General features: G+C 35.8%; 1 long non-coding RNA gene across 3 annotated transcripts; it reads right to left on the minus strand.

Annotated features, from left to right (window-relative positions):
- Positions 1-3,318: 3,318 nt before the first annotated feature.
- LOC140629565 (uncharacterized) lies at positions 3,319-37,732 on the minus strand. Of its 3 annotated transcripts, none has more exons than XR_012027418.1 (4): positions 36,998-37,732; positions 33,973-34,114; positions 19,229-19,493; positions 3,319-3,484 (listed from the first exon to the last, which is right to left on the minus strand). It is a non-coding gene; the product is annotated as an uncharacterized lncRNA (long non-coding RNA). The 3 variants fall into 3 exon arrangements; XR_012027419.1 differs by lacking the exon at positions 3,319-3,484 and adding an exon at positions 11,354-11,886; XR_012027420.1 differs by lacking the exons at positions 3,319-3,484; positions 19,229-19,493 and adding an exon at positions 23,543-23,831.
- Between the last annotated feature and the right edge of the window lie 34,357 nt (positions 37,733-72,089).

Below are 72,089 nucleotides of genomic sequence, written 5' to 3' on the forward strand. Positions count from 1 at the left end.
ACTTATCTACAGAACTGACTTCAGTATTTTCTTCCCCAAATCTTCTCCTCTTTCTTTCAGTTCCATTTAACCCAGATTATTTGAGAGATCCTAGACTCTTCCTTCTTCTTTTCCATATCTAATTAGCCACTTTACATAGTTACTATTATTTAACTAATATTTGTTAAAATCTGATACTTGACAGTGTTCCAGAAACTGGAACAGTAGTATGTCAATGATGACTGCTTTCTTTAGAATAAATGATGGAATTGGAAATGTGTTACATTTCTCTCAGAGTCTCTCTTTGCCTTTTTCTCACCAGACCCTGCACCAGGATGTTCTGAAATACTGTGTAATTAAAGTCTCCTGATCGCAATATTAGCAACTCCTCCACACCATTCCCCACACTGCTGCCAAATGAGGCTTTTGAAATGGAAACACAATCATGCACCGCCTTCAGAATGTCACAGAACACAGTCTAGATTCTTTGGTGTGGCATAGAAGCCTAAAGGCGTGTATGGCCTGCATTATTTACCTTAAGCCTGCAATTACAACTTCACCTCTTTCCTTTACAGGTATCTCGTGATGTAGTCAAAGTTCTCTAAAGGTGTCTTTTCTCCCCCCTGGCTTGTCACCTTGGGACTTGACTCTGTTGTCTCTGTTCTGTCTGCTGCTATGCTTTCTTCATGTCATTTACCTGCTGGACTCCTATTCATCTTGCAAAGGTCAATTTTATGCATCCCCTTTGTATAACTTCCACTCAGGCCCTCAAATAGAGTAGATTTACTCTGTCTTCTTTATTATGACAATTCGTGTATTATATTATAAAGGATTTTTCTAGTCTGTCTCCCATTCTAATAAGAAATACATTAATATTCCTTAAATTTTGGTATTCTTGTCACCTGTCATGGTGTGTAACCCACAGTTAGGAGTAAGAAATGTTGAATGAACAAATGAATGAATGAAGGAAGGAATACTATCTAAAACTATGGGAGCCAATAACACTAGAGTTTTAATTTACATTTATTTGTTATTATTAAATAATAATTACAACTACATTGAGCACTAATTTGGTGTTAATAATTATACATATTTTATTTAATTCTTAAAATGACCCCACAAGATCTCCTTGTCTCTGTTTTACAATGAGGAACTAAGGCTAAAGGAAATTAAATACCCAATCTATGTCTTATAGATAGTAAATTGTGGGAATTTGAACAATATCTGCTATACTCTATGGTTGCATTCTTAAACCATATGTTAATGTGTGAACTATGTTTCAAGGATTATGCATGATCCATTTCTCTTATATTAATAAATAATATACATTATAATAACAGTGGTTTCTTTTTTTTTTTATAATAGTGGTTTCTAATTCAAAATAGTGTATTAGGAAATGTAGTCAGACTCTTCTCCCAAATTTCCATATAATTTTCTCCTTTATTTCCTTCAGTTCTCTACTGCCATCTTCTCAGAAAGAATCTTTCCCAATGACTATGTGAAATAGCAACCCACCCCTTCTTATGTTAGGATCTATCCCCTTACCCTGCTTTATTGGTCCTCATTCCTCATAGCATTAACATCTAGCAGTTTCTTATGGCTTTATCTGTCTCCCTTCATGCTAATGTGCTAATGTAAGTTCTTGGCAAGCTGGGACTTTGCATCACCCCCCAGCCCTAGCTCAGGACCTACCACACAGTACCCACAAAATCAGTAATTGTTGAATGAATGACAAACTGGTCACCATGCTGTATGCCAATGCATATGAGATGAAACAAGCACATTCTTTTTAAAAAGTATAAAAATCCAACCTGTAAATTGGAGAAAATAAAACTCTTTATTTTGAAATAATTATAGATTTATAGGAATTTGCACACACACACACACAAAAACTACAGAGAAATTCTCCTCATCTTTCAGTGGAGTAAATTTTCATTTTGCAGAAGGACCTAGGCCATGCTCTCCCTATATGTAAAGATTCCCTAGGGCTACTTAAACTATAATTTTATTTCTGTGCATATTTTCAAGAGAATATTGAAATAGAGCTCTATCAGCAACTGCACTCTGTGGAACTCAATGCCTAATTCAGTAAATGTGCCAACTGAATAGGCTCTTAGTATTCATTCACAGTTAAAAAATTGCCAGTATATTTGTAAAAATAAATTTCACAGTTATTGTATTTGCAGCTGGTGGCTGGCAGTGTTCATGATCCTGCTTTCTTCAACAACTGTGATTAAATCGCCAAAAGAGATTCACACCATGGACCCTTTGCCTTCTCTCTCATGAGTAGTGTCCTCTGAAATCATTATAACGGGAACAAATAGTAACCTTCTCATATAAAGCTCTACAGTGGTGGAGGTAATGTAGAAAGATTTCTCCATGGCATTTTCTCTACATGCTCCTTCAGCTATAGTCTCAAAATGATTTTTAAAATATGTTTTGAAAAAACAGCAAAATTTGTTTTATATTAAAGTAATAGTTTATAAATATCTCCTATATTTTCTACCTGTTATTCTGATGATATTCAAGAAAATAAAATTACTTCATTGCCATGTTCTGCTCCTACGTATAGGAAAGTTGTCTATCTCTTTGACATTGTCAAGTTAATGGAAAATATGGCCCTTGCTACCTTTTGCCCTTTAAATGTCAGTTATTGAGAGTAAATATTTCTTTTCCATACAAAGATAAATTTTAAAATATGTATCCAGTTGTTTTCACTTTTCTGCCTTTCCTCTATAATAATATTTTTCTGCAAGTATGAGAAAGTTCATGAATCAGGAGCTTCTCCTAATGAAGAATAATGTTTATCAAGCAAATCATGTCCAATGCCTTTAATTTTAGGTGTCAGTTTGATTGATCCTGTGTTCTTCCTATGGAATACAATATATCTGAAGTGCAAAATCGTTCGTAATTACTCCAGGGCACAAAAGACAGATCAAATTATTTCACACAAACATATTATATTTTATATTTTTTGACAAACACATAGTTGACATGAAAAAAATTTCATTCATTTTACTAAGAATTTAAAGTAAACTATTCATACCACAGTAGAAGCCTAATTAATTGGCATTCTTCAGTGTTAACTCACTAGATTGTCTTTGTGCTTCCCAACAGAATGTCTTGTAATACACACAAGGAGGAGGAGCCATTTCTCAAAAATGTGTGAATGATGGACTTGTCATTCATTCATACATTAGCAAATGCTTATCGAATCTTTATGTTAGGAGCTGGGACTCTACTAGTGATATACTCTCTGCTCTTAAAGTCTTTTTGAAGTGATAAGTAATTAAACCATCAATTAACCATAACTATTGAGATTTCATGATTTGGTTACCTTTTAATAACATGACCTTAATTTGCAGACAAAATGGCCATGTTTTGTAGGCTTCTTTTGAAGGAATATTCTCTGAAAGTGGTTTTTTCCCCAGCTTTTCCAGGCACTCAAGTCACCTTGTGCACAAAGGTTCTGGCCCTCCATTCTGAGGAAGCTGGGCCATGGAATCTGTAGGAATAATAAGATCCCTGATGTCATACTCAACTGGGGCAGAAAATTGATAGCATATTGCACTTTTTCACTTTGTATTCCTTTATATTCCTAATGTTCTATTGTTATCACTGCTCTAAGAGGAAGCCTTCATTCCCTTCTGGAAAATGTCCAGAGTGCTTTGCCCAGCTCAGAATGTTCTCCATGATTCAATCCAGTCCTAAAAACTGTACAGTCCTTGCCTCTGAGCTTCCAATCACGTTGTTTCCTCTGCTTCAATTGCTTTCTTCCTTATCTGCCCAGAAAAATTCATCTCTCTTTGAAATTCAATTTAAATACCTCTCTTCCTGGGAGTCCTTTCCAAACCCTCACTACCCGCTTCAGGGATTGCTTCCTCCTTGAAGTCACATTCCACACATCTATGTTCTATCATTGTTCACAGAATATGAACCCTACGTTTTCATGTTTGCCTGTATTCTAAACTGTATAGGGTTTATGACAGCTCTTGCTCCTACAATGGTGTAGTGCCTGGGGGATGCCTGGGTGGCTCAGCGGTTGAGCATCTGCCTTCAGCTCAGGGCAGAATTGTGGGGTCCTGGGATTGAGTCCCACGTTGGGCTCCCTACATGGAGCCTGCTTCTCCTCCCTCTGCCTCTCTTTCTGTCTCTTATGAATAAATAAATAAAACTTTAAAAAGAAATTGTATAGTGCCTGGAAAATAGTAGATACTTAATTTAATGTCTATTGAAATGTGCAAAAGTGCTAAACTTGTATTTTTAAAAAATCATTGGAAGAGTTTTTAAATAGTATAATTTACTTATTAAAATTTTTTAAAAAAATCTTTGGATTCATTTCTGAATTAAAAATGATTTTTACTATTTTAAAATGTAAATCTAGGTAGTAACTCATCCCATTTGTGAGTTTTTATATTTACTAATGGTCTTTCTGTGGATACAAAGTCAACGCCAATGACAGAGAATTTTCTGGAAATCTAGTACTTATTCCATTGTATCTTACCAATTAGGGATATTCTAAGTGTGCAGCAATCATATTAGGCAGTCTGATTTGGGTGTAGGACATAACTTTAAACATAAACCAAACCTGGGAAGGAAAGCAAAAGTTGAGAAAGTTCTAACAAACTTGGGAAGTAATTTACTTTTGAAAGGGGACTCAGAAGGCAACTTATTAAAACATAGGTCATGGAATTTATAAATTATTAAATATTATCTATCAAGAAGGTAATATTTTGGGTTAGTGAGGAGAGCACACAAGTGAGGAGCAGAGGGAGAGAGAAAGAGAAAGCAGGCTCCATGTCCAGCACAGAACTTGACATGGGGCTCCATCTTATGACCCTGAGAACATTACTGGCGCCAATATCAGGAATCAGATGGATGCTTAATCGACTGAGCTACCCAGGCACCCCAAGAATGTAAATATTTTTATGTAACAAGGGAAATGAATCCAAGTCAAATTCTAAAACGTTGAACATGCTAAATGAAAATACTATTTATTTTCTAGCAAAGCATTAAATGAAGATTTTCCTTTCCACAAGAATAGAACTACTTCCCTCTGCCTCTGTCTCTGTGTCTCATGAATAATTTTTTTAAATAAATAATTTTTAAAAAGACTTCTTCCTGAGGAATTAGAAATGTTTTATCAGATCATGTTTAGCCGTTTCTAGGGGAGTATTTCAAATGCAAAGCATTGGAAAATATTTAAAAGATAAGTATAAACATTTACCAAAATAACTGGTACTGTCTTCCCAGTTTAGAAAGTTAAACTATTCCTGTTGATGTGTTTTGAGCCTTGCAATAGTTAATTTGGGCAAGAGAAAAACAATAGAATTTTTACTAACTTGAAATTTTTCCCTAAGAGATCAAAGAAAAAATATTACTTTTTTATTAGTGGTTGTGAAAGAATATTTGAAAAATTCTCATTACTTTGTAGAAACAAATTACATATAAATTTTACTCATTTGTTATAAACAAGTGGTATTTATTGCCTTCTTGCTTTTATCCAAGGCATTCTACCTCTATATTAATACCTAAGGTTTTTTAATTGTATAATGGAATCCAGGTGAAGAATTGGAGGGATATTTCCACTTGATTGATTCTAAGATTTGACTTAGCTGTAATTTGCATCTCTTTTAAATTCTATTATTAAATACAAAATATATTTCCTGTCGATCTCAGGGCATGTGTGTGAATATGTGTGCATCGATGGAGGGCAGAGGTGGTTGAAAGGAAATTTTTAGAAGTAAACCTAAAGGCTTTGAGATTTAGCATTTTTAGCATTAACTTCTCTTTAAGAGCTCTATAGGTAGCTCTATAGAGATCATCATTTCAATTGATAACAAGAAAATGAAGTTTTTTATTCATATTATGAACACTTTCTTACTTTATAGTTTAAAGGATTTAGAAAGGAAGTTGACAAGAGGTAATGCTCTTGATCAGAGAAAAATCCTGAAATGAAAAGTGAAAATACTCTGATTTATTGAGATAGTAACCTCAGTTCAAAGCCCATGTTTATATTCATAGTAATTTTTATACAAACTCCACCAAGTCATTCCTTCTTCAGTCAGGTATTTTATTTGCTCACAATATTAGATTCTTTAAAAGTGCACCCCGTACTGAGTCTTTTTATTGTACTAACTTATACCTACTCACCCTTGGAAAGTTGCTTGGTTTACATTTTTAAGTTTAGTTATTGTCTCTTTAAAGCTGAAGAAAAAGACACATTTGCTTTTGGAAAGTTGGCTAACATATATTCCATGACTAACATCTTAGGTGTGGAAGTGCTAAAATAAACTTACCCTGCCACAAACAATCTCCGGACTCTCCATCACTCTGAGGATCTAAACTCAAGGTTTAATAGCCAGACATGTAGAAGTTTCTCCTTTGGGCAGAGGGGAAGAGGAGGCATTTTTTTCTATTTTCCATCTGCTTAGCACTCTATTTCAGTTATCCACATGTATTTTTATCCGAAAATTGAACATATAATATGTTCTCGAAAAATGCATATTAATTTGTTGCAGAAATATTTAATTAATTGCCAAAGTTCACAAAGCATTCAATGATGAAATTGCTTCTTTAAATCTAATGTTGTTCTTAGTGCTTTCAATATCAGCTTATTTTCTTTCTCCATTGATTAGGCTTCAAAACAAACACCAATGTGAATTTGTTAAAGAAATGAAATTATTTGATTTACTTCTGAATATTGTTTGTAATTAATTTCTCACCATATATCCTTTCTTCTCATTTTAAGATATAAATAAGCGCAGTAATTTTGTGTCAAAATCAGAAAACTGAAGTCTTAACGTGTTAATTTAAAGGAAAAAAAAAGCTGTAAGATTCTCTCCATGTCCAGTAAGCTTCTCAGAGTTCATATGCAGCTATTATTAATAATTCCTGTCAATTGTGGCAACTATGGAAAGGATTCCATGAAATACAGGAATATAAGAGCTGATATACTTCTGTGTCAGAGACTATTTCTATAACATAAATCAAATTACAGATTCACCTCGCTATCCAAAAGTAAGATATTCCTATGAAAGCTTTTGTAAGAGTATTCTTTGCTTTCTGAAAACTGTGTTATACCATGTTAATTTTTTTTAATTGAAGTATAGTTGACATACAATATTAGTTTCAGGTGTAATGTAATGATTTGACAGTTATAGACATTATGAAATTCTTACCACCCTATGGTTACATTGGTCACCATACAAAGTTTGTATACAGTATTATTGACTGTATTCCATATGTTGCACTTTTCATCCTAGTGACTTATTTATTTTATAACAGAAGTTTGTACCTCTTTGTCCCTTTCACTTATTTTGCCTATCCCCTCAAATGGGGACAACTTTGGCAACAACAATTTTGTCCTTTGTATTTATGAATCTGTTTTTTGTTTATTTGTTTCGTTTGTTGTTGTTGTCGTTGTTGTTTTTAGATTCCACCTGAGTGAAATACAGCATTTGCTTTTTTCTATTTGATTTATTTCACTTAGTATCATACCCTCTAGGTCCATCCATGTTGTTACAAATGGCAAGCCTTTTTTTAAAGACTAAGTAATATTCCATTGTGAATATGTACCATATCTTCCTTATCCATTCACCTGAAGATAGACACTCACGCTGCTTCCAGATCTTGGCTATTGCAGACAATTGCACAGTAAACATAGGGGATGCCACTTTTTCACACAAGTGAAAATCCTCTTCATATTTCTTTCCATTGGTAAAAACAGATATTACTGCAGGTCTTTCATAAAAGCAAAGTGGTGTCACACAACTTTTGGAAAGCAAAGGATATCTGCACATTATTCTCTTTCCTAACAGAATCTAGATTCCTACAGTTAATTGGTAGTTATTCTGGCATCCGTGCTATGATCCATGAGGCTGTACATATAGTATTTTACTCTAATTTCACTTTCTGCTGCTCTACCAATAGACCCACGGTTCTTTCCAAATCCAATTTCAAGCAGAAAAAAACAGAATCCCAGAGGACTCACTCATCCAGACTTCAACTTAATCTAGGAAAATGTGAGACTCAATAATTAATATAGTCTAAAGAAAAAATAGCATACATACACCAGGGTGATAATCTCTACCAGGCATTATGAAAACATGATTATCTCTACAATATCCCCCTTTTCCTCAAACCCAAGAAAAGGAAGGTTTAGCATCTGTCATAAAGAACCAGACCAAAAAGATAACAAAGGGATCCTTTCACCTGAGTAAGCTCTTCAATGAAACAAAGAAACCCAGGCCTTTTAAAGGGTTGATGGGCTTCTGTCCTCCATTGGAAGCAATCTCTGGCCAAGGTTTTCCCATCTCATGTTGCTGGGTCTTCTGTAACTCCCTACCCCTCTCATTTCATCCACCTCTACTCCTGATGTTTTTGGTCCCTTAGCTTCAGCTAAGGGATGTATGATGATTTTTTTTAAAGATATATTTATTTATTTGAGAGAGAAAGAGAGAAAGAGAGAGCATACAGGCAAGCCAATGGAAGGGGAGAGGCAGAAGGAGAAGGAGAAAAAATCTCAAGCAGATCCCAAACACGGGGCTCAATCTCACAACCCTGAGATCATGACCTAGGTGGAAATCAAGAGTTGGATGCTTAACTGATTAAGCCACCCAGATGCCTCAGCAATGATAATTTCTTAACACTTGTATGCATTTCCTTAATCATTATTTAGTGGCTCTAGTCTTTTGCTGAATTCACAGCAATATAGCAACACACTTATCCCTGCTTAGGCTTTTTCTCCAACCCACCATGTGGCCTAAGACAGAGCAATTATGACCATTACTTTTAATTATGACTTTTAATAATTACTTTTAGTTACTTTATGTATATGTATGCATACATGTGTGTATATTTGTATATATACACATACATTTGTGTGTACCTGTGTATGTAATATATACAAATGTGTGTATATGAAGCTCCCATTTAGAAATTGGCTCTAGAGATAAACTCTCTAAATTGTGAAACACCACTTTATCTGACAACACCACTCTTAGCTTAGATACAATCCAGGCTCCTTTATAAATTGAAGAGAAGTATCAAATTTGGAGAATGTATAAACTAAAAATTTTATATAGTTAGGAATATTACAGAAAAAGACAAGAAACAAGCTGTCTCAAAGCTAAATTAAATTGTACAGAAATCCATGTTGGAAGGGAGATTCTCCTCTACCCTCAGAGATGGTAACTATTGAAGTAGAGATGTGGCTAAAATTATTCTGTAGTGATAAAAATGAAGTCAACATCATTATCCAAGTCCCTAAGGACACTGACGGTGATAAAAAATAAGTAATAACAAATATCTTCTGCAAACTCAAAAGTCAGTGAGAGGTTCAGCTACCATCATCAAAAATATAAATAGACAAAAGCAGTGGAATCTAAGAGAAAATAAAGAGTGAAGATCAGCTACTTAAGATGTCAAAGGAGAACTTTTCTAGCTGAGACAGATTCAGTTAGCTACTTGAGGGATGTAAAAAAAGAGACATAGTAGTGAGGGAATTCCCACAATTACATCAGGGAGAACTCTCAGCCAATAACCACAATGCCATGATACCTCTGATCCCCACCTGAGAGCCTAAAAGCCAGAGCTCCAAAAGAATATAAATGTTTGGCCTCCTACTCACCTGTGTCCAGAATTTCTACACTTTTTGTAAATATTAGTCACTATTTGAATTATATTTCATACTAAAAACTAGAAAAAAAGGGGTACTTGTTTTCTTTTGGGTGTTCTAGAATTGATTTAGCTGATGTTTTAATATGTATTGTGAGTTTAATCCCATTGGTTTACATTTCCTTCCATTTGGGAAGCCAATAGGTACTTAAAAGAAAAAAAAGATAGTCTTGATTAGTTAATCACTATTCTTTTTGTTCTATAATTTTTAAAAGTAAATTTTAAACCACAAATCTATCGTCTTATTTTAAAAATGGACTTATTTATTTGAATTCCCCTTCTACTTTTTTGTGCCATCTTTGGGAATAGATATTTCCTCCTATTTTTTTGTCTCTAACATGTGAGAAACATAGCACACTTGCGTTGAATTTTCTGTTTCCTAATAACAGCCACATCTCCACATTTTTATGTAATCCCATTTCCATGTTAGTAGTAGCTCACTAGAGTCAGAAAAATCTTTTCATACTTGTTAATTATGCCGTTATATTTCATGTCTTTCCTCTCTTTTCCACCTTCCTTTTCCCCCTTGATTTCCTTTCTCTTTTCTAAGTGTTAAGGTTTTGCTGCTATAAGCAAGGAACACTCTTGGGTGTTGAATACATAAAGTTAGGTAAGGCATACTTTTCTGTCCTTCAAAGTATCTTCTTTGATTTAGTATGATCTTGTAGATGAAGTATGTAAGGCCTATAAAATACCCTACTAAGGGGTTAGATATTGTATTTGGTATGTGACCCATTCTTTCCACGCCAGACTGATTACATTCACTTTCCTCTTCACTAATTTTCCAGAAGCAAAGTCAACAGGCCAAATAACTTGTTCCTTAAATTAGAGGAGATTTATTGCTTAAAACTCTTAGGACACTTGTTACAACCAGAAGCCCATCTATCAGCAAAGACAGCATCCCAGATGCTTTTGCTCTATATGATCTGCCTGGCATCTAAATTATAGTAAAATCCTAGGAAGGACATTCCAAAATGAGGAAACAGTACGCATGAAGGCATGGAGGTGAGCAATAATAAATTACTGAGCACTTAGTAAGCGCCAGGCAATGCTCTAAGCACTGAACGTATATTATCCAGTTAATCATGTAAACAACCTGATAAGACACAGGCACAGGGAGGGTGAGGGACCTATCCAATTTCATACAGCTAGTAAGTGAATGGTCACACTTTGCACTAAGCACCTGACTGTTGCTTAATCTTGCTTCTGATCTTGGGAATAGGATGGAAGAAGTGAGGCAGGGAGAATTTGAGATAGTTTTCAAATATTTTTGGTTTGGGTAACATAGTATCAATAATGAAGATAGGAAATATAAGAAGAAGGAGTTTGGAGGGAGAATAAATACAATGCTGAGCATGTGGTTCTTATGGGGTATTTAGCTGGAAGTAGCCAGTGACAAATGAGTGTTTGAAACTCAGGTTTGGTAAGTCTAGAGATAAAACTCGGGGAGCCACCAGCATATGTAACAGGATATGTTGGGGTGGCTACTATGGAGAGTATACAGAAAAGGAAGAGAATCCGTGCAGAGATGAAGCCTTAAAGATCATTATCATACAAAGGGTAAAAAAAAAAAAAAAAAAAAGAAGGGAATCACAGAAAGAAAGTAAGTAGTTCAAAAAGTGAGAGAAAAACAAGGAAACTGTATAGAATTAAAGATCTTCTTTATGTCTTATGGTACATTCTTTCTCTTGGAACTTTTGTGAACAATGATTGTTTAAAAATGGCTTTATTATTTTGCATACTATAAATGCAGTGTTAACCACAGGTTACAGAGAAACATAGTAACTTATAAATTTATGATGACATAACAGTGGCAGAGGGCACAGAGTTTACCCTTAACCATATCTCCACCTGAGAAAAAAGAAAAATGTTCTCTCCCATTCTTCCGGTACCCTGGTATTATTTCTCATTTTCATAGAAATTTAAAGCCTTAGCCTAATTTTGAGTTCCATATTTTCTCGATTTTCCTTCCTTCATCTTTCTTCATCATCTGAAAATTCCTTCCTATTTTATCTGCAGCTTCTAGCATCTTTTGCTCATCTGGCAAAATCATATTTCTCCATGTGTAGACTTCGTCTTTCTCCTTTAGAGTCAGATGATGGTTATGTCATTGGCTGAGAACTCAGCAAAACATAGTCAAGATTTAGCCACTGGCTTAATTGTGGTGAATTCTTCTACACTTCTTTGAATTAGCCATTCCATTTATCATAGACCCAAATGAAGTGGATTCTAGAAATGTCATTAAAAAGAAAGCAGAATGACATTTATAAATCACATAGGAATATATATTTATGTTCAGCTCTCAAGTATTTTGAAATTTTAAGAACATATAGACAATAATTTGGTGCTGCTTAAGATATTTGAAACTTCAGAATTTAACCATGTTAATTCAGCTATCTTTTTTGTAAGATTCCCAAATCTCCAGCTCCCAGTTTACATATCAAATGCCTTATTGGCTAATGAGTATGAGTGACTAATAGGTAGATTTCACTGTGTAGTACTGATAAAGAAGAGGATCCTTAAACATCTTTAAATATGTAGTAATTAGTCTTAAATATCTCAAGTTGTGCAGCTAATTCCACAATTTATTCAGAGCAAATTACCACATAATTTCCTGTGTCCATTCACACACATTCACACACATTCTGCTTCTGGTAGTAGTATATAGAGAGGTGACTAAACAGTTTTTGGCCAAAAATGTCTATCAGTTGGGGTTGACACAGTGGGTTGAGCCTCCCACTCTTGGTTTCAGCTCAGGCCCTGATCTCAGGGTCGTGAGATCAAGCCCCACATTGGGCTCTGTACTGTGGGAAGTCTGCTTAAAACTCTCTCCTTCTCTTCCCTGCCTTTGCTCTCTCAACTAACTATATATATATTTTTTTTTTAAAGTCTGTCTGTGGTATTTTAAAGATACAGCATCAAATTCTTAGAAGTAACATAAACAGTAAAAGCTATGGCCTTAGTTTTACTTTTTCCTCCATTGTTCTGTATGAAAAAGTTTTACTTTTTCCTCCATTGTTTCTTTACTACCGTGGTGTTTCACAGATTGTGACAGATGTACTATGAAGTAATATAGTTTAAGATTTGGGGACTCCTACTTGCATGGGTCCTGAGTAAGGGGGCCTAGCAATGTGTTCACATTTTCTTGTTTGTTTGTGTATAGATTTATTTATTTTTGAGAGAGATAGAGCACAAGGTGGGGGAGTGGCAGAGGTAGAAGCAGACTCCCCACTGAGCAGGGAGCCCAATGCGAGGCTCCAACCCAGGACCCCAGGATCATGACTTGAGCCCAAGGCAGATGCTTAACTCACTGAGCTACCCAGGAGCCCCATCATGGTTGTACAAAATTTGCCAAAGATATTCTAATGGCAATCAGTTAAGATGTTTGTTTAACGATTTATGTATTTATTTGAGAGAGAGAGAGAGAGAATGTGAACAGGGGTCGGGGCTGAGGGAGAGACAGAGAGAAGCAGGCTGCCACTAGCACAAATCCCCACCTGGGGCTCAGTCCCTGAATCCTGAAACTATGACCTGAGCTGAAATCAAGTCAGACATTCAACTAACTGAGCCACCCAGGCGCTCCACCATGTCCATATGATTAGGTAAAATTTGCAAAAGGCACTGTATAATGGCAATCTGTCAAGACGTTCTCTCTTTCCTCTGTCATATCTTCCCTCGAGTCTGCTGGCAAGGGAGTGACCATGGGGATTTGGGGGATCTGGCTAAGGGGAACTGAAGTTGGGAACCTATATATCAGGACACAGCTCTTCTCCAGGATCCAGACTCTAAAATACTTAAATATGTTGTGTATTATCTCCAACACTTTCTGTACTCTTCCCTGACTGTTTAACTGCATGGATCCTAGCACTTGCATCTGCTGGTTGCCTGGGAGAACTGCCAGCAGGGATCCAGCAGGGATCCAACTGAGATACTGCGTTTGGTATCATTAACATATTATCTAATTAAAGAGTATAACCCATATTATCTAATTAAAGAATGATAGGAAAGCTTGCATACTTCACACAAGCAACTGACCAAAGAAATTTTTTGGTCTTCTCTGAGTGAGATTTGCCAGTTTTCTTGTGGTTTCCTTGTGTTAAGAGTTCAGCAACACTGGCATCTGAAAGAGTTCTACCCATGTCAATGGCTGCCATCATTTTTTATTTGTTTTGATGACCTTGACACTGTGAGAGTTTGACAACATATAATTTTATTGTAAAATTGTAATATTTTGAAATCTGAATGATATAGAATCATGAGGTAAACATGCCCATACAGTGCACTGGAAAAGGTTATTTTTTTCAGCCAGCAATCTTAAAGTTTTCATATTCCTTTTTAAAGAATAGTATGATAAGTCCCAGCCCAAGTGAGTATAATTTATTCAGAGTATGAAAAACTCTCTAAGAATGCTAAACATCATTTTTGGAGCAAGCAGTATAGCTTGTTGCATTCATATTTAGGGGAAAATGAGAATTTAGAGAAGAATACAAATAACAACTGTAAAGTTGTCTGAAAGGAAATGAAGAGGTAAATATTATTTTACTAATTTCCATGATTTTTCCTAGGTTTTACACTTCCTACAAGGTTTCCAAACTACATATCCATACATGTGGTAAATTTGGTTAGATTATTTCATTGAAATTTAGCTTTCCTTATTGCTGGGATGTAAAAGAAATTATTTCATTGGATCAGCTTTATTTCCATCTGTTCCTTATGTGTTGATAAAATAGAAAACTAGTGAAATCTAACAGAGAAGTACATATCCTCTGGCAATAACATATTTTTCTGTCAAAGAATTGCTTGTTTCCTGAAAGAATAAAATTTGACTAAATGTCAGAAAAATTCTTTTTCCTTAAAACAACTTGCTTTTTGTTTGACAAGAACTTATCGTTTAATTTCCTGTATTGTGAATAAGAGCACTCTTACTCCAATAAAAGTATATTTCATTTGAGTCTGGCTATGTCTATATGACACAAAACAAAATTGGTGAACACATGCAATATTCTGTGTCTTTGTCATAGTGCACCGAAATAACCAGGGTGCTTGCTTGACAATTTCTAACAGGTAATATTTTGTTCTGCCACTGCCAAGAAAGAAAGAAAAAAAAAACACATCAGCTTCATTATTATTTCTTAACAATGATGATAATAATATTAGGTGGCATCTATTTCTAAACTTCCGAGCAGGTATCTTCAGTACTGTAAAGAGGAAAAGAGTATTCTCTTTCTTCTTTAGAAAGCATCCTGTCACATACTTGTATTCATTCATTCACTACACAGTGTGTTGAACCACCTATAATATTGTTTGATTTGCAAATGGTAAACTTAATAGGAAAAACATAGCCAAATTATATTATATTGATCCGAATTTTTCAACTTACATATTATAATAGAAGGTGCATTTTTTTCTTTCAAATCGCTAACAGAACAGAATTAAAATTGATATAATCCATGCCCCTTGGATTTATGAATATTAAAAGGTGGCCTCCTTTAGGGTTCATCAAAATATATATGGTGGAATGACTAGGGTTTGAGGTGTGCTTCCTATAATGCTGCTGAATCTTAGCTAATCTATGCACACTCCTGCATAATGCATCTTGTGACAGATGCCAGAATTAGCAAGATGGCTGCTTGGTTTTAGGTTTACCATCTGTTGTGAAGCTAATTGGTCTTGCTGTTTTAATCAATGAACCAAAAGAACTCTAGAATTTTCTGGGAGTCACAGGACTTGGAGACAGCTCATTCTGACTACATATGTATTTATCCATCCAGCAATTATTTATTGGGTTCCTACTCTGTATTTGTCTGTGTTTGTATGCTGAGGATACAGTCACAAACCAAAGAGTCAAAGTTCATCCTCTCACATACCACAAACTCTATGGAGAAAAGATACAATAAAAAAATAAATATGTGACATAATTAACGTGATTAAGTTCTATAAAGGGAAATAGAGTTGAATAAATGGATGAAGAGTGACAATAGTTGTGGAATCAAGTTATAATCTTAGGTAGGGTGATCAGGAAGGTCTTTGGAGAGATGACATTTGAGTAGATATTCAAATGAAGGGGAGGGAAAGACAAACCATTTGGAATAGATGTTCTAGGCAGAGGGCAGAACGAGTGTGAAGGATCTAAGGAGAGTGTGCAATGTGTTTGTTCAAGGATTAGGAAAGGGATCAGAGAGGCTGGGGTGGAGTAGAGGATAGGAAGAAGCATATGAATTAGATGTAGAGGAAACCAGGCACTTGCTCAAAAACCCTTGTAGGGATAAACTCTGGATTTATATCTGAAGGTGATAAGAAAACATCAAAAGAGAGTTTTGAGGAGAGGAACGAGAAAATCTGCTGTGTGTTTTTAAGAGATCCCTGACAGGTACCAGGAGTATGAACTAGAGGTTAGACATGAGTGCCAGCATGAAGGCCACACAGGGAAGCACTTGTAACAGTCTCATTTAGACATGGTGGTGTTTTGAACTTGTGTGGCTATAACAGAATTTGGTGGAAATGGAGATTAATTCAAGAGTTTCACTAAGTTAGGTGCACAAAGTAACACAAAAGCAAAGGGATTCATTTAAAATAAGCTAAAAGGTTGTGGCCTCTTCCACTCTGAAAAAATGGATCGTAGGACACAACCACTTTTAGAAGGCCCTCTCAAATGCACTAAAAGATTTAAACTGTGTCTCTACTTTCATTGAAGGGTTAAGTGAGAACAGTATGGAAACCTCTAATTTCTGAGCTGTTTTGGCAAGTAAACAAATTAATAAACATATTTTCTCCTGTATTTCTCAGTACCTTTGCCCTTTGGTAATTGTATAGACAATTTCATGGTATGATGGGTTGAAGCACTCTTAATAATAGCTGAACAGTAATTCTCAACACAGACTGCATGATAGAATCATCTGGGGAAATATGATTTAAAATATTGAGGCCCAGCTCCTTCCCAGATCAATTCAATTAAAACCTCTAGGATTGTGACCCTGAGCATCAGTGTTTTTTCAAAACTCTCAGGTGGTTTTAGTGTTCAGTCAGATTGCAGGACCTCTTCTTTACATATGTGTCATATAAAACACACAAAAATTTTATGAGGAAAATATTCATACTTTGACTATATAGTAGATTAGGTTTATAAAAGTTAAATGCCCAGCTAGCAGATATGCAGCACAGGATTTTTTTTCTTTTCAAACATTTTTACTGTGTGACAATTGTTACATAAAAAACAATATATAGTAAATGTAAGTCATTAAGCATAATGTTAAAATAAGCAGCAAACTCTCTGCCAATATAAATAACTAGAAAATTGCCAATACTATAGGAAATACTTGTATACTTCCCAACGTCATCTTCCTGCTTCTCCCCACCCCTCCCCTACAAACTGCATTCTCTATTCAGGAGTGTTTTAACTTTGAGATTTGTACATCAGAAATAAGGATTTACAGAAGACAAGTCTATATAATTTTTTTAAAGAATCATACATTTGGCAAGCAATTCAAGAATAAATATATTAATAGTCAAGTGGAAGACTATGTACTAGAAGTCTTTTGAGCATTATCATCAATAAATATCTAGGAAGATTAGTTCTAAATACTAAGTTCTGGAAACATCCGAACAGTCTGCCTCTGTACCCAGGTAAGGCATATGCTAGAATTTATTTTCTGATATTTTATTTTACCCTTTCTTCCTTTTTTAAGTGTAAATGGTTTTGGAAATGCCATTTTGCAAGGTAGAATTTGACTACTTTTGAACTCTATTTGGATGCATTATTCTTAATGAGTATATATGTTCCTTCTATCATTTCAAGTTTGGGATCCTTTCTGTGTCTAGGGACCAATTGCTTGGCCATTATACAGAGTGCAGAAGAATCGAGAAATGGCTTTATCAATTTAAATTAACTCGATTTGTCATAGAGATTAATAAGTAATTTTATTCTAAACTTCATTTTGAGAAGTTAATTCTAATTGAAACCTACCAATCTGAGTTGAAATGCATCATTTTTCTTCTTTAGCTTAAAACGTATGACGATTGAAAAATCCTTCAAATGCCAAATACTCATATAATTCAGTATGTTTACTCCTAATTCATTATACATAAGTATTTTAGGAGGGTTATAAAGTTACTTCATTTCATTTGATTCAAATGAAATAATTTGTTTAATTTGAACACCTTTTTTCAACAAAACTATTAACCTTTAACTCGGTAATACAGAGATTTCCATATTGCTGTTTCTGTTAATGAAACCAAGTGAATAGAGTTGACCAAATTCCTTCAACCTTTGGAATATGAAGACATTTAGCACAAATAGTGCTTTGAGTTGAACAGCAGGCCCTTGGAGCCTTTGCCTTCATCTTTCATCTAAATTGCCTGCATACATTTCCTAGAACTGATAAACTGTCAAGTGAATCATGAGATGTGGGCCTTGGGGTTAATTTATAGCACTGCTGTCTTCTGCACTGAGTACAGACACTTTTCTTTTTTTAAGAGTCTGTATAAATGTTTTGTAAAACAACTTCTGTTAATACGTGTCCTATTTTGAGTCCTTCAATATTACAAGTTTGAAATCTTAAAAAGTTTGGTTGAGAGAAAAAAATCTTGGAAAATTGGAGGGAACATAGGATGTTTTCTATTCACATAAGATCTCTATTTCAAAATTTTGGAGATTTGTCACTTGAGTTAAAATTGCTAAATAGTAGGGTAAATAGTGAAAGATAAATTGACTTAAATAGTAATACAGAGATTAAGTCTAATGTGTCACCTCTTTCTAGCATATTTTCTTTCTATTCTCATTTTGGACATTTGAGTTCAGAATATTTTCTAAAATATGCCAGTTGATTTATTTATTTATTTATTTATTTATTTATTTATTATTTATTTATTATTTATTTTCTTAGTTTACATGTTGATATCCTAATCATCTTTCATCAGATTGTTTTTTTAAATCTTAAATTTAATTTGATTTTATGGAGATTTTGAGAAAATTTGCATTTGTGTGATGACTTGTGAATGAAATGAGTTTCTTGAGTTGTGCTCCCATCAGTCATCTTTATAAATGTAGACATAGGTTTTAATAAAAGGTATGTGAATATCAAGATTGATTATTTTTTCCCTTAGGAAATGCTATTTCTTAATCCCAGGCTCATTTTTTTTCCTGTTTTAAGGACGAAAGTTTTTTTTTTTTTTTAATTGTCTAGCTATTCTTTTTTTCTTCCTATTATTTGGTTGGAAATTTGATTGAAAACTAAATGCAGTGTGTTTCAATCATGATTTTATATCTCATTTTTTTGCATTTATTGGCCATGTAACCTTGTAAAATCATTAAACTTCCTTGAGACTCCATTATCTATGAAGTGATGGTGATAATAAGATACTACCTATGAGAAGTGATGTGAAATTCTAAAGTGCTCTATAACTGTCACTTACATTTTTGTGAGTAAGTTCAATTGATAAAACATAACTATATTTCAAAGAGGAAATAAGAAACCAAGCCAGGGATGGGAGGTGGAGGAAGAAGAATGTTTATCTGAACAAAGACCCATACAGGACCAATTGATAAGTTTGTTCATGGAATATGGCCACTTACTGTGATACAGCCATTCACAAAGTATTTTTCCACCAAATGAATTAAAGATGTGAAACAGAGAAAATATTTTTGTATGTCAATGGATCTAAAACTTTATCATGTAGAATCACCAGAAAGTCTTGTTAGAGCATCAACTGCTGGGCCTCACTGCCAGAACTTCTGATTCAGTATGTCATGACGGAGCTGAGAAATTCCATTTCTAGAAAATTCTCTGGTGACTTGAAGCTACATCCAGCAACCACATTTTGAGAGTAACTGATGTAGACTGTAAATTAGAGGAACATCAGAAAATTCCAGTTGGTCAATAGTGTAAAAACTTGGCTAGCATTTACTCTGCTGAAAGGCGACTTCATTTTGGATTAGATGACAGGATGGCGATTACTGATTGGGTCCTTAAAATACCAGAGTCACCATGTAATTTGCCATTAGAAACATATAATTTAGAGTTCAAAGGGAATTTAGAGTTAATCTTCATCATTTTCCAAATGAGAAAATGGATGCCAAGAGGAGATAAGTGACAAATAATTACTGAAAAAAATATATAATTATAAAAGTCACACGGAAAGTTCCAGATAAAAGAGGCTAGAATCATCAGCCCAGTATATTCTACTCTTGATGCAGTCTGCAGACAATATATTCCTCTTACCAAGCAGGCAAAGAAATAGAGGAAACGTGAACTAGATTGGTTTACTCTTACCTAGGTATTTGTAGGGAAATGTACATAGCACATTGTGAGGATTTCTCATGACTGAGTCAGTCAATCACATTGGCTCCAAGAAATTAAGATGCTCATTACATCCATGGATTTTTCTTTCCAATTATGCAGTTAATAAAGACTCATTATAGTTGTCAAGAATCAATTAATTTCTCATTAATGCAGCCCAGGTCAAAGAAGAAAAAGAATACAAAGTCTATTTAGATTGTTCTGGATTTCCACTTAACAGTATTTAAAATATTTGTCCCCCTAACTGGAGCCTCACCTGCCTAATTGCATAGTTTCAGTTGTTTCTCATTAATATGTAAATTAACTTGTTCATATTCTAAGGTGGAGTAAAATACATCTGCAGGGGATGTACAAGGGTATGATGCAGAATTGCTTTGGGCAGTTTGTTGATGCAAATGCATGGACTGCTGCTCCTTTATATTCACATCTCAGGAGAAGCTGTCTTAGGAGATTTCAGGCAATTGTATTTTTGCTGTTCTACAGCGGTGGATTGGTTTGTTACCCTTAAACAGAATCAATCAACTGGAGTCAAATCATTTGGTAGGGGATCAGCAAGCACAGTCTGTCCTTCAGCCATGATGCCAAAGAGCTGAAATATGTTTTGGTAAAGGTTTTATGTGCTGAGCTGAGAACTAGCTTTTCTTCTAGAGCAAGTAGTGATTTATACCCGGCAGATGGTGAAGAATGCTGATTTAATTTAGTTTTACTCGACAACTAGAAGGAAGGTAGCTGGTTTAAAAAAAGTATATATGTTATGGTAAATTTAAATTTTGAAGTATGTGTATATTTGTATACATAGAAAAGTGTAAATATATTTCATACAAAATACACACACGCGCACATACACACACACACGCACGTGCACACACATACACCAGATTCCCTGCATTTAGGGATGCCTGGATACCCTCTGAGCTGACTGTTACAAATGAGTACTGGTTCTAACACTGGTCCATTCTCTTCGCAAAATGACCTTGGTGTCCCACTAAAAGTTCATATGAGATAAATGGCTTGAGGCATTGTCATGCCTAACCTCAGTATAGTATCTAATATAAAGCCTCCAGACGGTGTAAGACCCTTTAGAGCTTTGAATTAGCCATCCTGAGCATCCTGCCCACTGGCCAGTGAGTTTACCCACTTTAGAGAGCAACATTCCAATAGGAATAGAATTCATATTGATTTCTTCATTTTAGACAGATTTTCTTATTCAAGATTCTGAGTCTCTGATTAAGTGCAACCAAAGAACACATTCTAGACCTGTAATATATGCCCAACCAGAACAACGAAGATTATGTTTTTAGAATCCAAGAAAGAAGCTCTGAATCTGGTAAGAATATGCATACCATACCAGATATGTAAAATTCCCATTAAGCCTCTCTGGGACTCCACTACCCTGATCAGTATGTATTCCCAGTATAGTCTTTATGTCATCACTCTGCATTACTGCTGCCATGGGTCCTGTGCCCCACCCCCACCCCCATACAGAACTCAGTGGGAGCCAGAATAACTTATCAGGAACCAATAACTGGGTATTTCTAGCAAAATGAGCACCAGTAGGGCTTCCCAGAGGCTAGGCTTTTTAAAACCCTACTGCTTTATTATAAGCACATCTGGCAGGCAGTGAAGGGCCCCTTTATACATCTCAGCAAACATAACCCAAATGTCGACAATAATTCTTCTTGAATTTACAGGAATATACACCTCAAAGATGAACTTTATAAAGAGTTTTTGCTCCTTGAAGAAGATATGCTTTTTATTAAAATCTTGATATTATTTTAGAAATGCATAAGCACTGTGATTGAAATTAATTCATAAGATTATCTTCATTTAACTTTTGTTTTTGCTAGTAAGTAAAGTCACTTGGATACTGAGGCATGAAATAATTGCATATGGCTCCCAGGCAGGTCTTCTTTATCTACCAATGAAACTGTCTTAAATAAACCACTAATATTATTTTCAATAAATGTGAATCCACAGCCAAAAAACTGGGAGAACTGAAGAACATATTAGGGGTATAAAGTCAACTATACATACTTCAAAAAGGACTTACAAATTACTTGAGTGAACCCAGTTTTATAATTTATGGGGCTCAGTACAAAATGAAAATGCAAGACTCCTTATTCAAAAATTAATAAGAAATTCAAGACACCAGCAGCAAACCATAAAACCAAGCATGAGGCCCTTCTGAGTGTTAGGGGCCCTTTGTGGCTATACAAGTCATGTACACCTATGAAACTGGCCCTAAATGAGACAAAAAGGAATATGTATCGAACATTTCTACGTAGTAAATATAACGTGCTAAGATCTTTACTTCAAATGATCTCATTTAATCTTCACAATGACTTTGTAGGGTGGATACTATTATTTACAGTTTAATGGGGGAAAAGGCTCAAAGAGGTAAGAAAATAGGTCATATATCTAGTGGGATTTAATTTCAGATGAGGGGATGACTAGGTGGCTCAGCGGTTGAGCACCTGCCTCTGGCTCAGGTTGTGATCCCGGAGTTCTGGGATCAAGTCCCGCATCAGGCTCCCCAGGGAGAGCCTGCTTCTCCCTCTGCCTGTGTCTCTCCCTCTCTCTCTGTGTCTCTCCTGAATAAATAAATAAAATATTTAAAATAATAATAATCTCAGAAGAGACTCTAATCAAGTCCTTATTCAGAGGATGTAAGATATATATATACATATAAAACTGTAATGCAACTTATGGAATATTAAATGCTAAGTGAGTGTTATACTCAGTAATTCCTTTATTTTTTAAAATATTGTATTTATTTATTTTAGAGTGAGACAAGAGAGAAAAAGAGCAGGGAGGGGAGAGGCAGAGGGAGAGGGGGAGAGAGAGAATCTGGAGCAGACACCTCGATGAGGATAGAGCCCAATATGGGGATCAATCCTGCAACCCTGAGATCGTGACCTGAGTCAAAATCAAGACTCAGACACTTAACTGATTTAGCCACCCTAGAGCCCTTATTCAATAAGTGCTTTAATCAACGAATTGTTTTTAGTCAAGTCAGCTCATAAAAACTATGATGTTGGGGATCCCTGGGTGGCGCAGCGGTTTGGCACCTGCCTTTGGCCCAGGGCGCGATCCTGGAGACCCAGGATCGAATCCCACATCGGGCTCCCGGTGCATGGAGCCTGCTTCTCCCTCTGCCTGTGTCTCTGCCTCTCTCTCTCTCACTGTGTGCCTATCATAAAAAAAATAAAAATAAATAAAAATAAATGATAACATATGTAATAATATTACACAAAAAGGCCCTAATGAGTGTCTTATAACAAAGAGCACTAGATCACTGATGCTCCCAAGCCCTCATCCCCAGAAATAGCCTGTTGACATTTTTGCTCTTTTCCCAAGTATTTTTCTGTATATTTATAAGCATTACACCTGTACTGCAATTTCTTTTTAAATTGTTTTGAATTAAAAAGAATCAAAAATAGATTCACATGGTTCAAAATTCAAGCACCATATTGCTAGATGACAGAAGTATTCTTTCTACCACCGCCCCTTATATATATTATCCAGCAGTCTCATAAGAAATCATAAATGGAAGGTAAACTTTTCAAAATTTAAACTAGTCTTACATTTGACTGAATCTGGCTAGGCATAGAATCCGAGGTTGAAAATAATTTTTCTTGAAAACTGTGGAGGCATCATTCCATTATCTTTAAGCTTTCAGTATATGTAAGTTCGTTGCTGTTTTTCTTCTATACATTTGTGTAAGATTTGTTTCCTACTTGGAAACTTTTAGGATCTTTTCTTTACCCTTGGTGATTTAAAAATCTCATGAAGATATATTTTGCTTGCATCTCCATATCTATTCATTTAGGTGGGGAACCAGCCATTAACATCTAGAATCTTCTATCTTTCAGATAAGAACTATATGGGGTGGAGAGAGAGAGAGAGAGAATTTTATTTATTTATTTATTTATTTATTTATTTATTTATTTATTTATTTATTTATTTATAGAAAGCCAATTAGTCAGATATTGGGCCTCTTCTGTTGATTTTCTATTTAATTAAATTAATTAATTAAATCTTCTGTTGTCTAATTCTTTGTCTTTTTTTTCTTATCCAGAGAAATTTGCTCAATCTTATCCTCCAACTCCTGTCTGAATATTTTATGTCCACCGTCATATTTTTAATATCCAAGTACTCTTTTTTTCTTTGACTGTTCTTTTTTTAAATAGTATACAGTTCTTGCTCAGTGATGCATTATAATTCGTTCTCTCTCTTTAGTCATGAACTACTTTCTATTTAAACACTTTCTTCTATTCTGCATTGTAAGACACCACAAATGACTAGAAACATTGCTTGAGAAAGCCTTGGATTTCACTGAAGAGCACAGCTGGATTTATCAATAGAGTTAGGCTGAGTTGGAAACCTTGATCTTACACTTACTGTGTGACTTTGAGTATGTTACCTATCCTCTCTGTCCCTCAACTTCCTCATTTATAAAATACAAATAGTATTGTGACAACTAATACTTTTGTATGAGTTTCAGATGAGTCAAAGCACTTAGTAGAGCGCATGGTAAATAATACATCCAGTTTTAACTATTTTACTTTATTTATTTATTTATTTACTTTATTTATTTCTCAGTTTGTTTCTGACTATTTTTAAGGCTTACTATCCATGTTTAATTATACTATTTCTCATATTTTTAATATATTATATATTTGTATTCAAAATTTGCTTTCCATTGTTGTTCTCTACCTCACTCATTGAAATGCCTACAATATATAATCTCTTTGTAACGCTTCTCATGCAGATTGAAATTCTGCTGCTGAATTTTAGTTATTCTGTAGTTTTTGTTGTATCAATACATCATCTTCTCAGACCACTTCCTTTCAATTTGACCACTCTCTTATTATTCATACCATGCTTTTCTTTTTCCCCATGGAAGTCATGCTTAAATTTATTTAAAGCCCAACGCATATGTTTTCAAAAATCTATTTCTGTAGGCTATAGTAGATCCTTCTCAAAAATGCTGCTTACTCCACATCTTATGGGAAATTTCTTCTCTTATGCAGCAGGCTCTTGTTGCCTCCTCCCTTCACCCAACCTCTTGTTTTTCCTCCCAGATCCCAACAAGGATTAGAATAGGTCATGTAGGTAGATGCACTTTGATTCCCTTTTCATACACCTGATTGTATGTTGAGTGTTCTCCACTTATCTTTAGCTAGAGAGCTAGTTGGTGTAAATTTATAGTAACTCTTTAATCAACCATATGTCAGATGACAAGGACATCATTTGACCTCATTTCTGCAAATGTCCAACATCTTAAAGCAGTAACATAGTATAATTTCAGAATTCACAGCAGCCTCAATAAGCAGATAAGTACAAGGACAGTAACGGGTTGACCCAGAAAGAAGTCTGGGACCCACAAGCTATTATGGGGCTAAAATAAGCAGGAAAATAAATACAGAAAATCAATTAATGGTCTTCTTGATTTTGCATAAGAGAAGAAATAAAGTTTCCTTGCTTACCTATAAGTATAGGACCATATCTCTGGATTTGCTAGGACAGGCTGAATTATGCCCATATAATTAGTATACCTATTCACTCTGAAAATATCTCTGTTAGATGTCAAGTTATATAGTCTGCTCCCCTATCCAGGTTTTCTGCACACTCCATTAGGCAGCTGAATATCTGAGGAGATAACGTGATAATGTATCTAACAATGTTCCAGTTAAAGATAGATGAAGATGTTTCTAAAGTAGTCAGTGTGTAGTACAATTGCATGTAACAAAGTACCCTATTTTCTTGGAGTCTATAATAATGTTCTGTACTAAGGAATTCTGGATTCCAGTCAAATTACCAGTTCACTTATTTCCTTAGTCAAAATTAGCTTGTAAGCACCAGTATTCCTGATTATACTCTTTCTCTTCCATGAAACAAAATTTTCAGAACAGTAAAGTAGGAATATGTCAGATTACATGTTTTCTAGAAAATAGCTAAATAGTCTGTCGCCTTTCTCACTCTTGATCCTCACTAGTGGATATTGCTATTTTGTGAAGCTTTGTGATCTTTGTGAAGTTATTACCATAATTTGTCCTGAATATAATAGTTTTTGTTAGAGGAAAGCTTGAATTTCTCTGCGGTTTAGTCTACCCTCTGTAGTATGAAAGATTTGAAATACAGTTGGACAAATTGCCTTCTAAAATTTTTTAAAATATTCAATTCTTTGTCCCTACAGTGATGTCACTTCTATATTCCCAGCTGTAACCTCATAGTCTTGGACATTTCTTCATATCTCCTATCAATTAGAACACTTTCCTTTGAACAAGATACCTTCCTGTTGCTGTATTCCGTTCAATCATATCCCTCTAAGTCTCAGTGAAACCTTGCATTAAATTTCTCTTCTAAAAAATAAATAAATAAATAAATAAATAAATAAATAAATAAATAAATAAATTTCTCTTCTTCTGTAATATTTCAAGACCCTTTATTTGTTATCCATTCTTTTGCATTACTTTATAAGCATATAACACTACAAATAATACTGATTCCTTCTTGAACAACCAACTATCAGCAACCGCCCCTTTCTGTTTGTATCGGTCAATATTTTACAATTTGAATTTCAATTCTGACTATATGCTTTTTGTCAGATTTGTTAGGGTCTCATTGGCTGAGGGTCTTGATAAAACCTTGTTTATCTTACATTGTTGCTTATTAGGAGTCCTTAATTTTGGCATCACGAGCCGAATAGAGGAAATGTCCTCTTTTTCTACTCTATAGAACTGATTTTTTTTTAAATCCTACATCATATCTCTTTTTTTTTTTCCCAAAATGATATACTGCAACTTAAGAAGATTAAAACAGGGATGCCTGGGTGGCTCAGCAGTTGAGCGCCTGTCTTTGACTCAGGGAAAGTCCCACATCGGGCTCCCTGCATGGAGTCTGCTTTTCCCTCTGCCTATGTCTCTGCCTCTCTCTCTGTATCGCTCATGAATAAATAAATAAAATCCTTTTTAAAAAGATTAAAATAAAACTCTGCCCTCAAGACTTTGAGTTTCCTACCAAGGATTTTTAATACACTAGAGACAGATTCCAGAATTTATATTCAAGTAAGTTGTGTAATGAAAGCATCCTGGCTCTCTTAACTGCATTGGCCCTGATTAATAGCAGGATTTAAACCAAGATTTTTATTGATTAAAAGAAATATTTGAAATTCGAGCACTGATTTTATGTCCTTGGAACACCTAAGATTCAAAAAGTCCCCTTCAAAACGTGGAGGAGGTAAATTTGCTCACATGTTTTTCCTTAGCTTTTTGCATCTCACTGCTCTCTCTCTCTCTCTCTCTCTCTCTCTCTCTTCTTTTCAATGAAATTTAAACTTACATTAAAATTTGAGAAGTACTAAGGGAAAAAATAAACCATAAGTGTCTATCTTCAAAGGACAAAAGGCAATGAAAGTTAAGGAAATAAGATGTGTTTAGTATCCTATTTTATGACAACCAAAAATTATATGAGCAAAATGAAAATGAAATAAGGTATTTTTATGAAAATTGGTTAAAATTTTACATGTGAATTCCAACCTGTTATTAAAATTTTCTGAGCCAGACAGAAAATTCAATGCAGGCAAGGAACAGCACTCAATGACAGTGACATTTCCTGACAGAGCAATTCTTTGCATATCAGCAAGGCTAATTCTATTCAATCTGACAGCACCGGTTTAACCCATTCACCAGAGGAATGGGTTCTTATAAGACCAATGATCTAAGCACTCATTTGGATGCCAATCTAGTTTGGCAATATATATTTAAAATGCACAATTAATTTTCAATTCCTAGTGTATGAATGATTAACATAATATTTCATCAATGCTCTAAAATGGTGTGTGTGTGTGTATGTGAAATTATGAGGTATCTTCATTTGGGAGCCATGTATAAAACTACATTAAACAATTCAGATATTCTCTTGGGCACCTTAAAAAAATGTTATAAGGGTAATAAGCCTTTTCTTTGAGAGAGAGAGAGAGGGTGGGGGAAGAAGAGAATCACAAGCAAGCTCCACACCCAGGGCAGAGCCTGATGTGGGGCTCGATCCCACAACTGTGAGTCATGACCTAAGCAGAAACCAAGAAACAGATATTTAACCAACTGAGCCACCCGGGCACCCCAGGGTAATAAACCTTTTATCTATAAGGCGGTATTTTACTAATCTTGTCCAAAGCATATACTATCAAAAGCTGGTAAGGTTTAGTTAGCAGTATCACATCCATAAGACAATTCCAACTGGAAATTATTCAGGCAAAAATACATTGTGTAATTAAAAACTATCAGGAACGTATATTCAACATGATTATACCAAAAGCTTAACTTTTACCCTTTTTTAGCTCTTCATCAAATCAAACACTAGTCTTCTCTGCACCTAATTTCCTACATAAATGCTCACATCTTCTAAGGATCAAAAATCCAATTCAGTGTTTGTGAAAAGTAGGAGTACTCCAAATTCTGCTCTGCCTTAGAAGTGGGAAAAATTAAAACAGAGCACAAAGGATACATTTTTCTTTAAAGATAAAAGTGGGCAAAGAGAAACACTTAACCCTGAGCATTTCCTTAAGGGTGTTCTTAGTGAAATGCTTTACATAAAATGACTCTTCAACCTCTATCTGCTCAGAAAATGACCTGCAGTATAGCCAGTGGATCCCATATTCATTTTTGATCCAAGTCCACAGCTTAGGCAGGCATCTAGCAAGAGTGTTTTATAGAATTTGGGGGACAGAGATGACTTCCCTCCATGGCATCCCAAGTGTCCCATTTGTTCTGCTTCTTTTTATACCTATTATCATGGACAACAAAAATCCTATGGGAACAGGGTAAATAGGAAGCACTGCTATCATATTCTGAGTTAGTGATAATTAATTAAATTTTCTATAACCACTTCTATACAAGTTTATTTGGATCCATATAAAGATCTCTTGTGGGCAGCCTGGGTGGCTCAGTGGTTTGGCGCTGCCTTTGGCTCAGGGCGTGGTCCTGGAGTCCCAGGATTGAGTTCCACATCAGGCTCCCAGCATGGAGCCTGCTTCTCCCTCTGCCCGTGTCTCTGCTTCTCTCTCTCTGTGTCTCTCATGAACAAATAGATGAAATCTTTAAAAAAAAATCTCTTGTCTGTTTTGGAGGTTTTGTTTTTGGTTTTGTTTTTAATTGAAATATAGTTGACACACAGTGTTACATTAGTTTCAGGTGTGCAGCGTGGTGATTTGATAAGTCTGTATGTTAGCTGTGCTCGCCATAAGCATAGCTACCATCTGTCACCGTATACAACACTACTACATTACCATTGACTGTATTCCCTGTGCTGTACCTTTCATTGTTATGGCTTACTCATTCCATAACTCGAAGCCTGTATCTCCCACTCCCCTTCACCCATTTTGCCCATCTCCACCTCCTCCTGTCCGGCAACCATCAGTTTGTTCCCTGTATGTATAGGCCTGTTTCTGCTGTTTGTTCTTTTGTTTTATAGATTCCACATATAAGTGAAATTGTATGGCATCTGTCTTTCTCTGACTTATTTCAGTTAGCATAATACCCTCTAGGTCCATCCATGTTATTACAATTTTAATATCTCTTGTCTAATGTTTGATTGGGTTAAGAGTTCAAATACCTCAGATTTCAAGAACTTTATAATAGGTTTGTTTCTTCTAGCATTGTTAAACTGACCAAGAAAGTTAATAGTGATTTAAAATGAAGTCTCATCCAATTTTTGCCTTTCTGTCTTTTATTTTAACATGTTAAATTAGCTCTTAATCTAGGCACCTTTTCGTAAAGTATTGTTAACCTTTTGTGGAAACTTTGTGACATAAAGAGGATAGTGTGGGTGATTTCTTAGCAAAATAGTCCTATTAGTCCCAGACAGTAATGGGTCATAGCAAAACTGACACCTGAATTAAGCGATTATGTAAACACTGAGTATTATTAATTCCTTTAATACATTTTTAGATCAGCCTCAGTTAAGAGCATCACATGAACTCTGTGCCTGAGATAGCATGATTTATTCCTGGTAAGGACAGAAGACTCATGAATGAAATGAGAAGATAAAGATATTTTGCCCTGTTGCTATGGAGATGACACAGTGGAGGCTCCTCATTCATAAATATAGGTCACCCAATACAAGAAGGAACTGAGAAAACTTTCCTGGACTAACTTCACTAGTCCTTCAGGCATAGTAAAAGTTAAGTACTGTTAGGAAATCCATAACCAAAACCACCTTGGACACTTAGAAAATTTTTGCCAAACTAGTAGCTACAAATATGAGTAGAGAAATTAAAACCAGCTTAAATAATTACTTAGTATAAATAGTAATGATAAATACAGCAAAAGAGAAATCAGAGTAGAATCCTAGAGACCTATGCTATGGAGATGACACAGTGGGGGTTCCTCATTCATAAATATATGTCTGTCCTTTTCTGTTCTTTTATATGTGAATTTTTGTTTTATGTGCATCTGTTTTATTTTAATTTGTATGGCATATTAATAAATGAGCCAATAAAGAAGAGAACTTACTGTTAGCTCAATATTTCTGTTGATAATAGTTAACAGTATCCATACATTCTAAGAATAAACACAGGTCAGTTTTGCAATAAAATGACAAATTATTCAATATTCACCTTCAAATTATTCACCTTCAATATTAGGTGAATGTGGAGTGAGTGAGTGGTATTGAAGAGCAATACTTCATAATTACTGAGACGAGTTTGTAGTAGTAGCCACAATTCCATTCATTTATGTGACATTTTGTGGTTTTCAAAGATTACTTTCCCATATATTTTTTATTTTATCCTTAAAACAAACTTGTGAAGATAGCATGGCAATTATCATTACTTTTTTTTTTTGAATATCAAACAATAAATGTATCCAGAGATCCTGCAATGATATGGCTGGTGACTAGTAGGTCGAGGATTAGAAGCCAGATGCTTGAATATTAATCTACTGTGCACCAAGTATTCTGAAAAACAGTATATGGTAGTTGTGTCTATCTGTGTGTGTGGTGATAGGAGGGAAATCATATATAAATATTGAAATATAAATATACAATGATGGGTGAATGCAGAAGAGGTTCTCAAATCTATAAGAATCTTCAAGGCAAAAAAAAAAAAAAAAGAATCTTCAAGGCAGGAGTACCTGGGTGACTCAGTCTGTTAAGCATCTAACTTTTGGTTTTGGCTCAGGTTGTGATCTCAGTGTAGTGAGATTGAGCCCCAGGTCAGGCTCTGAACTCAACAGGGAGTCTGCTTGAGATTCTTTCCCTCTGCCCCTCTCCTGTTCAGGTCCTCTCTCTCTCTCTCAAATAAGTAAATAAATGTTTAAGAAAAAACAAAAAAGAAAGAAAGAAAGAAAGAAAGAAAGAAAGAAAGAAAGAAAGAAAGAAAGAAAAAGAATGTTCAAGGAAAAAAGCCCAGAATAAGCATTAGGTACAATTCTAAAGGAAAGATCTTTCCAGCTAGGTTTTGGGGAAAATCATCAACCACAATAAAAGAATCAAAGATCCAAATTAATATATACCAAAGAGAAGATGCATTCTTCAACTGCAAAGATGGTATGGTCTGTAGACCCGGACAAGAGAGGCCTCTCTGCACTGAGCCAGGATTCCATGTGACCCCATAGACAGAAGCCATGCCCTCTCTTCTACTCACGCTCCAAAATTTCTAAAATGGTCCCAAGCAATTGAGGACTTGTTCAGCCCTCTTCCCTGGGTTCAGTTTCCCTGGAATGACTGCTTGCAGTGGGAGAAAGTGTGGACAGATCTCTCATGTATGGATTGAGGTGTTTAGTGCCAGCTGTCTGGTGTAGAGAGATCTGAACGTGGGAAGAAGGCATACAACTCTGAGAGGTCTGGCAATTCTAAATTGCTAAATTGGTTTAAATTGCAAATTGGTTTTTCAGGATAATGTTTTAAAGGTGTATTTGTGAAGGTAGCAGGATTAGTATAGTACTTTAACAATGTGTCAGCTCCGTTTTACACCTAGGTGCTGAGTCATGTGTGGTATTTTAGACCTTCAACTGTAATCTTGCATCAGGGTCTGAAAAGATTAGGGGCACACTCATTCCAAAAGAATCATCTTTAAATAAAAATTATGTAATGAACAAGATTGAATGAAACTTGAAGCAATAGATAGATAGATGGATGTCTCCTTTATAATCTCTCCTTAATGTTCAAAATAAATTCAAGTCTCCAAGTCCAAATACTCAGGTATTTCAACCTACGTTGTGATTATGATTGCTTTAATAAATATTTATTTTTTATAAATCATATGAACGAAGAGATATCAGGAGAGTGAAGCTAGGCAAATAGGTTTGTGATTTCGAATAAGTTTCAATTTTTTGAAATTATTTATTTCAAAATATAAAAAAACTTTAAGTTTATGTCAAAAACACTAGACAGTTTCTGATCTCTGTAGATATTCTTGATTAAACTCTTGAACAGATTCTTTAGAACACTTAGAAAATAAAACAGTAACCAATAATGGTTAGCTAGTATCCTCAGAACAAAAATTATGAGAAATGAAATTAATTTTCCTTTGTCTCAGAGCTTGCTAGAATGGTTCATTTAACATAAATTCAGCAAGGTGGTTAGGATAGTTTTCATAATCTTCCATCATAGATAAATGAAAAAAAAATTATACAGGGTAATAGTAAAGATAAGAGGATTTGTATCTGCTTGAACAACCCAATTAGTAAGTTCATTATTAATGGGTCATTGAACTCAGAGACTTCATCTGATCCACATTTTTCCTGACAGCATTTAAGGAAACATAGACTGCATACCAAGTTTATGGTTGACTCCAAACTAGAAATAATTAGCCAGTCAGTTATATGATTGAAGTCCAGTAAGACCATAATAATGAACTGAAATTACACTCGTGGAATTGAGCTCTGCAACAAGGTGACTGAATGAATGTATCTGAGGTCAGAGACCTAGTTTAAAATTAGTGCTACTTGTGTGCAATTCAATTTTGTCTTTGGACTTTGCCAAATAAACATTATGTTCAGCTAGTATATACTAGCTAGCATTCAGTGTATTTTCAGTCCTGATTCATTTAGGGATTTTTGTTTTTCTAAAGAAGGGAGAAGGGTTGCACACGAGTTCCTGAGGTGGAGGTGATAAAATCAAGGCAGAAAAGCCTCTCTTCTCTAATTGGCTTGTAAGAGCACTTGACTCTCCCCCAGAAAAAATGGGGAGGGAGCAGCTCTATTCAATGAATAGAGCTATATTTTCTTCCTGATTATAAAACTGATATAAGCTAATTAGAAACAATATTCCAAACAATGAAATTAAGTATAAAGTAAAAAAAAAAAAAAAAGAAAGAAAGGAATTCCTGAAATCTCTTCATCCAGAGATACCTACTGATAATGTTTAATGATTAACATTCTGGTCATCTCCTGAGTTTGTTATGAATGTGACCATTTTGTGCCTGCTGTTCAGGCCATTTGTGAGCAAAGCCTTGTGAAACACTGGACAGGACCACTTTCATTTTGGGTCCAGGATACCCAAGTTTACAAAGTACATAAAACACAATGGCACATTTCAGCTAAGTCTGCAGAGCTGTTGCAGCAGGAAACAGCATTTTCCTGGAGGGCAGCAGCGTCAGAGGAATGCTTCACTCAAATGGTGCAGGAAGCAACCTGCAAAATTGCACTGAACCAGGGAGAGGGTAGGTTTGTACCAGGTACTATGGGAGACACTGCTTGGAGTGTGGCTTTATGTTGGGGCTAAAGTCTTGTGGGTCTTTACTGAGGAAGCAGTGTTCGGATATTGAATACTAATATTAATATTGTTTGTATCCAGAGGCTAAGTGAAGCCTGGATTTTATATATATATATATATAATCCTAATACATATATATATATATACACTAGTAAGAACTTGCTTTGGCCTTAAACTCTGATGGGCAATGATTTCCTAGGTAAACCAAGCTAGACCATGTGTGAAGTGCATAAGCTCCTTTTCTTATGCTAAAAACTGACTCTAGCAAAAGGGGTCATGCTAACTTCTTTCCGCCTTCACCCACCTTGGTGCCCACTGTCCTTCTGAAGGAAAAGGACAGTTCTGAAGGGGACAGGAAGAGAGGAAACAGGAGGAAAGTGTATCCTGAAGAGCAGTAGGTTACCAGGTGCCTCTCTTACCATAGCAGCCATCTGAAGGACAAGTTCCTAGAGAGAAAAGCCAACCAGAAAGAGGGAATCAACAGCAGAGTTTACATTGAGGTCTCCAGCCCCTTGTACTAGAGTTCACCAGGCCACCTGGTTTAACCTGCCTTGGTGAGGTGGAAGGGCATAGAAATAGAAGCCCAAACCTTATTAGGCTTCCTTGCTGGGTAACCATTGTAGTTAACAATGCAGATCATCTGTGTCATCTTCACACTATTCGTTTATTTTCATTTTTTTAAAAATGCCATTATAATTCATGCATTAAGTAAATGCTATATACTGACTTCCACAATTTGGAGGATTATTACTCAAGTTTTCTGATGGGATTTTGGAGCCAGAGTTTTAAGTGACTTGCCCAGTCACACAGTGGTGAGGGCCAGAACTGGAATATGAACTCAGGCAGACAGACTCCACAGAGTGGGAGGCTCACTGAGTGTCTTCTCTCCTCCCACCCTCCCAACATTTTTACCAAAGCTCCACTTAAATGCACTACTTGCAATAATAGGGCATTTGTACTTGCTGTACCTAAATTGACTCCTTAGAGAGGGTAGAATAAAATGACTTTGTATTTCTATTTAAACTCTCAAGAACTTCAGATTTTAAGTAAATACACCAAGAGAAAATGATTGTATTTACAATTCAATCATTCTCAGAGAATACTATAATCACATTGACTTACTAACTTCGTGTACTTATATGTGTGTGTGTGTGTATACATGTATATGTGTAGGTGTGCACATATATATTCTAAAGTAGTATTTTTTTTCAATTTGGAAGCAAAAACCTAACTTTACATTATATATAGAATATGTATATATTAACTTTTAAGGCTAAATCCAATTATGTATAATATATAGTATATATGTGTGTGTGCACCTCATATATATATATTTGGCATATATGCATTTACATAGATAGATAGATAGATAGATAGATAGATAGATAGATAGATAATCTTAGAATATTATTTTACCGGAGGATTGGATTTTAACCAAATGTACAGTCAAATGAAGACACAAAATAACTTTTATGGCATGTGTACACATAAAATCTTTAAAATCTTTAAAATCCTGAAGTTTGAAAATAATTTATATAATTTAATCTATTCATTAAACTCTATTTTCAGACTAATTCATTCCTTCAAGTCCACCAACATTTTCCAAAGTTTAAAAATGTTCTCTGACGTGGGATGCCTGAGTGGCTCAGGGGTTAAGCATCTGTCTTCGGCTCAGCAAGTCCCACATCAGGCTCCTTGCAAGAAGCCTGCTTCTCCCTCTACCTATGTCTCTGCCTCTCTCTCTGTAAGTCTCTCATGAATAAATAAATAAAATCTTTAAAAAAATGTTCACTGATACCGGGGTAGCTGGCATCTTATCTTTGCTTTGAAAATATAGTTGATCATTCAAAAGAGTATCTTCCACAATTATAGAAATAAATAGAAACCAAAGTAAAACTTAGAAGAGATGTTTTCTCACCATTCTCTCCTGCTTTGAGTGTTTAATGGAATCTGGAGGTCCCATAAATCTGGCCATTGACAAAGGGTAGAAGGGGTAGAAAGGTAGAAATGGGTACAAGTTTTTCTTTATCTGAGCCCTGATGTTATTTCTCATGTAAAATGCCCGAACAGATGGGAGAATGACCCATTCTCCCTATGTGTTATGGATATTGATTGTTTTCTTTTAAAAAATGGAAGGTTAATACTCCTGCTGAGTCCACAGTACAAATTCTGCTGAGAAGTGAAATTCATTTTCAGTTGCTCAGAATTGGAAACAAAATTCTTGCCAAGGTGTTTTTTAGGCCTTTACAAGTAAAATCAAGGTGTAGTTCAAACTGAACCAGATGTGTGGATCTTTACAGATTACATGAGCATTATCAATGGTTTACCCAAGGAATGTGGTGACTGGTCATTTCCTATATTCAATTTAAAAGTTTTCATTTTGAAGGTTAGAATATAAGGATCACAGTTTTAAAAGAAAATGGTATTGGGGTAATTGGGTGGTTAAGTAACTGACTCTTGATTTTGGCTCAGGTCAAGGTCCTGAGATCAAGCCCCATCTTGGGTTCCAGGGCTCTAGGCTGGGCATGAAACCTACTTGGGATTCTCTCCCTCTACGCCCCTCCCTGAAAGAAAGAAAGAAAGAAAGAAAGAAAGAAAGAAAGAAAGAAAGAAAGAAAGAAAGAAAGAAAGAATTGTATTTTTCTGGTAAATTAGTATTACTCTGGCAAATATATTTTTTAAAGATTTTATTTATTTATTCATGAGAGACATAGAGAGAGAGCGAGGCAGAGACATAGGCAGAGGAAGAAGCAGGCTTCGTGCAAGGAGCCTGATGTGGGACTTGATCCTGGATCCTGGGATCATGCCCTGAGCTGAAGGCAGATGCTCAACACTCAGGCGCCCAGTTGACCCTAATCTTGCAAATATTGATAATAAAATGAAGCTCTTCATCTTTTGTTTACCAAAGAATATACTTCATGAAAGTCAGAAGCATGAAATAGTATCCCTTTATGGTTAACTTTTGCTTTCTTTGCATATGTTAATAGTAAGGAGAATAAGAGGAATAATGGTATTTGAAGGTAAACACTTAATTTTCATAAGTAATTTAATTCGCTTCATGCAACAGATTTTTCTGCTAGACATAACTTATTTGAGTCATTTGTTTTAATCCCATGATAATGAATTATGCATTGGTGACAAACTGAAGTTGTAAAAGACCATGTGTATAACTCTCCCTAGAAAAATGAGTTGCTCCAGACTCCACTCCCTGACCACTGCAAACTATTACATTCTCCCCTTAGCAACCAGTATCCCATTCTTCTACTTCACCCAGGCCAGAAATGACTGAGGCAAGATTTGGACTAGTTCGCCTTTCAAAAAATACTCACCTCTCTGCCTATGAAAAGAAGAACCTGGCCCAGCCTTTTAAAATTGTGGCAAATTTGTAAATAAAAGTACAGTCAATTCTGTTAAAAATCTACTACAAAAGGATGTGGAAGATGTTGGAGTAGAAGAAACTCGTTTTAACTTAGAATTTACTATTTATTTATTCTTAAGTCTATTACAGACTTAAGAATCTATGCACTATCCCACTTTTTGCTCTAAAGCTATCCTGTGTTAGAAATATCTCAATTGCCTGTTTCATATACAAGCAATCCTAGATAGAGAAATTAAATAATTTGCTCAAGGCAAACAGCTGTTCAACCCCAGGGCAATTTGATTCCTAACGCTGTGCTCTTTCTGAACTTTTATGCAGTCTAATTTACTATGAAGATGGTTCGTGGTCCTTTTAAATAATCAGGATCAACAATGATGCTCAGAGCCATAGATTTGCTTCTGAATTTAACAAGTATAAGTGTATACTTCTCCTGAGTATAAACATCAATCCTAACCATTAAGAATTAGAGTCGGTTCCTCCTACGAAAACAAAGTCCACTTTTGGTAGTGATACTGGTTCAAATGTCTAGATGTGTTTCTCATTTTATTCATAATTAGCCTGGTTTTCTAACCTGTGTATTAAAGATGAAGTTAGTTAAATCATAGGGAAAAAATACGATGGGCCTATGTAACTGGCTAAATTATTCTCCTTTTAGTTCTCCAAAGACCAGATTCCCTTCCATGCCTCCCAGGGGACAACAATGGGGATGTTGTCACTGCTTAGCAACATGGGAGAGTGCATTATTACACTGGGTAGAGTCAGTATGAAAGAATGTTTTCATTTCATACCTAATGTTCATGCCATGTACAGTTTTGTTGCTATTGTTTGTTTTGTTTTTCAAACACAGTTTTTTAATCCAATGTTTCTCAAAGTATGATCCGCAGACTACCAGAATCAGAATACTACTGTCTTAATTAATGTAGCATTGCTATTACTATACATAAAAGAATTAAAATGGTCTACTTAAGACAGGTAGTGATATTTAAGATTTCTTTCATTAAAATGTGTTAATTTTCATTTGGAAATATGTCCTCCCATTAAACTTGCAGATGAATTTTTAAATAAGCCATTCCATTAATATTTTGTCTCTCCAAAACACTTCTTTTTTTTTTTAATTTTCTTTCTCATATCCCTCCTGCTCTTCTCTCTCTCCCTTCCACCTTCCCCTTCTTCCTTCTTTCCTTCCTTTTTGCCTTCCTTCCTCGTTCCATCCTTTCTCCTTTCTGTTCCTTAAGAGCTCCTATCAATTCTGTCCATGACGTCACATTATACATTACATAGAAATGATCATGAGCATACTAACTAGAATGTATGTGCTTTTTTAAATTTAATTGAGATTTTTAATTCTCAATTAATTTAAGCAGTGGTTTTGTGGTAGTTCATTCATTCAATAAGTAGTAATGTCTGCTTTATTCCAATGTCTATGAAATAATATGATCTATTGAGTTCTATAAGACCTATGGTCAACAATATGAGAATCCAGAGTAAAAACTAATGCATCTGGTCTGCCAGGATTGAGAAAGACTTTACTAAGGAATTTATGAGTGAATCAGTTATGATGGCTATTTTAAACTCAACATTCAATATTTCCTACTTTTATGAAATATAAAAAGGTTACCTTGCAATAAATCTAAAGAATGTTTGGATACATTTATTTATGATTTTTCTTAACTTCACACATTTCATATACACAAAGTCCTAAATAATCTCTCCTTACCTGTTGTACAACAGGGTTCACCTTTGGTCATAACTGTCATTTGTCTTTTGAAATACATAGTTAATGTCTTAATATTTATTATATATAGACTTTAGAAACTGACCTACCACTTTTAAAGAAATAAGTTTAAAAGTATATTAAATATATAATCTAAAATTTGATTTAAACTTTAGAATTTTGTTGTATTTCTTCTTCTGGTGTATAGATGGTTTCCATGGAGCAAATTTAGGAAGCTTTTTAAATAGAATGATATTATTAGATTTTATCAACAAATTTATTTTTTCCTTTCATTAACTTCATCTAACACTTTAATCTCCAGAAAATACTGTGGATGAATTTCCAATGATGCATCCCAGCTGTTGAATATATTTCTATCTTGTTCTTGATAAAAACTCTAATATGGAGAGAGATAGAGAACATTGTATCACAGGTAGATTTTTTGGTTCGTTTACTAGTATACTTGCTTATCTTGCCTGAAATAGTTCCATCAGCCATGATCCCATGGATGACTCTAAAATTTGATATATTTATACTCATGCTATGATATTCTTGTTTTCAGTCCTAGCCTACAATGTCAGATGCCAAAGTTAGACTGAGTCCTCCACTGTGGCTACTGTTTACAGCCAAGGTGGGGTGACTAGAAGTCAGCAATGATCCACACAGGTCCGCCTGCACTGATTCTGTACAGTTCTGGATACTGTGCTAAGGAGTTTCAAGCTTAATATTATATATAGTTCAAGGCAAAAGAAATGAATAAAAAGCTCATAAAGCTTTCTATGTAGAAGCTTCTGAACTACAGGAGCAATAAGATTGTGCTTGTGGGGAACAACATAACCTTTCCTTTATCAGTGCAATAAGATGATCTGGACCTACATAGGAGGAAAAATCCTGTAGCAGTCACCTTTCCTTCCCCTACTGTTTCCAAGGAAGAGAAGGCTTATATTACTCTCATCAATTCCTGATCTAATATCCTGATCCTGCTGAATTCTTGACCCCAACTCTGTATCTTTGCATCTAAAATGATTGTCCTAGGGGCGCCTTGGTGGCTCAGTTGGTTAAGTATCCAACTCTTGGTTTCAGTTCAGATCATGACCTCAGTGTCATTGGATAGGGGTGGGCATCAGGCTCTATGCGCAACAGGGAGTCTGCCTGAGGATGCTGTCCCTTTGCTCCTTCCGCATCCCTCATCTCTGTCTCTCTCTCTCTCTCTCTCAAATAAGTAAATACATCTTTAAAAATGAAAAAAAAAAAAAAGGTGACTGTCCTTTCCTTTGTGTTGCTGTGTTCCTCACTGGAAACTACTCAAATTCCAAGCCATTAATGTGCGTCTGACATTTACTGAAGGCTTTGAAAACTGAGCAGATCATTTGAACAGCAACTTGGAATTGAATATTATACACCACTATTCTATAAAAATCAATCAGTCTTGCCTCCAGAGGAATTTTCTCTTGGCCCTATCTCTCCATTTTCTTGGGACTGGCTTTCAACCCAAGTCAATGTTGCTATCTTTTCAAGTTGCCATCCTCCAACACTGAATGCCTCTAATTTCTTAAGCAGAGCCATTGAACTCTTTACCCATTATCCCTTCCCCAAATTACAGCTAAGTGCTCTTTACGTATCCAATATTGCATTAAAAGGCTTGGGTAAGCAAAGCCCATCCATTTAGAGTCTCCAATCTCTAGGAGAACAAATTGAACAAATTTACTACATATATAGGGAAATGTAATATTTGCTAGAGATGGTTTTGCAGATTAGTTTGTAAAGGATGGGCTCTTCGATAAGTAGCAATTAGACAAGTGACTATATGTATGGAAAAAATTAAAATCTCTTCTTTAGAGCACATGCAAGCATCAATTCATGGTGAATCAAATTCTTAAAAGAGAAAGATTAATATTTTACATTCTTAGGAGACTGCATAGAAGATTATTTCTGTGACCTTGGTGTCTGGAAACAATTCACAAGTAAGACGTAGAAAAAGTATCCTATTTGAGGCCTCTTGTTCATTAAAAAGAAAAAAGAAAGAAAGAAGCCATTCTTATGAAGCTAGAGAAGGTATTTGTCACACACATAGTTGACAAGATTGGTACCCATGATAATGCAAAAAACTCCTAACCCAATCTGAATGTAGGTGAAAAAAATGAATAGGCATTTCACTGAATGAAAACACAACTGGGCAATTAAACTATGAAAAGATGTTCAACCTCATAAGTAATAAGAGGAATGTAAATTAAGACTCCAATAATATAAACACTTTACCTTAATTACATTGACAATATTAAAAAGGCGGCAATATAAAGTATCTGTAAAGATGTAAGACTATTAGAATTCATACACTACTGGGTAAGAGTGTATATTGGCACAGACAATTTGGAAACTATTTTTTTTTATGTTCGTGTAAAATGCACAGATAACAGGTCATGGGGAAATTTGCACATCTGTACCGTAGGCATGCATGAACATGTTTACATAACCACGTTGTCTGCAATAGCAGAGGACCAAAAAAAAAATAAATAATAGAAGGAACTCTAACTGCAGACATCAACCTGGATGAATCCCATGCATTGCATTTAATGCAAAAAACAGTATCAAAAGACCCCCTACCATGCAATACAATTTTTATAAGGATTAAAAAAAAAGCACAATTAAACAATATTTATTTACATGCAGACATAGATGAAATACATACATACCTGAATACAGTGTTAAAAGGCTAGGGGATTTATTTTTTTTTTATTTTTTTTATTTTTTTGGCTAGGGGATTTAGAAACAAGCCTTGAGGGGTACCTGGGTGGCTCAGCGGTTGAGCGTCTGCCTTTGGCCCAGGGCATGATCCTGGAGTATTGGGATCGAGTCCTGCATCGGGCTCCCTGCAGGGAGGCTGCTTCTCCCTCTGCCTGTGTCTCTGCCTCTCTCTTTGTGCCTCTCATCAATAAATAAATAAAATCTTAAAAAAGAAAAAGAAAGAAAGAAAGAAAGAAAGAAAGAAAGAAAGAAAGAAAGAAAGAAAGAAAGAAAAGAAACAAGCCTTGAGGGTAAGCACAGAAGAATATGCCAGGAGTTGCTATTGCCATGGGAACTAGTCTTTTTTTTTTTTTTTTTTGAAACTAGTCTTTTCCAAAATGAGTGGTAACGTTACCCTCTTTGTTCACTGTTATGTTTAATATCCACATTTATGTTATATATTTCAGTCTGAGAATTATTCTTTCTCTAGGTTCCCAAAGAACGCTATACTCCTTACAGCACATCAGGGGGGAAGGGAGCCTCTTGACATAATTTAATATTGTCCTAGTCTTAAAACCCACATCTCCTAGCATAGATCTTATTCTTTATGGTTACAATTTGTTTGTTAAATAAACTAATGATGAGAAAAGTGAAGGTAGCAAGAAAATCCTATTGGGAGATCATTTCTAAATAAAGAAAATGTAACCACACTGTTTTATTATTATAATTTCTAGTTTTACTGGATTATTCTTGCTTTCTCTAAGACAAAATAATAGATTATAAAGCACTTAGCCATAACTATAAGGAGATGATAAAGTAAACATTAAAGCATAATTTTTAAAGTTTCATGTAAAGCAATAGTATTGCTGTGTCCTATGAAACGATTAAAAAAAGATTTCTAGCTATGTTATGCTCATTCTGTGTTTAAAAATGAAACAGGTTATTTTGTCTCTAAAAAAACTCTCACTTAGGAAAAATTAATTGAAGTTCAACTTATCCAATATGTTTGTTCTTAGACTTGTTCCTGTTGGCTTGAAATCATCCTTCTTCAGCAGTGAAAAATTAAGAATTAAATTTGGTCAGTGCCTTGGATTATATCTCAGGAACATGGAAGACAACAGTGCAGACATACTTACTTTACACAGGGAAGAGGGGCATGGATTCACTCAAAAACCAGCTTTCAGGATATAATTCCTAGTATGTATTTCATGAGATGGGGGGTAGAGCTGATGAACCTACATGATTATCCAGAAAAGAAAAAAAAAACAGAAAAAAATTCAAAATTGTGAGGAAATATGGATGAAAACATCTAGGCTACCTTGAAAGATGAATTTGTAATGGGAAATGTGTGTCATTGAAAGGATAGAAAGTAGTCCCTTTCTTTCCATAATAGAGATAACTAGATGTTAACTGCTAGGTTTAGCAAAGCTCTTGGAGAAAACCAAATGTAAAACTGTGTCTTCCTCCTTAATTGTAATAACTGCACCACCATCTAAAGTCTTCTTAGTGGAGTATATCTCTGCTATATTTAACCAGGATCTTATAATTTTCTTCTGAAACAAAGAAAGACTACATTATAGCAGTGGTTAAAAAGCAAGGATTCTGGACTAAACCTTCCATTTGACTTTTTGCTCCCTGCATCACTACCTATGCAATCTTGGGCAAGTTACATAACTTCTTTAAGCCTCCCTTTCATCATCTGTCAAACTGCACAGACGATGTGCCATAACACTGCTTGACACAGATGTTACAATAAGCAGTATTATGATATTCAGCCAATACTTGCAGTAACATTACCAACTCCTCTGAAATTTTAGTGAATCTGTTAACCAAAAACCCCTTAATTTCTTGTATAGTTAGGAAATCATAGTAAGCAATTAAATTTAATTGTTGATCATGATTCAGCAAGTATTTGTTGAGGATCTTCTATAAGTCAGAATAAAATCTGATAAACATGAATAAAATCTGATAATGTGCAGTTTCCTATAGTTCAAGTCAATAGAACCTATTTAGTGCTGAATTTTGACACAAAAATATTGTTTTTCATTAGAAATGAAATTTTCTTAAAAAAATATTTTATTTATTTATTCATGAAAGACAGAGAGAGAGAGAGGCAGAGGGAGAAGCAGGCCCCATGCAGGGAGCCAGACTTGGGACTTGATCCCAGGTCTCCAGGATCACACCCTGGGCTGAAGGCAGTGCTAAACTGCTGAGCCACCTGGGCTGCCCAGAAGTGAAATTTTCTTAAGGAGAGTTTTATACCATGTTTATGGGAAAAGATTAAAAGAAAAACTCTAGGGGCACCTGACTGGCTCAGTCAGTGGAGCGTGCAACATCTGATCTCAAGGTTGTGAGTTCAAGCCCCACATTGGGTGTAGAAGCTACTTAAAAAACAAGAAAAGAAAAACTAAAAATACCATGATTCATCTATGAGTCATTGTTTAGTGAATTATCAATCTTTTTTTTTTAAGATTTTATTTATTCATGAGAGACACAGAGAGAAAGGCAGAGACACAGGCAGAGGGAAAGCAGGCTCCATGCAGGGAACCTGACTTGGGACTCGATCCCAGGTCTCCAGGATCATGCCCTGGGCTGAAGGCAGCACTAAACCGCTGAGCCACCCGGGCTGCCTTGTATATCCATCTTTAAATCAGAAATCACCTTTAGAGAGGATCCCTGGGTGGCTCAGAGGTTCAGTGTCTGCCTTCGGGCCAGGGAGTGATCCTGGGGTCCTGGGATCGAGTCTCACATCGGGCTCCCTGCATGGAGCCTGCTTCTCCCTCTGTCTGTGTCTCTGCCTCTCTCTTTGTGTCTCTCATGAATAAATAAATAAAGTCTTAAAAAAAAATCACCTTTAGAGAGGTTTCCTTCCATTTTCATAATTGGTAGTACTAGACATTTGGGGATGTTTTAAGGAAGTCTCTTCATTTGTTTCTTATCTTGAGCAATGGCTTTTAAACTCCTTAATATGGGATAAGTCTAGATCTGCCTTCCACTCTAATAATTTATTTAACAATCACTTCGAGAAAGCTCTAACATTCCAAATCCAAACTGAACTTGTGTTACTTCTATAGCCATGATGTATTTACTTCCACGTCATTCACTCTGTTTGAATTGCAGCTGGGCTTACCTATACATTTGTGAACACTTGGATTTTATATTTCTCTTTATCATGATGTTTTGTTTTGCTATGCTTTTTATCTTCTCGTCTATTTTTGTATTCTATCGTCACAATTATCATCAATGTTGCCATTATTTATCTTTATATTTCTCCAGGTAACCAACCAGCTCTAAAAAGCTGAGTTCATGTCCTATTCATTTTATATATTCAGACCTTATCTCAGTCTCTTGCCTATAAGAGATGCACAATAAATATTAATGAAACTAAATTAGAATAGTGTTTGAAGATTCTTCAAAATTAAATCGATTTAGAATTTGCATAAAAGGCAATTTTATGACCAATTGACTGGTGATTAATTGATTACTTCATTAATTGGTTCAACAAATATTTAGTGATTAGCTATTTGCAAAGCATTCTGACATTTGTAAGGCAGAGGAGTCCTTTTTTCATGGAGTTTCTATTGTAATGTAAACAAATAAATAAAAATATCAGGTAATTCCAGGCTGTGATAAGAAATAAGAAAAGAATAAACAGGGCTGGGGGTAGGAGATGACAACATTATAAAAGGTGATGGGGAAGCCCTCTGAGGAAAAGAGATCTTAGCTGAGACTTTAGTGTTGAAAATAGTGAAGGTCAGAAACAACAGACTTCAACTCCAGAACAGCTGAGAAGAGGGCCTGAAGTGGGACTACTAAACCTAGAATTGAACAAAAAGAAAAAATCAATGGTGCTAGACTAGAGTAGAAGGAAACAAAGTTCCAAGCAAGGAAGTCAAAGAAATTAGTAGAAGGAGATCATGAAGAATGATCCATATCAGAGTTTGGATTTTATTCTAAGTGCAGGGGGATGCCTTTCAGGTTTTAGGGGAACAATCTGATTATATCTTCGAAAATATATTTGGTTGCTATGTAGAGAAAGCATTGTAGGAAGGCAAAGGTAGGGCAAAATAAAGAATCAAGAAATGAAGCTAGTTCAGGATAGGGGCACTGGAGATGGACAAAAGTAGAGGAATATGTAATATTCCTGGGCAGGGGACGGATCAGATGTGAGGGGTAAAAGAACAAGAAAAACCAAGAATGGTTTGGGGCTGAAACTATTAGATGATAATAGCATTAACCAAAATGGAGAATACTTGAAGAATAGCCCCAAATGACTATCAAAACTTCCTTTTTTGACATATTAAATTTGGGATTTTTGTTAACACAGGAGAGATGTCAAAACAGACTTCAAGGGGAAAAGTCAGTCCTCTAAATAGTCATTTGGGAGTTGTCTTCCTCTAAATGCCATTTAAAGGCAAAAGATTGGATGAAATTGTGTGTGTACAATCTTTTTACTACCCAGTACTTTAAGATCCTAGAACCTGCACTTATTTTATTGGTAAGTTAGCAAATTATTCTGCAATTCAGTAATAGTTATTGAATGCTTACCATATGCCAGATACCGGTGAAATAACAGTGAATAAGACAAAATCTTCTATCTTCAAAGTGCTTAGATTATCTTGAGGAAGTTAGTAAGGAAATAAATAACCAAATATAAAAAATAATGCCTATAGAAATAATAATAATAATGCCTTCACGCTCAAGAAAGTGAGAAGGGTTAGAGAATGCCACAGCAAGCTTTCTAGATAGGGTGATCAGGAAAGTCCTGATGTACAAAGACATAGATCACAGATATTTCTAATGGTCTATATTTATCTCTAGTACAAGATCCTCTAACTACTCAGCAAAAGAAAAGATAACGTCATGCTCATATCTTAGATTATTACCAAAAAGTTGGCTTTTGCTGGAGTTATCAGTGGCATATTTGACACATTTTGTCTTAATATGAGGTCAGTTCATCAGTAGACTTTGATAAAGGCTAACAACAGTAGCAGATAATTTTACATATATATGAATTAAGGTTCACCCTGTGGAATAATCCTTTATTAACTGATGATCTCTCCTTCTTATGAATTTTTGTTTTACCCATATTCCTTCCAAGACTAACCATTATAGTTTACATAGTACTTATTTATGTGCATTTATAAGCTTTCTTCTTATATTATAATCTTCACAAAAAAAGAATCCATGTCTAAACCATACTATATCCCTAAGACATCTAGATATCACCTAACACATAGTAACTATTCAGTAAATGAATTAACTATTAAATTATGAGAGGTCTTTAAGTAGCCGATTATATTTTAATTTTATTTTTAATTCTTTTAAACAGAGTTATACAGAGGGTTACCATTGTTTGAAAAAAAACGTTTTTTTTTTACAACTTTTAGTCTATGTTAATTGATAGTAATATTAACCATCAATAAAGAAGAAGTATCCCAAAAAAAATTCTGAATAAAGATTCTTGAGGAATTAGGGGGCTGGGAGTTTGACTAAGGCTCCCCTGGGGAGCTTTACTTAGACTTTCCAACTCCTCTCCTCTCCTACTAGCAAAAGAAAAGATGGATATTAATATATGCACTTGGAAAGAGCTACACCACTTCACCCCATTGAGCTCCTTTACTTTCCTGAGCCACCATTAATAGAAATATTCCCTATCATTGAAGTAAAGAATGTTCGAGAAACTCTATTGTAAATTATGTCCAAACTACTGATTTATTTTTGCAGAGTTATCAGTAGTTCCAGGTGGCAGTTTAATAAACAGTAGTACTATGACAAATAAGCTGAATGAATTATAGAAAACTATCACTGCCAAAGAAGAATGTCTTAGAGCCTAGTAATTGGTCAAGTGCTTTTTACCATGTTCTCTTGGTAACATCAATGTTATCTTCACAAGATAAACCATTCCTAGAGCAATAAACATTATCTGTTAAAATTAAAAGCTGATAAATTGGAAACCAACAGAGTGCAGCCAACTGTGAGCGTGAAGACAGCTACACTATTTGCATTCTATATTTCTCATAAAGACTTGCTGGACGCCCACACATCTGACATGATTAGAACACATGAACAGTGTATTAAAAAATGCAGTGGATTAAGCCTAAGAAATGATGTGGAAGTAAAACTAAATTTTGTCCATTTTGAAAAAGTAATATTTGTTCACAGCTTGTCTCCAATTTTTTTTCCAGATTGTATGGTTAATAGTGCATTTGTTCTTTCTTCAAACTTTTTCCTTTTCATGGTCTGATTGACATTACTTCCCCATGTTCACTGGGGCATAGTATTGCAAATGAAAACACATAGTGGTACCTGTCAAAATGGCATATTGTATTAAAGATCATTGTTTTCCAGAACTTCAAAAGCCTAAAAAGTACTGAATGTTAAATAATATTTGTTGTTAACAATTCGGTGATATTCGCATCGTTCATAACACGGAGGATTTTACCTGAAATTTTACTTGCGGAAGTATCTTTGCCAAGTTTTGTTGCTTTTCCATAATCTCTTTCTATGTCTCATTTTCCACACTGCCCTCCTGTACACCCTCAAATGAGGTCACCCTCCACTCTGACCTGATCCATTCTTAAATGTCAGCTAAAATGCTTTACCAACTTAGTTTTTTTCCTGTATGGACATTGTACGTATTGCAGTGTGAGGAGTCATAACCAAAGAATAGGTCAGCAATAGGCTCTGGGAAAGATATTTACACTCTGTACGTAAAAAAAATGTTGATCAAAGATTTTTCTATTTGTTTCCTCTGACATGTCATATTAGTATGATATTTTTCTCCAGATATTCACAGTGATTTCCCATATGGGTAGTTGACAGAAATAGGCCTTATGTTTTATTTTGCATCCTTTAAAAGTTATACTGTTACTTTTTCTCTTACAGCCTTTAAATCCTTAGGGGATTGTTCAACAGTATATTAGAATGATTTAAAAACTGAAATAACTTTATATCATCTTAAAGCCATAGGTTGAGAAGGGATATTAATTATTATGCTATGTGTCTATAACTGAACTCCTCTCCCTCACAATTTATTAAAATGATAGAACTACCATTGTTTCTTTCTTTTTTTTTTTAAGATTTTATTTATTTATTCATGAGAGACTCAGAGAGAGAGAGAGAGACACAGATACAAACAAAGGGAGAAACAGGCTCCATTCAGGGAGCCCGATGTGGGACTCGATCTCGGGTCTCCAGGATCAGGCTCTGGGCTGAAGGCAGCGCTAAACCGCCGAGCCACCTGGGCTGCCCTGTTCCTTTCTTTAAAATGGAGATAAATCTTGGTAACAGAGAGAGGTTCAGATCCTGACCCAGAGCAACCAGAATTATTTCAGCAGGTGGCCCAGTAAATTAGTAATTTGTAAAATTCAAATATTAAACTACTGCTTTCTTATTGTGTTCACAAGATAGTGATCATTTGACTTTCCCAGACTCACTCTTGATAGAAATCTCTTCTCTTAGGAAATGGGAGGTGATGCTCCTGAGATAATTTTATGCCAGACTTCAGTTTATGGTTAAAACACTTGAGTTTCCAGGGAAATAGATGTTTCTTGCTAGTGAAGATACAGAGAGGCACCTTAGATATTCTACTAAGCTCTATACTCTAAAGCAGGGAAAACTAAAACTCAGACCATTTTTTAAAATTTATTTTCTTAACTGAAGAATTGGTTTCAAATTTTTTACCCACTAGCATTTTCTCCTTTCTTGGTGATACCATCTATATTTTTTTCCTCCTTTGCTCATCATAGGTACTACATGTATGTGGTCTATTGCAGAATGGATTGTAGAAGGCTTATTGTTTTTATATGTTTATTTTTATTGAGCTATAATTTGTATACTATAAGTCCATTCCTTTAGAGTGTGCAATCCAGGGGTTTTACTATATTTACAATGTTGTGCAACCATCACCAGTTTCTAATTCCAGAATGTCATCATCATCCTCGAAACAAATCCTGAACCCATTAACAGTCACTTGTCATTCCATCCACTCCTCTATCCTGGAAATCACAAATCTACTTTAAATATGAGTTTGACTGTTGTAGACTTTCCATGTAAATGAAGTCATATGCTATGTGGCTATTTGTGACTGTTTCTTTCTATCAGCTTTTCATTAAATGTTTTCAAGATTCATCCGTGTTATAGCACATATCAGTGCTTTAATCTCTTTTACAATTGAATTGTATCCTGTTGTAGTAATAATACACTCTATCTTCTTTATACATTCATCAGTTGACTGATTGAATCATCAGATGATTCATCATTCAGGTTGTTTTCACCTTTTTGGCTATTATGAATCATGCTGCTGTGAGAATTCATGTGCAAATTTTTGTGGACATATGTGTTCTATTCTCTTGGGTATATACCAAGGAGCGAATAGATGGATTGTTCTTCTACACTAGTTTTAAATGGAAAACTAACCAAATTATCTTTCAATATTTATATAATTATTTGAAAAGTATAATGAACTCATCATTTCATTAGAGAGACAATAGCCCCTTGAGTCACCTCTTCAGGATATGTGAATAGGCACCTGAAAAACTTATTTCCAACCTGTTTCACTTGTAAAGACAGAAAATATTTTGAAATTAGATCAGTGTGTGATTGTATGTCTGTGTGTAGATTTTCTTTTAGTCCTTTCAATCACCTTATGTATATATATATATTTTTTCATGTATCTGTGGTCATTGTTAACCAGGAAGAAAATGATCAAAGATCAAGTGTAAGACAAGAAAGTTACCTGAAAATCTGTATCTCTTACATGGGAAAAAAAAATTAAAAAAAGAAAAAACTCACCCATAGAGGGATACCTGGGTGGGCTCAATCATTTAAGTGTCTGCCTGCAGCTCAGGTCATGATCCCAGGGATCTGGGATCAAGCTCTGCATGGCTCCCTGCTGAACGAGGAGCCTGCTTTTCCCTTTCCTGCTCCTCTTGCTTGTGTTCCTGCTCTCCACTGTCAAATACATAAATAAAATCTTTAAAATAAAAAGAAAAACACACATAGAAATAGCCATTCAAAGACAACATTAGATTGCTGTGTATTAAACTGTTTTCTTTATGCTATAGATTTTAGTCCTTAAAACAAAACTGGAAAATCACCTAAGAAGGGTAGAATAATAAATTATCTTTCTTTAATTACAGTACATACAAATATAATAAATTAATGTTTCCAAAGAATATTTAATAACATACAAATCACATATTATCATATTGATATATTGATATTGAATATAACAGAGCATCACACTCTATAAAGATGAAATTGTGTAGCAGCATTTTCCCAATTTTATAAAATATAAGTATATATGCAAACAACATAAATATTTCAAAATGTTAAGTAGTTATCCTTAGTAGCTTTTACATTCTCCAGTGTGCTTTAGTTTTCTAAATTTTAACAATTTCTAAAATGTATACAATTATTATGAATCACAGATATAATTAGAAAAAACTATATTTTTTAAAGATTTTTTAAATTTATTTATGAGAGATTCAGAAAGACAGAGAGAGGCAGAGTCATAGGCAGAGGGAGAAGCAGACTCCCTATCGGGAGCCTGATGTGGGACTCAATCCCAGGACCCCGGAATCACGCTCTGAGCCAAAGGCAGACACTCAACCACTGAGCCACTCAGGCGTCCCAAAAACTACAACTTAAATTGATCCTTTTTTGCGTGTTGTCAGAATAGTCAACTTAGCAAAACCCGTGTCATTTTCATGAAAGTGTCAACCAACTCTAGCATCCAGATGTACACAGATAACAGATTTACTAAGGACTATTTTGGATATTAATGACATAAAATAGCAATATCCAATTGTGTAGCAAAGGATGGAACGTTATTTTCCAAACCTAGAGCCTCATGTTGCTAAAATATATCCACTAGTGATTCTCAACCTAACTTTTGGTTATCACAGCTTGGGGGACTAGGAGTTGCAAATGGCTTCTAGTGGATAGGGACCAAGGATACAACTCAGTAGCCTATAATTCATAGGATAGTCCCCTACAGTAAAGGGTTACTGAGCTCAAAATATACCAAGGTTGAGAAACCCTGATATAGAAAACGATCAAACATTTCATTAACTTAGATGCCTTAAATGGGCAAATCATTAAATATTTAAAAACTTTTCTTAGATTCAGAATTTTAAAATGTAGTTTTAAACCTAAGGTTGATACCTATGTATATGATAACTTCATATTATAAACTTTGAAGTTAAGTAAATACATGATACTAAGATTAGAGCCGGTGTTCTTTAAAGTTTCTATGATTAAACAAAATAGACTCAAGAATTTGGCATTCAGTATTGTTTAATGAAAAATCTCTTCTGGAATAAATTACTTCTGGAAAATAACACTTCTGTACTTCAGTTTCTCATTGATACTATAAGAGTATAGGGTTTTTTTAATTAAGGTAATGACATGAATCCGATTTATTACACATCTATGAGAGATTTTATATGGAAATTATATTCACAGAGCTATTCTTATATATCATCTAATGAAAAATGTGGCTCTATCTTCAAGGCTCTTTTGTTGTGTTAAACAAAGGACAAACATACTGACTAGCAAAGTATATAAAAATTTATTTTTAGAAAAGATAAAAGCACTACTAAAGTATGACTTAAAAATGTTTACTATATGGAATTAAAACGACTGAATAAAAAATAATGCACAGTAAGAATCTGATTGTGAACCATAACTAGAAGATTGAAACTTACTGAACATGAGTTAGAGGGGTAAATTATTATTATTATTATTATTGTTATTATTATTATTATTTTGAGTTAGAGGAGTAAATTATTATTTGACAGCAAGTCTCTGCAAAGAATGGACTTCGCTGAATTCTTCAGCCTCTTCTTACACAGTCGTTCCCTTCACTCGCTGAGCGTCTCCTTTCAGGCAAGGAGGAGATGACCTCCCCAAAATGAAAGCAAACCAGGGGCCTTTGCTCATGCAGTGTGCTCTTCACAAGGACATATTCCGCTCATTCTGTTTAAAAAACAACTCCCAACTCTGTTACTTCTCTATTTATACAGATTTTCCCCTGTTCTCCTTCTCAGTGAATTCTCTTCATAATGCTTGCAATTTTGTGATTATTTATTACTTGTCTGTCTTGTTTATTGTCTGTCTCTGACCCTCTGACACCCGAGGAGGGAGTTTTGTTTATTCTGCTCACTGTGGTTTACTCACCACACACAGAAGTGGTGGCCAGCGTTCATAGGTTTAATGACTGAATATTTTCAAAAATGGGAAGCAAACATCATTTTTAAGCACCTTTCATGTGCCATGAGGTCAGCTGTGTGCTGAAGGTTCATTAGTTAAAGAGACAGAGTAGTGTCTTCCTCCATGAGGTTGAGAGTGTAATATGGGAACTGGCCAGGAACCCTGTGTAGGTGAGATATGGGGTTCTAGAGAAATACATAGGAGTTACTGGGGTGGTCAGAGAAGGATTCCTGAGAAACTAATGTCTAGGCTTTAACCCAAAGGATGAATGAATGTTTTCCAGATGAAGAAAGGGTAGAAAATGTTCCATGCAGAAAGAGTTCTTCCAGATAGCCATTTGGGCTAGGTTCATGGAAAGCCACTCATTCCCATGGGGAATACAGGAAATACAGGTGCAAATGCTGGGCATGTCTTACATGTTTGGTTTTGTGGAATTTAAATTTGGACTTCAAGATAGTGATATTCAGTTGGAAGCTGAATGGCCCTGTAACTTGGGAGAGGTCTGTACTGGGTGTGTGGGTTGGGGAGTGTCAAAGTACAAAGATGGGAATTGCAAGAGTGAGTAAGGATGAGATCTCCTGGAGAGAGCATGTAAACTGAGGGAAAATAGGGGCAAACCTTGGAAGAGGAATCAACAAAGGCAGGGATAAAAGGAAATCAAGATAGAAAGGTGTTGCTAGAGCCAAGGTGGAGGAGAGCTTGCAGGGCCTGTGAGTGGTGAACTATGCTAAGCACTTAGGGCTAGAGGCCACACACCTGAGAGACATTGCTCATGATAGGTGCTGATTGGACACTTGCAAGTCAATATAATCATTAAGATGGCAATTTCATTTTAGGAGTGGAGGCAAAATTGCAAATATAATGGTAAGATGAAGGGCTAAGTTAATATCAAACTAGACACAGTGAGCATAGATAGGTAATTTTCTCAAAGGTTGATTGTAAGAGAGACTGAGGAGAGAAGTCAGCAGTTATGTAGGGTCATAGAGGATTATTTTCAAATTGGAGGGAAAAGTTTGCCTTTTGTCTTGGAGATAGAGCCAGTAAAAATGAAGAAGTTGGAAATGTAGGGCATAATGAATGGAGCGAGATCTCAAAGGATATGGTGAAGTGCTTGACAGATTTCATAATGTATTCGCATAGGTTAATTTGTTAAGTGCTTACAATAACACTTTCACATAGATCTTATTATTTTTTCTGTACAAATGTTAAAAATGAGATTCAGAAAGTTTTAGTGATTTGCCCAAGGGCACACAGCTAATAAATGTTAAAAGTTTCTAAATCTCATGTTCTTTCCCACTAAACGATACTGACAAGTGAACTGCTCCGTAAGCCTCTGTTCTCCAATGCTGGTAACACTCATTTACAAATTAGAGAACACAGAAGACCAGAAGAGAAACTGCCTTGGCGTTTTTTTTTTTTTTTTTTTTTTTAAGATTTTATTTATTCATGAGAGACACAGAAAGAGAGAGACAGAGACACACGCAGAGGAAGAAGCAGGCTCGAAGCAGGGAGCCCGATGTGGGACTTAATCCTGCTACTCTAGGATCACTCCCTGAGCCGAAGGCAGATGCACTTAACCACTCAGCCACCCAGGTTTCCCTGCATTGGCTTACTTGAACATAGAGCATCTCACTATTTGCTCCTAAAGAATAAACTAAATATTAGCAGCTGAAAAAAATTCTCTAAAGATTGAATCATACTCTAGACTCTACTCAAAGTGTGGTCAGCAGACAGTATCAGTGTCACCCAGGAGCTTTCTAGGAATGCACATTCATAGGCCCCTTCAGACTTGCTGAATCAGATTCTCTGAGGGGGGGGATCAAGGAATCTGGATTTTAACCAGCACTCTAAGTGTCTCTAATATTCACTAAAGTTTGAGAAATAAATAAATAAATAAATAAATAAATAAATAAATAAATAAAATAAAGTTTGAGAAGCACTACATGGCTTCATCATACACAACATACAATATAAGACTATTCACTTGAAAGTACTTTTTTTTAGAAAAGCAATTATGTACTTAAATATTTAACTGAATGAAATTCACACAAAATTAAACTATAAAGCATCAGTACTATCAGTATATTATATGTTGAAAGGTATCCTGGACTATTTTATATTAGACAATTCCCATAGAGTAAACATTATGGAACCAATTTGAATGGATATGTATACTTAAAATGTTATGAACACATAAAAATATTTTCTAACATACAGTGACTGAAACAAATGGAATCACAACTTAAAGTCACTAATTAAACTTTTGAGAAGCCAACAGTTTATTCTGGAATTGAAAGACAGTAGCTGGTATATAAAATTATAGCAGCAATAAAAGAAAAGTGTTCAGAGTTAATGACATCTTTGGTAATTATGGCACAAACTAGTTAAAGTGCTATAGAGTTTCTTAGACTAGACTTTCTAGACTATTTTTGTCTATTCCATTTTCTTTGTCAGTGAAAAGATAATAGGTTTGTAGACTTAAGTTGACTCTAAACTGTATTATAACATCACATTCTTAATTATTTGGCCATTCTGAGAAAAATGAATATCTGTACAACATAGTTATTATGTTTAGCATTACCATGATTTTAAAGTAAACAAAATTTAACTAAAGTTGAATGCACTAAAGTAGCTAGCCTACTGTTTCCAAAAAGTCATGTTAGACATGTCTGTTCAGCATGTCTGTTCTACATTTCTTATTTTATTTTTTATTTTTTAAAGATTTTATTTATTTATTCATTCATGAAAGACACAGAAAGAGAGAGAGAGAGAGAGAGAGACAGAGACACAGGCAGAGGGAGAAGCAGGCTCCATGTAGGGAGCCCGACATGGGACTCAATCCCGGGACTCCAGGATCATGCCCTGGGCCAAAGGCAGGCACTAAACCGCTGAGCCAACCAGGATCCCCTACATTTCTTATTTTAATCATTTTCATTTAAACTTTAAAGTTCTATTGTAGTATATGATATATACATAGCATATATAAATGTATACTATATATATCATATACTATACTACAGTGTATAGCATATATAATATAATATATTATGTTATAGCATATAATAGTATACATAGTATATAATATGGTATATATAGTATAGTATACTACTACAGTATATAGTAATATAGTATATTTAATATAATATATAGTATACTGTAATATACTATGAGTCATATATGTGTCATTTTTCTAGTCTCCACCTTTGTTTTCTTTCTTTTAATGCCTTTATCTTCTTCATTCTTTTCCATCCTCTCCTCCTATTCCATCACTTCTCCATCTCCTTTTCTATATTATTCCCTTCCCCGCTTTCTTTTCCTTTTCAATTTTGTACAAAAAGAATCTCAGATGATTTTTTCAAGTATATCCACCTAAGACAAGGGGTGCTAATAATGTGGCTAAAACCATTAAGTATTAGAAAATAACATAGAGTTTACACAAATATTATATAACTTCTTAGAATCTGCTTCCCATATGTAAAGTGCTTCCCATATATAAAGTGACTCTGTTTGTATTGTGACTCTGATTACTTCTTTTTATCATTTTACTTCTAGTCTTCCTGGGGTAACACTTTAAAAAGAAAAAAATAGCATTCAATATATTTTGGAGTGTTCATGTACTACATCAGAAAAAAATGTATATGTACATTTAAATATAGATGGCCAACATTTGGAAGTGAGCAAATTCTATTACTCTAACAGTACCTATCACTAAGATATTTAATTTACATAATTTAATTTCATAATTTACAATCAGGCACATGTACAAGTATATGAATTTTTAACAATTTTTTAAACTCATAATTTCTGGAGAGAAAAAATGGAAGAAGAAAGTAAATGACTTGGTGAATTGGACTAAGCAGCTGATATACCAGTTATGTTTAGAAATTGTTTACCCTATTTCACAAAAATTCAGCCTCCAATTAACCCAATCCAGATTAGATGATTCTATGAGAAAGGTGGTAACTATCAAATATACCCAATGTTCAAGTTTTTAAAATTCATGTCTGCTTATTATGATTTATGTACATCTCCATCACCCTTGGGAATGACTTTACAGTATATTTAAAATAAAGCTGGACATGTCAATTTAATTGACTAGATCTGTCACAGATCATTATTTGGAACAACCTCATATAGCAAGTGTTACCTATTCATAACTCAAAGGTCAAGTTTTTTGGAAAAAATGAATGCTATGAAGATCCATGAGGAGAGTCAACTTGTTATGGAAACCTAAGTTATGTAACGGGTAAATTATTAAAAAAAAAAAAAAAAGAAAAGAAAGAAAGAAAGAAAAAAGAAAAAGGGCTTGTGCCCAGCTAAAAGCCTGCATTATGAAGTAATTGGGAATTTCTTGTTTTGTTTTGTTTTTTTCCAATGGCTAGTATTGAGATGTTGAATTCTTATCCTGGCGATGTTTCCAAATGCCACTTTACTAGTGAAACACTTTAAATGGAACATATTTTAGATTTCAGAGAAAATAGCAGTCATTCTTCTTGTAAGAAATCAAGGAAGCAGTAACATAAAATGAAGCATTCTTAAAAATCACAAAATTCAGTCTACAATACTGAATTGCTTTTTACTTGAATTCCTTGATAGTACTTAAGTTAAAAGCATATTCTAAAATTTAAAATATTAGCCAACATGCCACCAAAGCTAAAGAAATATTTAATTGTGTTGAAGAAAAAAACTGAGGACCTGAAAAGATATTTTTCCAAAGAAGACATACAGAAGGCCAACAGACACATGAAAAGATGCTCAACATCACTCATCATAAGGGAAATACAAATTAAAATCAGAATGAGATATTCCTTTATGCCTGTCAAATGATTTCATGAGCCTCAGCATGAGAGACTTAGTGCCTTAAGTGCTTGAAGGTAAAGCATTTAGGAAGTTGAGAAAGAGTAATGAGGACATTGTCATGTAAGCTTAGGCACTAGAATCTGAAAAATACCAAAATAATCACTTTGATATATTTATTTCAAAAGATTTGTTTGTTTGTTTGTTTGTTTGTTTGTTTGCTTGCTTGGTGGAGAGGGGCAGAGGGAGAGAGAGAGAATCTCCAGCAGACTCCCCACTGGGCACAGAGCCAGACACAGAGGTTGATCCCATATCCTGAGATCATGACCTGAGCTGAAATCAAGATTTGGCCATTTAACCAACTGAGCCAACCAGGTGCCCCACTTTGATACATATATTAATAGCGATCTCTTCATTCATTCATTTATATGGAAATAATTGAGATGAAAACCAAATGTGATAGTTCCAAAGGAAGAGATATTATCACTTAAATGTGGGAAGTAGTACATTGAAATAGCTTTATGGTTGTATAAATTATTTATTCTTACTTCTAATTTTTATTCATCTGAACTTCTCTACTCAATTCTTCTCAATCAGTAAGTATTAATAATAACTAGATGTACAATTTAAAAATAAAATCTCAAATTTTAAGAAATTTATCTTAATTTAATTCCATTGAGGGGGGTGGATAACGTTGGAATATTCTGATAGTGTGTGATAATATACAGTGAAGTCTGGCATGCCAGGCAAGACTGGACTAAAAGTTCAAAAAATTCAGTTCAATTTCCAACTTTCTCACTAACTTATTTAATGTCTTTAGACAAGTTCCTTGACTTCCATGGGCCTCAGTTATTGGTGTTGTTGTTGTTGTTGTTGTTGTTTTCTTCTGTAAAGAAGGTGAGGGTGGAGGTGGGCAAATGGAGTTCATTTGCATTATACTGGAAATGTATCCTGCTTCTGAACTTATGTCGATTGCATGCTAAAGGAATTAGTCGCCAGTGTATCTATTAAAAACACTAGCTTCTGCTGATAGGATGGCTACCAAAAGAAAGAAAGTTCTATGCATTACCCATTGCTTATTCTCTTGCTATATTGGAATGATTTCTTATTAACACTGAAACCAAGATAAAGGGAAAAATCAAGATCTATGGGTACTCTGTATTGTGGAAAGAAGTCAATTATATGGCTAGGTAAAGAGTAGCCAAGCTGACCAATAACCAATACTTTCCCCAAAAAGCAATTATAGTTTCCCCTATATGGCTCAGACTAATAAATATTTGTCTTCTGGTCATAGGAAATTTATTCCTGCAAATAAAATGGAATTATAAATATTTCTTATTATATCTTTTAAAAGACAAAAATGTATTTACATTAACTACTATTTTGAATAGCATGGAGCATTTCACAAAATATTACCTTCAAAGTATGTGATTAGTTTGACAGCCTTCCAACCTAGCACTGAACAGGATTTTATAAGCATGAAAGAAGAATTTTGTTCCACTTTTATTAGATGATTTTTACAAGCCAAGAGAATCTTTTACAATATCTACATCCAGGGACCTCCAAAATGCCAGAGTCATGGTCATAAAGAAAACTTAGTAGAAAGTGCTCTGAATCAAGGGCAATATTAAATCTATGACATTCCCCTGTCTTGTACAGCGTGTGATTGGTTTTGCCACAGGAGTCTTAATTTAATTTCAGGAAGTAGTTCATTTGAAATTAGCTCCAACATACTTACCTATAAGAATGCCATGTTACTTTATTTTTTCCAAATTAAAATAAATTGGACTGAATCACCTTTTTGCCTGATAGTGAGAAATTAAATTTCAATGATTTTGATGGAAGTCTTTCCCTCCTTAAGACTACACAAGGATCCAGGTGTCTTTATGACATGTTTACTGACACATTATTCTTTTAAAGGTGAGGACTGTGCTGGTGCCCACCCTCCAAGGTACCTGCCTGCTATTTCCTGTCCTCCCCATTTTCTAACTTCCACCTTCCCCAGTACTCCAATGAGACAGTCTGCTATGAAAATGGCCCTTGCTGCCTACAAGACTTACCAAAAGACCTACGTTTCCCTGCGGAAAGGGCTCTTACCCAAACTCCATTTTCCTGCTTTATTGAGGAGATGGTTTCACATTTTCCTCCTGCTACTTCCATCCTTTCACCCTTAGAACCCATACTAACCTTTCCTTCCTGAGTATGAGAAATTATAAGCTAAATCTTGTCTGTCTTTCTTTCCTTTTTTTTTTCTTGTTACACATCTATGATTTGGGAGCATCCTCAGCAACCCCATATGCTTTTCACAGGGAAAAGATTAATTTCCTGAGGGAAGTATTTCTGGTGTTTCTGACTGTGGGAGAATAATACTTTCTTTTTTAGTCAAAGCCTTGGATGCCAGTTTGAAGAATCAAATGTATTGCCACTTCCTCTTCTCACAGGATTAAACCAACTCATCTTCACATGCTGCATGCTATATCAGTTTGCTAACTGACCACTCTTAGAGAATTATATAATCACTTTTATTCATAAATTTAAAAAGCAGTGAAGAAACTACCATAAGATGCCACTTCACACCCACCATCATGACTATAATAAAAAAATCATTCTAATAACAAGTTTTGGTGAGGATTAAGAGAAACTGCACCCCTTATACAGTGCTGACAAGGTAAAATGGGGCAGTTGTTTTTGGAAAGTAACCAGGTGCTTCCTCAAAAAGTTAAACACAGAGTTACTTATATAACCAGCAATTCACTTCTAAGTATATACCTAAGAGAAATAAAAACATATGTCCACATAAAAATGTGTATGCAAATGTTCAAATAGCCTAAAAGTGAAATATGCCAAATGTCCATCTCCTCATGATAAATACAATGCGGTATATCCATAAAATGGAATACTATTTGGTGATAAAAAGTAATGAAAAACTGAAACATGCTACAACATAGATGAACCTTGAAAACATTTTTCTAAATGAAAGAAGCCACACACAAAAGTCCACAGATTATATGATTCCATTTGTGCAAAATTTATAGAATAAGTAGCTCTATTGAGATATAAAGTAGATTGATGGATGCCTAGTGCTAAGGAAGATAAGGTGAGAAAACTAGGAGGTGTCAGATTTCAATTTAGAATGATGGAAGTGTTCTAGAATTATATAGGAGCCAAAGTGCTCTAGAATTATATAGGGGCCAAAGTGCTCTAGAATTATATAGGGGTGTTGGTTGTCCAAAGTTGGAAATAGATTAAAAAATTACTGAACTGTACACTTTAAGAGGATATATTTTATGGTATGCTAATTATATCTCAATTTTTAAAAAGCATAGAAAGTTGTGGTAAGGGGCACCTGGGTGGCTCAGGTGGTTAAGTGTCTGCCTTTGGCTAAGGTCATGATCTCACTGTCCTGGGATTGAGCCTTGCATCAGTCTCCCTGCTCAGTGGGGAGCCTGCTTCTCCCTCTCCCTCTGCCTGCCACTCCACCTGCTTATTCTCTATCTCTCTGTTAAATAAATAAAATTTCTGAAAGAAAGGAAAGAAAGAAAGAAAGAAAAAGAAAGAAAGAAGAAAGAAAGAAGAAAGAAAGAAAGAAAGAAAGAAAGAAAGAAAGAAAGAAAGAAAGGGAAAGAAAGAAAGAAAGAAAGGGAGGAAGGAAGGAAGAAAGAATAAATAGTCATGGCCCTATTGTCCAGGAGTCATAAATTTAATATTTGAATTTTTAAAAATAAGAGGCATTACTTTTTTTTTTTTCACAGTAAATGAAAGAATTTTTGGCTATGGAGCAGAGAAAAAAAGAGTAGAGAGAAAAAAAACTTTCATTTTCCCTCCAAATCAAATCAAACATATAACTATATATATAACTATATATATACTGACTGTATATTTACTGTATAATCAAATATAACAGAATTATTCCAAATTAGAACTGATTTTTTTTCTCAAAAACTTTCATTTTGGAATTCTGATAGGAAGCAGATGATATACTCAACTTTGGGTATTAGGCAGGGATTTGCAGAATCCTGGGGTCCTTCCATGGTCCTTCTACCAGTTACCATCTCCAGACCTGAAAGAGATTAGTTAGCAGGATCCAGACACTGAGAGGAAGAAGACACTTTGACAAGTATTGAGTCCTTGGCTCAGGGATACATCCAAGCCTACTTGGACATCATAAGGAAGAGGCTAAAAGACTATGCCCTAAATACTCCAATTTTAGTCTCACAGCTCTCTCTTGTGAGGGCATGCCAGTGCCCCACATTGGTCACACTCAATGAAAACCAAAGCTTCTAAATGTCTCTCCTACAAATCAGATTGCAGGGTAACACAGCAGAGTGAAGAATGGTAGAGGGTGAGTCTGAAGAGGAAAATGAAAAATAGCCACCTGAACTACTTTATTTCCAATTGTCTTTACAATTACCATGAAATGATTTATAGTTATGCATTTTATCAGCTCTAATAAAAATTTGCTTGAGAAAGAAATTCGATTTTATATATTTTTTATATTTCCAAAAATACTTTAAAGACTATATGGCATAAATGTCAAGTATTCAATGAATGTCAGTTGAATACAAGATGAAAACACATATTTAGTACTTTTTTTCTTTCTTAGCCAGAAATCACAAATACAATTTACATGTTAACTACTAATTTTAACATTTCTTTCCCTAAGGGATATGTAAGAGAAAATGATTGACTTTTTTCACTTCTGAGAATATTTTGAGCAACTTTAGTTAGTTAGGGTTTATCATATTTCTAATCCAGATTTACTTTATTTAAAAATAGCAGAAGAAATAAAGAAAGTCTTGCTCTGAAAAACATTTTTAAAGGCCACTTACCACTCATTCATGTTGAGACATTGGTTCACTCTTTCTGTAGGTAATGACAACCTAAAAATGTTACCAATTCATATGCACCAAATGGACTCTTCTTTTTAAAGTTCAGTTGTGAAAATAATCACCAGTATGGATAAAATTTGCAGGGAAATTATAACATCCTTTAAAAAAATGTGTGACTCTTTGGGGCACTTGGGTGGCTCAGCAGATGGGCATCTGCCTTTGGCTCAAGTTGTGATCCTCAGGTTCTGGATGGAGTCTGCATCAGGATCCCTGCAGGGAGCCTGCTTCTCCCTTTGCCTCTCTCTCTCTCTCCCTCTCTCTCTCTCTCTCTTTCTCTGTCTCTCTCGGTATCTCTTATGAATAAATAAAGTACTTAAAAACATATGTGACTCTTTGACCTCATTTTAGCAATTAAAATAATTTATTCTGCTATACAATGAAGGTAAGAAATGTACATACATCACTATAAGATTTCAGAAGAAAATTTCAGTATTTAAAAGGTGTTTGTTTTAAAATGTTAACTGAGGGGGGGAGGAGCAAGATGGCGGAAGAGCAGGGTCTCCAAATCACCTGTCTCCACCAAATTACCTAGAAAACCTTCCAATCATCCTGAAAATCTATGAATTCGGCCTGAGAATTAAAGAGAGATCAGCTGGAATGCTACAGTGAGAAGAGTTCGCGCTTCTATCAAGGTAGGAAGACGGGGAAAAAGAAGTAAAGGAACAAAGGCCTCCGAGGGGGAGGGGCCCCGCGAGGAGCCGGGCTGAGGCCGGGGCGAGTGTCCCCAGGACAGGAGAGCCCCGTCCCGGAGACGCAGGAGCTGCACCGACCTTCCCGGGGGAAAGGGGCTCGCGGGGAGGTGGAGCAGGACCCAGGAGGGCGGGGATGCCCTCGGGTTCCCTGGGGCAGTAACAGAGCAACTGCGCGCCCAGGAGAGTGCGCCGAGCTCCCTAAGGGCTGCAGCGCGCACGGCGGGACCCGGCGGGACCGGAGCAGCTCGGAGGGGCTCGGGCAGAGGAAGAGGCTCCGTGCGGAGGGGGCTGCGCGGTTCCAGGAGAAGCTCGGAGGGGCTCGGGCGGCGGCTCCGCGGAGGGGGCTGCGCGGCCCGGGAGTGCGAATACACCAGCGCAGGCTCCGGAGCACAGGGCGCCGGGACACAGCCCAGGATCCGGCCTCCCCCGGGACAGGCAGAGGCCGGGAGGGCCCAGGACAGCGAGGAAGCTCCTGCCCCAGCTGAGCAGATCAGCGGCCCCGCCCCGGAGCCTCCAGGCCCTGCAGACGGAGTTCCTGCCGGAGCTGAATCCAGGTTTCCAGAGCTGCCCCGCCACTGGGGCTGTTGCTCCTGCGGCCTCACGGGGTGAACAACCCCCACTGAGCCCTGCACCAGGCAGGGGCACAGCAGCTCCCCCAACTGCTAACACCTGAAAACCAGCACAACAGGCCCCTCCCCCAGAAGACCAGCTAGACTGACAACCTCCAGGAGAAGCCAAGGGACTTAAAGTACACAGAATCAGAAGATACTCCCCGGTGGTTCTTCTTTTTTTTGTTTTGTTTTGTTTTGTTTTGTTTTGTTTTGTTTTGCTTTTTGATTTGTTTCCTTCCCCCACCCCCTTTTTTTCTCCTTTCTTTTTCGTTCTCTTTTTCTTCTTTTTTTTTTCTTTTTTCTCGTTTTTTTTTTTTCTTTTCTTCCCTTTTTTTTCTCTTTCTCTTTTATTTCCTTCTTTCTCTCCTCTCTTTTTCTCTTTTTCCCAATACAATTTGCTTTTGGCCACTCTGCACTGAGCAAAATGACTAGAAGGAAAACCTCACCTCAAAAGAAAGAATCAGAAACAGTCCTCTCTCCCACAGAGTTACAAAATCTGGATTACAATTCAATGTCAGAAAGCCAATTCAGAAGCACTATTATACAGCTACTGGTGGCTCTAGAAAAAAGCATAAAGGACTCAAGAGACTTCATGACTGCAGAATTTAGAGCTAATCAGGCAGAAATTAAAAATCAATTGAATGAGATGCAATCCAAACTAGAAGTCCTAACGACGAGGGTTAACGAGGTGGAAGAACGAGTGAGTGACATAGAAGACAAGTTGATAGCAAAGAGGGAAACTGAGGAAAAAAGAGACAAACAATTAAAAGACCATGAAGATAGATTAAGGGAAATAAACGACAGCCTGAGAAAGAAAAACCTACGTTTAATTGGGGTTCCCGAGGGCGCCGAAAGGGACAGAGGGCCAGAATATGTATTTGAACAAATTCTAGCTGAAAACTTTCCTAATCTGGGAAGGGAAACAGGCATTCAGATCCAGGAAATAGAGAGATCCCCCCCTAAAATCAATAAAAACCGTTCAACACCTCGACATTTAATAGTGAAGCTTGCAAATTCCAAAGATAAAGAGAAGATCCTTAAAGCAGCAAGAGACAAGAAATCCCTGACTTTTATGGGGAGGAGTATTAGGGTAACAGCAGACCTCTCCACAGAGACCTGGCAGGCCAGAAAGGGCTGGCAGGATATAGTCAGGGTCCTAAATGAAAAGAACATGCAACCAAGAATACTTTATCCAGCAAGGCTCTCATTCAAAATGGAAGGAGAGATAAAGAGCTTCCAAGACAGGCAGCAACTAAAAGAATATGTGACCTCCAAACCAGCTCTGCAAGAAATTTTAAGGGGGACTCTTAAAATTCCCCTTTAAGAAGAAGTTCAGTGGAACAGTCCACAAAAACAAGGACTGAATAGATAACATGATGACACTAAACTCATATCTCTCAATAGTAACTCTGAATGTGAACGGGCTTAATGACCCCATCAAAAGGCACAGGGTTTCAGACTGGATAAAAAAGCAGGAGCCATCTATTTGCTGTCTACAAGAGACTCATTTTAGACAGAAGGACACCTACAGCCTGAAAATAAAAGGTTGGAGAACCATTTACCATTCGAATGGTCCTCAAAAGAAAGCAGGGGTAGCCATCCTTATATCAGATAAACTAAAATTTACCCCAAAGACTGTAGTGAGAGATGAAGAGGGACACTATCTCATACTTAAAGGATCTATTCAACAAGAGGACTTAACAATCCTCAATATATATGCCCCGAATGTGGGAGCTGCCAAATATATCAATCAATTATTAACCAAAGTGAAGAAATACTTAGATAATAGTACACTTATACTAGGTGACTTCAATCTAGCTCTTTCTATACTCGATAGGTCTTCTAAGCACAACATCTCCAAAGAAACGAGAGCTTTAAATGATACACTGGACCAGATGGATTTCACAGATATCTACAGAACTTTACATCCAAACTCAACCGAATACACATTCTTCTCAAGCGCACATGGAACTTTCTCCAGAATAGACCACATATTGGGTCACAAATCGGGTCTGAACCGATACCAAAGGATTGGGATTGTCCCCTGCATATTCTCGGACCATAATGCCTTGAAATTAGAACTAAATCACAACAAGAAGTTTGGAAGGACCTCAAACACGTGGAGGTTAAGGACCATCCTGCTAAAAGATAAAAGGGTCAACCAGGAAATTAAGGAAGAATTAAAAAGATTCATGGAAACTAATGAGAATGAAGATACAACCGTTCAAAATCTTTGGGATGCAGCAAAAGCAGTCCTAAGGGGGAAATACATCGCAATACAAGCATCCATTCAAAAACTGGAAAGAACTCAAATACAAAAGCTCACCTTACACATAAAGGAGCTAGAGAAAAAACAGCAAATAGATCCTACACCCAAGAGACGAAGGGAGTTAATAAAGATTCGAGCAGAACTCAACGAAATCGAGACCAGAAGAACTGTGGAACAGATCAACAAAACCAGGAGTAGGTTCTTTGAAAGAATTAACAAGATAGATAAACCATTAGCCAGCCTTATTAAAAAGAAGAGAGAGAAGACTCAAATTAATAAAATCATGAATGAGAAAGGAGAGATCACTACCAACACCAAGGAAATACAAACGATTTTAAAAACATATTATGAACAGCTATACGCCAATAAATTAGGCAATCTAGAAGAAATGGACGCATTCCTGGAAAGCCACAAACTACCAAAACTGGAACAGGAAGAAATAGAAAACCTGAACAGGCCAATAACCAGGGAGGAAATTGAAGCAGTCATCAAAAACCTCCCAAGACACAAGAGTCCAGGGCCAGATGGCTTCCCAGGGGAATTCTATCAAACATTTAAAGAAGAAATCATACCTATTCTCCTAAAGCTGTTTGGAAAGATAGAAAGAGATGGAGTACTTCCAAATTCGTTCTATGAGGCCAGCATCACCTTAATTCCAAAACCAGACAAAGACCCCACCAAAAAGGAGAATTACAGACCAATATCCCTGATGAACATGGATGCAAAAATTCTCAACAAGATACTGGCCAATAGGATCCAACAGTACATTAAAAAAATTATTCACCATGACCAAGTAGGATTTATCCCTGGGACACAAGGGTGGTTCAACACCCGTAAAACAATCAATGTGATTCATCATATCAGCAAGAGAAAAACCAAGAACCAAATGATCCTCTCATTAGATGCAGAGAAAGCATTTGACAAAATACAGCATCCATTCCTGATCAAAACTCTTCAGAGTGTAGGGATAGAGGGAACATTCCTCGACATCTTAAAAGCCATCTATGAAAAGCCCACAGCAAATATCATTCTCAATGGGGAAGCACTGGGAACCTTTCCCCTAAGATCAGGAATAAGACAGGGATGTCCACTCTCACCACTGCTGTTCAACATAGTACTGGAAGTCCTAGCCTCAGCAATCAGACAACAAAAAGACATTAAAGGCATTCAAATTGGCAAAGAAGAAGTCAAACTCTCCCTCTTCGCCGATGACATGATACTCTACATAGAAAACCCAAAAGTCTCTACCCCAAGATTGCTAGAACTCATACAGCAATTTGGTAGCGTGGCAGGATACAAAATCAATGCCCAGAAGTCAGTGGCATTTCTATACACTAACAATGAGACTGAAGAAAGAGAAATTAAGGATCCCATTTACAATTGCACCCAAAAGCATAAGATACCTAGGAATAAACCTAACCAAAAATGTAAAGGATCTATACCCTGAAAACTATAGAACACTTCTGAAAGAAATTGAGGAAGACACAAAGAGATGGAAAAATATTCCATGCTCATGGATTGGCAGAATTAATATTGTGAAAATGTCAATGTTACCCAGGGCAATATACACGTTTAATGCAATCCCTATCAAAATACCATGGACTTTCTTCAGAGAGTTAGAACAAATTATTTTAAGATTTGTGTGGAATCAGAAAAGACCCCGAATAGCCAGGGGAATTTTAAAAAAGAAAACCATATCTGGGGGCATCACAATGCCAGATTTCAGGTTGTACTACAAAGCTGTGGTCATCAAGACAGTGTGGTACTGGCACAAAAACAGACACATAGATCAGTGGAACAGAATAGAGAATCCAGAAGTGGACCCTGAACTTTATGGGCAACCAGTATTCGATAAAGGAGGAAAGACTATCCATTGGAAGAAAGACAGTCTCTTCAATAAATGGTGCTGGGAAAATTGGACATCCACATGCAGAAGAATGAAACTAGACCACTCTCTTTCACCATACACAAAGATAAACTCAAAATGGATGAAAGATCTAAATGTGAGACAAGATTCCATCAAAATCCTAGAGAAGAACACAGGCAACACCCTTTTTGAACTCGGCCATAGTAACTTCTTGCAAGATACATCCACGAAGGCAAAAGAAACAAAAGCAAAAATGAACTATTGGGACTTCATCAAGATAAGAAGCTTTTGCACAGCAAAGGATACAGTCAACAAAACTCAAAGACAACCTACAGAATGGGAGAAGATATTTGCAAATGACATATCAGATAAAGGGCTAGTTTCCAAGATCTATAAAGAACTTCTTAAACTCAACACCAAAGAAACAAACAATCCAATCATGAAATGGGCAAAAGACATGAAGAGAAATCTCACAGAGGAAGACATAGACATGGCCAACATGCACATGAGAAAATGCTCTGCATCACTTGCCATCAAAACCACAATGAGATACCACCTCACACCAGTGAGAATGGGGAAAATTAACAAGGCAGGAAACAACAAATGTTGGAGAGGATGTGGAGAAAAGGGAACCCTCATACACTGTTGGTGGGAATGTGAACTGGTGCAACCACTCTGGAAAACTGTGTGGAGGTTCCTCAAACAGTTAAAAATATACCTGCCCTACGACCCAGCAATTGCACTGCTGGGGATTTACCCCAAAGATACAGATGCAGTGAAACGCCGGGACACCTGCACCCCGATGTTTATAGCAGCAATGGCCACGATAGCCAAACTGTGGAAGGAACCTCGGTGTCCAACGAAAGATGAATGGATAAAGAAGATGTGGTTTATGTATACAATGGAATATTACTCAGCTATTAGAAATGACAAATACCCACCATTTGCTTCAACGTGGATGGAACTGGAGGGTATTATGCTGAGTGAAGTAAGCCAGTCGGAGAAGGACAAACATTATATGTTCTCATTCATTTGGGGAATATAAATAATAGTGAAAGGGAATATAAGGGAAGGGGGAAGAAATGTGTGGGAAATATCAGAAAGGGAGACAGAACGTAAAGACTGCTAACTCTGGGAAACGAACTAGGGGTGTTGGAAGGGGAGGAGGGTGGGGGGTGGGAGTGAATGGGTGACGGGCACTGGGGGTTATTCTGTATGTTAGTAAATTGAACACCAATAAAAAAAATAAATAAATAAATAAAATAAAATAAAATGTTAACTGAGGGGCGCCTGGGTGGCTCAGTTAGTTAAGCATCAATCCTTGATTTCAGTTTAACTCATAATTTCAGAATCCTGAGATGGAGCCCTGAGTCAGGCTTCATGCTCAGCGGGAGCCTGCTTGAGATTCTCTCTCCTTCTGTGCCCCCTGCCCTGTGAATGTGTCTCCTCTCTCCCTCTCTCTCGCTCTCTTTCTCAAATAAATAAATAAATAAATAAATAAATAAATAAATACATACATACTTACATACATAAATACATAAATCTTTTTAAAATTTAAATGTTAATTGAAATAATGACCTCTCTGTGGCCTCTCTCTTTGGTGTCTGACTTGTACTTTCCAGGGAAGGTGGATGGCTCTAAGGAGCTCATCAGAAGGTGCCAGAGGAACATTAGTCAGGACTCTGCAGTACAGTCATGCGTGTTGCAATACTGAAACATGTCATACTGGCTATATAGACACAACCAGTTGCCTGAAACTCACAAGGGTCCCATCACTCTAGCCACACCAACATTCCCTCCTCCAAGACTTCTCAGGGTTCCCCACCTACCAGCAGCAACAATACCAATACCTGCTTCAGCACCCCAGGCACAGTTGTGATTTACCAGCCTGGGCCACTTTAGTGGGTAAATATTTGTGCATACCACCCCCTTGCACTATGATAAGGATTTGCAAAAAAAAGGGGGGGGGAGGGAAAAGTAGATGTACAGGAATTAAGTGGGACAAATCAGTTTAACTTGTTGCACAGACATATAAAACCAACTCTAGATAGATTTTGTATTCAGAGTGACTAAGAGTACTATATAAGAACTTAACCAATCATCGCAACAAGGATTCTAAAGAGTGGGAAACAATACCCAATGGACAAAGCCTACCAGAGTATGAAGTCTAATAATGAAATTGTAGTTTGGCTGATAATTTATGGACTTTATATAGCAGTTCTTGCTGGTATAATTGAAATATTTTCCAGGCTTATGTCCTAGGTTTGGATTTAAAAAAAAAAATCAATAGAGCTTAATGAGATATGGAGGTTTCTACTTTAGACCCAATGTTACACTGTAAATTATTATGTCGTTATATAGAAGGAATGTGTCACTTTCTCCTATCTCAGTCCCTCTTTCTCTAAAGGCTGTCATAGTCTCTCCTAAACTTAGTGGGAAATGGATGAAGCCTTTACCCTGTATATCAATTGGTGTACATATTCAAATCTCAAAGAGGATAGTAGCCTTCTAAATGAAGCCAAAGCCTGGCTAGATTGCCCACTGGACCCTTATTACTTGGGGTTCATAGGGTACCCTGAACAATTTATTCCCTTTCTGAACTTCTATGCCTGGATAGAAGCTATATCTTTACTTTGTTCCTGCCATCCCTTAGCTGTATTTGAGCCATATTCCAAGTCCCAAGCTACCCCCTCCTCCATTTTTTTTTTACTTTGTAATATATTTAAATATTTTAATCTGACAGCCTAAGTTATAGTGACAGCTAAGAAAATCTTAAGTGATTATAATTAAAATGTGCTCCTAGTTTTAAAAGCAAGATTTAACAAGTGTTAAAATTTAAAACAAAGTTATATGGGGGCACCTAGATAGCTCAATCAATTAAGCATCCAACTCTTGATTTCCACTCAGGTCGCGCCCTCAGGTTCTTGAGACAGAGCCCTGCATTGGGCCCCATGCTGCGTGTGGAGTCTGCTTAAGATTTTCTCTCTTGAGGGGCCTGGGTGTCTCAGTTGATTAAGCATCTGCCTTCAGCTCAGGTCATGATCTCAGGGTCCTAGGATCAAACCCTACATCAGGTTCCCTGGTCAGTGAGGACTCTGCTTATCCCTCTCCCTCTGCCCCTCCACCCAACATGTGCTTTCATTATCTCTCAAATAAATAAAATCTTAAAAGAAATAAAAAGATTCTCCTGGGCACTTGGATGGCTAAGTCAGTTTAGTGTCTGACTTCTGAGTTCAGCTCAGATTGTGATCTCAGGGTGGTCAGATAGAGCTCCCAGTCAGATTCCACATTCAGGGCAGAGTCTGCTTAGGACTCTTCCTCTCTTTTCCTGTTCCCCTCCCCACTCCCCTCTCTCTCTCAAATAAATCTTAAAAAAAAAAATCCTCTCTCTTCTTCTCCTGTCCCTTCCCCTACTTGTGTGTGTGTGTGTGTGTGTGTGTGTGTGTGTGTGTGTGTCTCAAAACAAAACAAAACAAGAAATCCATGAAGGTATATATTAGGTGCAAAATCAAATGAGATGCTAGTAATACAATTGGAATTGTAAAGGAAAAAAGATGGAATAAAGATATGTTATATATTTTATTATGAATGACAATTGCAATTTGTCAAAGCAGAGCAAAATGGAAAAGCTGTTTCATAAAGTGGTTTTTAGATATAATAAATTGGTCATCATTAAGAGACATTCTCAGAAAATACATATTGAATTTGACAGTTTTCTCTCAACAGTAACAAAAGATCAATGAAGTTGGTTACTGATCTAAGAATTAAATGTCTAATGAAAATTTTTAAATAATATTTAACAGGTTCTGAGCTTATCATTTTAAACTGCTTTAAAATGGCTTAGATTTTAGCACAAAGAAAGAAAGCTATTTTGATGGGAAAATTGTAAAACAAAACAAAAACAACAAAAAAAACAATTATTCCAATTATGGAAATTTTGTTAGAATATTATGAAGAGGGCAGCCCCGGTGGCGCAGCAGTTTGGCGCCGCCTGCAGCCTGGGGTGTGATCCTGGAGACCCGGGATCGAGTCCCATGTCGGGCTCCCTGCATGGAGCCTGCTTCTCCCTCTGCCTGTGTCTCTGCCTCTCTCTCTGTGTGTGTCTCTATGAATAAATAAATAAATAATCTTTAAAAAAAAAAAGAAAATTATGAAGAAAAGATCAAAAGGACTCTTTTACAAAAAGTGGAAGATATTCAATTGCCACCAAACAATTGCCCATGATTTCTAAAAACTTCTAGCTATGTTAAATAATAACTGAC

This window comes from Canis lupus (assembly GCF_048164855.1).
Source record: "Canis lupus baileyi chromosome 16 unlocalized genomic scaffold, mCanLup2.hap1 SUPER_16_unloc_3, whole genome shotgun sequence".
In the NCBI taxonomy this organism is placed as follows: domain Eukaryota; kingdom Metazoa; phylum Chordata; class Mammalia; order Carnivora; family Canidae; genus Canis; species Canis lupus.